This window comes from Lygodium microphyllum, chromosome 13, assembly GCF_053477565.2.
Source record: "Lygodium microphyllum isolate KBCC chromosome 13, Lygodium_microphyllum_v1.1.10, whole genome shotgun sequence".
NCBI lineage: Eukaryota > Viridiplantae > Streptophyta > Polypodiopsida > Schizaeales > Lygodiaceae > Lygodium > Lygodium microphyllum.
Window position 1 is genome coordinate 72606535 of NC_141147.1, and position 72089 is coordinate 72678623.

General features: G+C 40.4%; 1 protein-coding gene across 1 annotated transcript; it reads left to right on the plus strand.

Annotated features, from left to right (window-relative positions):
* The first annotated feature begins 16196 nt into the window (after positions 1–16196).
* Positions 16197–18495, plus strand: LOC148026758 (laccase-12-like). The gene is made up of 4 exons (XM_087690340.1): positions 16197–16332; positions 16628–16844; positions 17026–17774; positions 18067–18495. Exons 1-4 carry the CDS (start codon positions 16197–16199, stop codon positions 18195–18197), a joined length of 1233 nt encoding a protein of 410 aa, XP_087546466.1. The 3' UTR covers positions 18198–18495.
* Positions 18496–72089: the final 53594 nt, after the last annotated feature.

Here is a 72089-nt window from a genome sequence, read left to right on the forward strand (position 1 = left end):
AAAATCTCTCAAAACCATGGTCAAAGTAGAAGTTAAGTTTCTGTGATAGGCATCAAAAGAAAAGAAATATACAAATCCATAGGTATGGGTGTAGACATCCAAACCCTTATCATTTGTAGGTAGAGTTGGAAGTTTGGACCATGGATTACCTAAGGTATCATGGAACCATGAGGTAGTCTCCTCCCATTCCTCCTAGAGCTGTTGATGAGACACCCTTGAAGATCCTTCAACTGCTCTTGCTAGACTAAGATGGAGTCATTTTCATCATTATGACTCATATATACCAAGACTATTCTCAAATAAATATGGAGATGTTTACAAACATACCAATACTATTCTTAGATACGAAAGCCCTCATAAAGGATGCCTGAATCCTATTGAGAATTGTATTTATCCAAAAACATTTGATATTGATCATGGTGGAGAATCTATCTTGATTACTAGTAAATTTGTAATTTGCCACAAAAGAGGATACAAGTCACTTTAGTAGCTTAAGTTCTATCTTACTATATTTAAAATAGCACATACACATGGTATCAAAATTAGATGAAACTTTGGCAATATTCTAAGATAGTAGAATAAAAGCTTTGGAATAAGTTTCAAGTGAAAACTCATTTTTTATAAAATTTGGATTTTCAAAAGTTCATGAGAATTGGATTAAAGAGCACTCAACAACGCTCTTTGGAGCTCTTTAAAAAGTTGAAAGTTTTTCTCTAGTTGTAATCTCTTAATGCGAAAGTGTGCTTTACATATCAAAGTATTTTGTATGAAAGTCTTGGCCTAATTTTAAAAAAATTGAAATGGTTTTGATTAGAAGCACTAAAATTTTGTTATTTTTCACAAAAATGGTTTCAAATATGGACATAGAAATATACACTTTCTCGCTTGTTTTCACCCTTTCTATTTTTTTCAACTAGTATTTTGTGTTGGTCCCATGTCCCTAAAACTATGTCTTCTTAATATCTTTACATAAGAATGTCATGGCAATTATTAAGTGCTTGAAGATCCATGCAAAAAGGAAGTTTCCTTTCTTCATAGTTTGAGGCCAAGAACAATGCCATGGACATCCACTCAAAATCATATATATAAGCTAGATGATGTGGAAATAGAAGTAATGTTCAAGCCCTTTATGTATGTATGGGATCAATATGGAGATATTTGTCAATATAACAAGACTACACTCATAGATGAAAACCCTTATAAAGGATGTGTAAATCCTATTGAGAAATATATTAATCCAAAAATGTTTGATATTAATCATGGAGACTCTATCTTGATTAAAGAACGATTGGGAGTAAAGGCACCTGTGCCTAGCTACCCGTGTATTATTTAGTTACACTGACAGTACTCGCATACCCACACACATGTACATCGTAAGTAGGGGGTGCCCATCAATGTCACTTCATTATTTATTCTTTCACTAACATTTGAATAAAGGGAAGGCTAGTCACACATTATGATTGTGGAGTTTCCACATTTTATGTCTCTCTCTCTCTCTTAATCTTGCTCCTTCCACCATGGCTCTTACTCTGCTATGTGCTTCCACTTTAGGACTCACCTCCCTTCAACTAGTATCAAAGCCATTGCATCGGCATTGAGAAGCTCTTCTCCTTCAATTTACTTCATCTTGAGAAAAGCTTCAGCTTGAAGGTTCCATGGCAGTTAAACACTCTTCTTCTCAAGGTATGAATCTTGCCCTCGAGGGGTCACTCATGAATATATGTATGTATAACATGAGTTCAAAATAAGGGGTTTTTAAAATACCATTTTTATACATTTTTTTTTACATACAGAAGGATGTCATATAAAAGGGTTACTTACATATTGAATAAAAAAAGGTTGTGTTTTATTCAAGAAAAATTCACAGATTAGGATATATATAAATAGACCATGAACACACATTATATAGAGGATATATATATAGTGAACCCCGAGGTCTTTCCTTAATCTTGCTCCTGCTTCTTTCTCGATTTCTTTCTCCACTTGAGGCTCATTTCAGAGCTTCCATTCCATTTCCTGAGCTTCAAAAAGTTCTCAATAGCACATCGTACCACAAGTAGAGGCATCAAGAGTGGCCAGTAATTCAGTGTGAATTGCGCATGTTTGCTCTCCCTCATTGTCGATTAGTCTACCCTATCCCCCAAGCTCCTAGCACTCTTAGCATCCCTGGTGATCATTGGCAACACCTCTGGGCACTTTTATTCAGCATTGGGCATTAGTTTGAGCTCTTGGGATCGACCATTAATTTAGAGTCTGTGACAATTTGATCTCATATAGTTCAGGACAACACTTCCTTCATCGTCTCAAGGTCACTTATGCTTTCCGAGATTTCTATTTGATGCCAAATCATCTAAGGATGTTATACTGATGTATTGGAATGCTATGGGACTGATTTGAGCACTCATTTTCTTAATTTTATGGAATTTTTTTACTACTGTAATAACTAGGACTGAAGCTCATTTAGTCACTCAAATACATGTCTATTACTTCTTGGGTGCTTATCGACTACTTGGGTTAATATACTGATGCTTATGGTTCATGTTACATGCTTGGTTATGCTTTTGGCTTGCTTTTGAGCTGAGATTGGAGTTTTGAATCTTGACATTGCTTGTCATTTACTGTTATATATGGTTATTTGATGCTCCAGTAAGTGTTTTGCAAGTCACTTGGGTTGGATGCTCCCAGATATATACTACTTGGAACTTGGATGTATGGATGCCTTCCACATGATGTTTTGAGCTTTGTTTGCTCCTCTCACAATCTACTTTTGTTCTAGCGGGAGCCACTACTTAACACTTGGATGTTATATTAAGTCATTTAGTTCAAAATTTAGCTTGAGGGTCTTAGAGTGAGACTATGGGACTTGGTGACATGTACATGCTCTTGTCATGCTTTAGGTACACAGTAGATGCTTGGTGGACTCATCTGATATTACTTTTGGACCGGCACCTATCTCACAATGTTGTCAGTGATGATGGATGCAACTTGGTTGGTTATGTACTAAGCTTCCATTACGTTGCCCAATCCCTTGTGCCTTTAGTTTGTCTCTTTTGTTACCCATAAGACCAACTCTATGCATGATGGTTATGTCTATAGGGTGTATTTCAATTTGATACACTTATCCTTTGACAGTTTTTTGTGCCAGTCACATCTTCACTCACTACTAGTTTGAGCTTTTTTCTTGGAAATTGTTGCAGTTTGTCTTATATCAGATTGCCCCTCTTTTGCATTGATTTCTTACTAATGTACTTCATCTTTAACATGTCGTTATTACAATTTACTACATTTTTTATGCAAGTAGTCACCTTCATTTGATATCTCTTTGCATTGACCTTGTGGACAATTTATCACTTGGTCAATATCTCTTGTTTTCCACCCAATTTAGTTGTGGTTTTTGGGACTATTTGCAATAATTACAACAGCCTCCTTTGACAATTTGTGCACTTGTTTGGAGTCATTATGATTGGTGGCTTGAGTGATAGTTCTATCTTTAATTTTGAGAAGCTAGATGGCACTAACTACAACTACTTGATACAAAGGACTAGGCTGAATTAGATAAGCTATGTAAGTCCACAATCATATTATCCCTCTCTAAGTAGGTATTCTATAATGTCGTCTCTGATGGGTAGTCCGCATGGAACTTATGGGAAAAGATTCATAATGCCTATGACAAGCAAAGCCACACTTCTTAAATATATTAGCGAAAGCAACTCATGGATTTTTGCATGGAGGGAACTTCTATATTAGCTCACTTAAATGAGTTTCATTACATTATCAGTCATTTTTCTTCGTGGGGGATGGAATTCAAGAGTATTCTTCTTTCCTTACTCCTCTTAGTTACACTGCTTGAATCATGGATACCTTTTCTACTGCTATGTGTGCCAACATACCTATTGATAGGTTACAAATGCAAGATATGGAGTGTGCACTCTTGACTGAAGAGATTAACAAAAAGTATATCGATGCTTCCCAAGCCTCTCATGATTTCACAGTTAGATAAGGAGTGGTAATGATCGCCATGGGAGAGACTCTCAATAGTCTTGCTCGCAGTCAAGTGGACATTCTTGCAAGTAAGTCCCCTAGCCATAAGTCCTCATTGACTTGTCATTACTATGGAAAACTAGGGAATATTTGGTCATTGTGTCATAAGATGCACGATGACAAGCACAAAGAAAAGGGCAAGGGTAAAGTACATGATAACATTGATAATCATAGCATTTTCCCTAGCAAGTCAAGAGTTAAGATTGAAGAGATGAATGTTGTGCAGATTGATTTTGATGATGATTTCATACTTGCAACTTCTTCTCTTGATACTTCACATTTGAGTGATGCTTTCTTAAGGTATACTTAGTGTTGACTCATAGATTCAATGCTTCCTTTTAAGTGACCCCTCATGGCTCATAGAGAGTGGTTTCACTCTCTATGAGCCATGCTTTCTTAAGGTATACTTAGTGCTGACTCATAGATTCAATGCTTCCTTTTAAGTGACCCCTCATGGCTCATAGAGAGTGGTTTCACTCCTATCACAATATGACTAGATCTGTTCATTTGGGTAATGACCTAGCATTGGAGATAGTTGGTATTACTGATGTCCAGCTGTAGTTTGATTCAAATTGCATATTTACTCTTCATGATGTACATCGTGTACCAGCTCTCTACTGGCACTTTGGATTATGCAAGTTACATAGTTTCTTTTGGCACTTTGGATGATGCAAGCTACATAGTTTCTTTTGGTGATTTCTCATGGAAGATTACTCGCGGGAATCTGGTTATTACACTTGGTGCTAAGTCTAATACTCTCTATCTCTTGCTTGTATCTGGGTCAATTAACCATATTTTGGTAGTGGATGCAATTCCATATGTATCTTTGTGGCATCATCGCCTTAGGTACATATCCTTCAAAGGAATGAGAATTATTCCTCATTTGTAGTATGTTTCATCCCCCCTTAACTATAAGTGCTTTGAGTCTTATGATCATCATTTATATGGCACGAAGACATGTAATACACATAAAATGTTTGGTATGACACACATGTGTGAGCCATTAGCTCTTGTTCATTTAGATGTATGTGGTCCCATGCCATGCAATTCATTAGGTGATGTGAAGTATTTCATTACTTTCATTGATGACTATACACATAAGGTCTGGGCACATCCTATGAAGTAAAAGAAACAAGTCTTGGCTACATTTCAATGTTGGGTTCCTAAGGTTGAGAAGCACTCTAGGTATAGGTTGAAATACCTAAGGTTAGATAATGGGGGTGACTATGGCTCTAAATCCCTTGAGCAATTTTGTGATGAGAGGGGTATTCAGTGTTAGATGATCTCCTGGTACACCCACCCTAGAATGGTATGGTGGCTGAGCATATGAATAGATAATTCAGGGGGCAAGTTCCATACACTTGATAAATCGGTCCCCATATACTACTCTTGACTATTAGGTTGCAGACGACGTATGGTCTAGAAAGCTGATTTGCATATATTTGGTTGTGAGCCTTTTTTCCATGCACCCAAGGATAAGTGTAATAAGCTAGATCCTAAGTGTCTAAGAAATGCATCTTTCTTGGTTATGGGGATGCATGTGAGATGAGCTATTGCTTATGGGATACATAAGCTCCAAAGGTCATCTCTAGAGCAGCAATGGTGTTATTTTCCATGAGGAGAAAATGGATAAGCATCCTGAGCATGTCATTGAGGTACGTGGATTGATCTTTTAGGAGGAGCCTCCTACTATTGTACACCCAACTAGATAGCTTGTCGCAGCACAAAAGATCCCCTAGTGGCATAGATCCTTTATGCTACATAGGAAGTACACGCCCCATAGCCAATTTTGAGGTGGTCTACAAGAGATAGATGATAGCCTGCACAATTTGAGCCCTCTATGGATTATGTTATGGTGACACATGCTCATGAGTCTTTTACTTATGATGAGGCCATACACAGATGTGCAGTCACTCTTGGGAGAGGACCACACAATCGAAGTGTGAGTCGCTCTACAAAAATTATACTATGTGGGATTTGATTCCTTTGCCTAGTGGCAAGTGTGCTTTGCCATGCAAGTGGATGTATTCTCCTAGACACCTCAAGCTGAGATATAAGGCCAAATTGGTTGCTAAGGGCTTCAAACAGGAACATAGTATGGACTTTGATCAAGTCTTTTCACTTGTTGTGAAGATGACTACCCTACACTTAGTACCCACTTTGGTTGCTCAACTTTACTTGGATCTGTAGTATCAGATGGATGTCAAGATGCCTTTTCTTCATTGGGACTTGCATGATGAGATTTAGATGGAGCAATCTAAGGGCTTTCCAAAACATATCAGGGAACACCTATTGTACAGATTGCAAAAAGCCTTTATGGCCTTAAGTAGGCACCTAGTGAATGGCACCTAAGGGATGGTATCACAAGTTTGAAGCCTTTATGCATTCATAGGGATATTCTCGTAGTGATATGGATCAGTGTTCATAGAGAAGAAGGCTCGTGATGGCAGCCTTATGATTTTGATCCTCTATGTGGATGATATGTTGATTACTAGGAGTGCTCATGATGAGTTGGATACCTTGAAAGTTTAGCTCAAGGAGAGCTTTGAGATGAAGGACATGGGACATGTGTCACACATTCTTGGAATGCACATTATTACATGTGATCATTGTAAGGGGCTCCTCTACTTGTCATAGAAGGAGTACTTCTACCATACTTGCTTCACTTAAGAAAATCCCATGATGCATGTGAAGTCATGAATTTCCATCATTATGGAGAGGAGGTAGTTTAATATATACTTGAATTGTATGAACAATTGAAGGTTGTTATTGATGAACGGACTAAAATAGAGAATGACGATATTTAATCTGCATTATCAATGCAACACAAGATCATCAATGATAAATATAGAAGATATATTTGACCTTCAATCACTTCTTGCTTAAAGAGAGTATCTATTATACAAATATGCTCATCAAATGCCTCAAGTCATCCATCTCTTACATTGAATATCGTGCAATTATCACAACTCAAGCAGACTCGTTTCTACAAAAGTTATATTTTTCCTATAAGTGATATAACAAAGTAGTGATTCTATATGGACATGACTTTGAAACCCATAACAAATATGTCTTGATCTTAAAAAAAATTATAATAAATTTCATAGTTATTAAATATATGTTTTTTATTAATTGAAAGTATTTTTATATAGTTATCTTGATGTTTTTCTACACCATCAATATCAATGAGAGACGCCACATTGTTTATTTTTAATGTCTTTAGTAGCCTTAGTTCTATGTTGAAATTTCTTATTGGGCTAAATCCAATTTTGTGCTCCCTGTCTTAGCTAATAGCTAATGCTTAACTAATTGCATTTAACTTCCTATCTATCTTATCAAATAGATAATGTTTATTTACAATAAATTTTATGTGTGCATTTCTCGAAAAAGAAACACTTGGTCAAAGGCTATATCTTTAATCTTAAAAAACTATAAACTTTTGTATTGGTATGTAATCTACATTTTATGAGAGGAAATTCAAATTATCTATTCAACATGTTATATTGGTTGGCTTTAGCCAAAGTCAATATCCATCTTGTCCACATATTGGTAAGATAGATGCAGCTTTTCAACATAAAGATATTTATTTATGCATCTACATACATAAAACTTGAATAAAATAGGAGATTATTTAACATATGTGTGTTGCTTTACACAAGAAAAAGAATCATGACATCAAAGCTTGTCTAGTGAGATCATTAGAAAAGTTGTTAGATGTCTAGTTAGTAGTATCTCTTTTAAGGTTTTAGTTTATGAAAATTTATGTAAATTTAAATAATATCATGTTTGGAGAGAAAACTCATAGTAGATTGTAATATTGCATTTACTTTCTTTCTCTTAAAATCCATAACATCATAAAATTTGGCCATAATAACATATCTTCATTTGTGTGCTAGTTCTCTGTATGCTTCAATAAAGCTAATATATTGTTACATAAAACTTTGAAATTTCTTAAGTATATCATATCTGAGCCTCCTTGATGTTTCCACCACCATACAACATCACATTTTGTGGTACAATTCAAAAGATACAATGAAATAAAAAATCTCCTAGTAGCTTTATAGCTTACACTTCATCACATGAACTCTCAAGATGTGTGATCTCACATTCTTATTGATGGAAATAAACCATTATTTAAAATGGGACTTAGGAAATTTTCAAAATTTGTAATATGTTGTCTATTGCTCTTTATTTGATTTATTCTCATGTATTATAGTAAGGAAAATACAGTGAGATTGTGGGCGATCAATTTTTTTTCTTAAAGACTAGGGCCACTTAAGTGACAAAGGTGTAGATGACACTTATGTACATTCGTCATGGCATATGTGACGCATCACTATCAACGTCTCTTAACCGATGTACATGAGTGACACTTGTAGTGATACCATTTGCATATTTTATGTGATGCAACATGGCATCACTATTCCTTATAAATTGTACTAATGATTACTAACGTGATTTGTAAAGTGCATTCAAGAAAATTCTAGAAAGTAGAAATTTCAAGTATCCCAAAAAAATTTAAGGGCACATATTGCTCTCCAATAACTTTGATTGTAAACCAACTCTTGAGATTCAACATGCTTATAAATATAACAATTGATTGGTCTCTTCGTATGCATGAGTTCTTGGCATTGTCAACTACTAGGAAGAACAATAATAAAGCTATTCTAGAAATGTAATCTTGTAAATTAAGAGAAAAATGTATAAATGACATAGCCCTTTAGTTGATTGTACATTGTATACTTACATCTTTTGAGGTGTGTCCCTCAAAAAGTCATGATCATTATGAAAGGACCCATTAGTTAATTCTACCACCATCAACAATGATATATCCCCTCCAAATACTCATCATCCACCACCAAGCCTAAAACCATCATCTATATAAGGAGGCTAAATGCATTCCTTAAACCATCATTAGCTACATGTCTATCAATGTCAACCATTACTTCTCCATCAAACTATGCCACTCAAGTCCCAACATTCCACACCTACAGTATGCAAATGCAACATGTTACTTTCGATGATGAGTTCTAAGAAGGGATTAGGGACCATATAACAAGGGGTAGAATAGTAATTTTTGACAATAGAAGTTGTTGGAGTCAAAAATGTTAAGAAAAATCCCACTGATATTAAGAGAGTTACTGGGAGCTTCACTACATATAAATTATGGTTTGAGGGTCAATTGAAATTAAACCTTAACGTTTTTGCCAGGGTTGTAACAACTTGAGCTTGAATTTTCATTCTAATAGGAAGGGATGGCCTTCCACATGAAGTAGTATGGTGGAACAAGAGAGAAATTCTGTGTTGAGTCCAAGTTATAGGGTGATATGTAGACTTTAGGAAGCTATACATCTCTTGCTATGATAATACTTTGTATGGGATAGAATTCCATACTCAAACTTACATAATCAATTGCTTAACTCATAGTAACCCATGCGTAAAAAAACATGCTTCTTACCTTATCTTTCTCACTCCCAAAATTTTGAAATGGTTAACATGCATGATTTTGAGTCATGGATTGGCACATGTTATGCAATTGATTATGTTGGTTTCAATATAGTACTACACTATGATGTATATAGTATAGCCATAGGCATAGACATATAGCTTCTTGAGGTTTACACATTAACCAATGAGTCCAACCATATGATCCGAGAAAATCACAAAAAAATATTTGTCTAACACTTTGTTGATTTTTTGTACATTTGGAGGTTTGAAATAAAGAAGAGGGTGGGAACAACCTCTTGGGAGATCCAAGAAATCACTGGATGGAAATATTTCATGGACCGGTTTACCAAGGGGGGGTGAAGAGTAAAGATCAATGGAGGAAGGTGAAGGGAAAATGTGTAATGTGAAAAGAAAAGACATGAAATGGATTTGGAGCCATCCAAAGGGCATGTGAGGCTCATAATGTCATGGCTTTGGAGCTTTATGATAATTCAAACAAATGGGACCCTTCTTGGAAGCATTAATGGAAGTAAAATCAAGCACATGACTTTGTAAGATTTTAAAAAAATACTTCCACTCTAATTCAAAAAAACTTTCCAACATGAAAGTTGTAGTGTGTGAGTTGAAGTTTTTGTTGGTATTTTTTTAATAATTTTTTGGAGCTACGAGTTTGGAGATATGGCCAAAATGGTGGACGCCAACTTTTTCCAACTGCGGTAGAGACTACCTCCCAATTTTATACACACCCACACTTTCTTCCCCACACTTAACATTTCCATAAAACATCATTCATTATACTCCCAACCCTTTTTCCTCTCTTCTTCTCTCTCTCAAGCTAATAAACCATTAGAAGTCCCCTCCTAAATCACCCTCAAATCATCCTTAGTTGTAGTAGTAATGTATGAATTCTCACTACTCTCTCTCCATTATTGCTAGATATGATATTATTTTATGAAGATTCTCTATATTTTTTTATAGGAGAGCTCTTGGACTCAAGCTAAGGGGGGGAGAATGGAGAGAAATCACCTATGATAGAACTTGATTAAGTAAAAAATTGGTCAACAAAACATCTAGATGGACCTTCCACATTGGTGGAACCGCCGCGGTTAAAGCAGCTTTGGTGGTGTTAATTCCTATTCTATCTTAACCTCCTCCTTAAATACCCTCAAGGCCTATAAAAAGAGGCCTTCTCCTTTGTAATTTGCAAGAGAGATCCAAGAGGCCTTCTTTAGCCCTATTGAGCCTTCCCCATTCTCTCTCATGAGCTTATGTAGTTCATTCCCTTACTATAGCTTATGCATGCTCTATAGTGTAATAAGCCCATGCTATTGGTGGCCATATTGTGTATATTGGTTATGTCTTGAGAGTTCTCCATCTCTTGTGCCCTCTTAAGTTTTATTGATTCATCTATTTTTTGTAGCTCTCTCTCTCTCTCTCTCTCTCTCTCTCTCAATTTTCCTCTCTTCTCCCTCACAAGCTCCTCTCCCTCTTGCATAGCGTCCTAGTCCGCTCTTCCATGACTAGGTGGTTCCCTTACCTCATTCACTTTGTGGCAGAAGGGAGTTTGGAATATGCCATACTGAATTTCCTTCATCACAACCCAACCCAAGGCACCTAGTTATATATCATGAAGCGAAGGAGCATGTAAAAGAATAGGTTTATAGTCAACAACATATTGGGGCATGATAAATCCAACTAGAATAGCATGGCACATTGCACTTTGGATGAGGGGAACAAACGTCATGAGAAGTTGAGTTTGGAAGTTATCTAACATCAAACTCATTAAACTTGTGTATTTCTAATATAAAGTATTGTAATCTTTTTCTCATTGTGTAACATGCCTCATTTATATAGGTACAAGGCAATAAAGAGGGAGAGAAGGAAGCAAGAGAACAAGACCCTAATGGTTTTGATGATGATAGTGGATGAGACACATCATATTAGTTTCTACTAGTTCTATATTATCACTCATGCAAGCCAAAGTTTTGCTTTCAAAATAGTTATTTGTAATGCAATGAAGAACATTCTTTTACACTATATTAGAGAATTTTGGGATCTCCCAAGTTCCAATCTCAAATTACAATGAAAGATTTGACCTTGTGGCTAAATCTTAATCTTTTTTTGAAGATGGAACTTGGTACTATCATCTTTATTATATCTAGAAAAAGTTTTACCTTCAAGGAAGGGGGTACCAATTTGACCATGTGACCAAACATTGACCATCCTATAAATTCCCAAAGTATATGAAAATTCCCAAACTCCCTAATATAGTGTTCAAGTTTGGTAGCTTCACCTTCTCCTATGTTTCATGCAAGATAGTTTTTGTCTTACAAAACCTTATGTACACCCATTTATATTTTACAATCCAAATAAGATTGTTGTTTGGTCATTCTCCTTCTTATTCTAAATTTGAATTATACATTTTGTTGGGTCAAGCTACATTATTTATTGTCGTCTTTTATGTGTTGGTTCCATTCATTTAACCAATGTTCAACATGTAAGCAGGAAGGGGAGAAAAGAAACTAGAGAGCTATTGGTTGTATAATCGTGGCATAATAATAGATATTGTATCTATAAATGCATTTAAATACTTATCTAATATAACATGAAAAATATCAATGGGATGACATATATAAATCTATTTATTTGCATTTAAAGTTGTGTGAAACTTGCAATCAAACACAAGCCTATAAACGCAATTGCATTGAAATCACTATAAACATGACTATAAATGCACGTGACACTTCTTTCCTCGTTTACAAAACACATATACTTCTTGCCTACAACTCTATTTCATTCTAGTGGTAGTGATGAGATATTCTTTATTGAAAAATTTAACACTCACTCAAAACTCTCATTTGCCAATGAGGGGAAATGTTTGTTAGCTAGCTACTAGGAAATTACAAAAACCATGTGTGCGGATCCATGCTCACAAGGCAAAACGAATGGAGAAAAATAATTCCATGAAAATTAAGATAGGAAGCAAAGAAGGTAGAGAGTAAGAAGGTTGAATGGAACTGAGAACCCCTTAAGTCCATACAAACGTTACTTGTTCCATCTTAGGGACTTTAAATATGGCCTTTTCTGTAATCCAAAATACTAACCCTTTCACAAATTTTTGTTTTGGACCCTTGAAACAAAACATACCAATTTTCATCAAGTGAAGGAATATTTCAATAAGTTTGCAAATAATATGAAAAAAAAAATTAGTTAACATCATTTTCATGTAGGGCAAGTTTACATTTTCAAGCAATTTGGTTATTTGTAATGTGAGAACATGTTATTTGTAACCTGATAATGGTTGTAAATTGTTGTCAACTCCTAGTCTTGCATCCACAGTAAATCAAAATAGAAAATTTTCAATGAATCACATGTTAAAGAGATTCTTTCTCGTCTTACGAAATTTGAAGGCCAATTAGTCTTATCTTTCACCATATTCCCTTTGAAGTCTCCCCATTTTCTTGATGCATCTATGGTCTAAATACGATGTGTATCTTTGTTCAAACTGATTGACTTGCATTTCAATAACCACCAATGCAGATATATGAAGTCCATACACCAAGTTTGTCCACTAAGTATTTGTTAACCTAAAAAACGGTTGATCAAATCTAGATTTGAGAACAACCACAACTTTAAATGGATTCTTGCACTTAGTGTGATATCTTTGCTTCAAGGAAACATTGTTAGTATAAAGAACTTTGTTAAGGCTATAATAAAGAAACCTACTAGATGGTCATATTCAATTTCAATGTGATTAGTTTTTTTTGCTTCAAGGAAACATTGTTAGTATGTTCAACTACCTAATAGGAAACGATGTCTACGAAATAACCAACAAAGCATGATCGAGGGCACTCGGAATTAGAAACACTTCAGTGTGTGGATAAAAATTGTGAGCTTAATAATGCACTAGGAGTGCTTAGTTGAAACAAACCCTTCAAACAAACAAGAATGATGGATGAACTCATTCGAAAGGTTCCAAAGTACTAAAAAATGATGACCAAAATGAAATACACTTCAATATAGCGAGATACAAATCCCGTAAATTACCAAATTTAGTAGGCCATTTGTAAATTGATCCAGCCCTCAAGTTTGGAGGTGGGATTAGAAGAGAGGTGCGGTGCAAGCTTGACCCTAAAAAGTTTGAAAAAAAAATAGTAAAACAACAAAAAAGAAGAAGCTTAAAAGCAATTAAAGATTCTAGATGGCTCATAGTGTTATTTAAGAGCTGACTTGAAATTTGGCAATAAAATAGGCTCATGATTTGTGGCAAGGTTATTGCATTTTCAAAGCTCGTGCACAAACTTCTTGACTAAATCCAAAATGGTGCTATCTTGACCTATCATTTTTACATTCTTCCTTTTACTTTTGAATCAAACCGCTCATCATTTGACGCTAGTGCTAGTGGACAATTTGATAGGCCTACTTACTTAAAAGCGACTTTTTCACGTGGTCCATCTAAATTTCTCTAAAGGATGAGTCCGAACAAAGCCAAAAAAATCCATTCTTTTGTAACTCTTTGGGACGAAATCTACATTGCTTGATGATGGGTGGAGGATTTCTAGATTTGGTGAGATGCAAACATTGGGGTGGGGCTATCAAGATGGGATTGCACTTCTCCATCTTAAACCTATTCGATAATCCAAAAGGCAGACTTGTTTAGAAATCACGAGTAGCATGTGTGGCCCTTGTATGAGTCCAAAGTCATTCGGACAATTAGTCGAACAAAAGTGATGCCAAGTATTTCCTACTTTGTGAGAGAAAATAAAAGAAAAAGCATGCTACTTAAAGGGTGGACTTTTTCTAGATCTGGTGGGGCTGTTAGGACGGAATGAATGTTCAATTGGTTCCGCTTGATTTACACCTATGACCTGTAAACCGTTTTGTGCGTGTACATGTGCTAGATTAGGACTTTAAGACTAGTGCAAGTTCCAACACTTCGATGTTGGAACCTAATCACGCCCTTGGCAGTTTGCTTCTAAGGATCATTCACATCTTTAGCTCCGAGTTTGTAAGAAGGAACCTAGGAGAATCCAGGTTGTAAGACTCAAACTTTGTGCATTAGTTACAAACTCGTGCTCAACCTTCTTTTTTATGGGAAAAGATTCACATGACATGGAAGCCAACATCCGACTTTCCTATGGGACAGTCTAAAATGTCCACTTACTTTAAGGCAGGCATCCTATTAGGCCCCTTTGCAAGAGTGGAGACTTATTTGCACGATCAATCTAACCAATGGCCAAGGCAAGTAGGTCCTTTGTTCATAATAATCATTTTGGGAAGGGAAGGGGAAAAAAGAAACATAAAAATTTGCTTAGAGGGCGGACGGCTTCTAGACTTGGTGGGCCTATTAAGATGGAACTGTTCTCCATCTTTGAGTGAGATTTTGTGAAGGGCAAGAGTTGCAAGCTGGCTTCTTCAAGCAAAAGCGATGATCTTGCATATTGGCCCAACAAACAACGACACACGCACACATGCATCCCCCCCACTTATGAGCAGTACTAGTAAGGTTAAGGTCAGGTCAGAATTAAATGATATAATCCACACAGGCGCGTTTTCTGATCAGTAGCACTGTGTCTACACAGCTAGTCGCGCAGGCATAGAGAGAGAGACCCTCTCGGCGCCATGGCCGTCTTTTCTCTATCTCGAAGCATGACCTTCTTATGCCTCTCGTTCTGCTCCTTCTTCTTCGTGTCTGCATGGAACATGGCGGCGGCGGCTAGTGCTCCTCCTCACGATACTAGCCTTGCAGATATTGATCTCCATCACCATCACCACCCCCACCCCCACCCCCACCCCCGTATAGGTCATCGACCACCAGCTCCTCTCACTCGCCGCTTTTGCTCTTTCCCCATTGAAAAACATATAAAAAATAATAGAGTTCATCAACCATCGGCACCACAACATCTCATGAGACGCAAGATACCGCCCCTTCGATCTCGTTAATGTTGTGGATCTGACATTGCTTATATACGAATGTTTTCCCAAATCAGGTCAAGTACACCAATGTTACCCGCCTTTGCCACACAAAGCGCATCGTGACCATCAACGACCAATTCCCTGGCCCAACCCTATATGCTCGTGAGGGGGATCGGTTGCTCATCAAAGTCAGCAACGAGTTGCCCGATAAGAACATAACTATCCATTGGTAAGGCCTTGTCACTAATTCCTGATTAACAGCAAAGGTTTCGGTGGTGGAATCGAATGCGTGATTTCAAAGGAACAAGGGCATTAGTAAATCGAACCTATGGGAATGAATTAGCACGATAGACCGCCGTAGTACATGCACGCCTCCTCTCTTATCGCTTTATCCATGTCCATAATTACTTCCCCTTGTGCCTTGACATATTCTTCAAGGCACGGAGTTAGACAACTACGCACCGGTTGGTTCGATGAACCGGCTTACATTACCCAATGTCCAATCCAGCCCGGCCACAAATACCTCTATAACTTTACGTTCCTCGGCCAAAGGGGGACCCTTTTCTGGCATGCCCACATATCTTGGATGCGCGCCACCGTCCACGGGGCTCTTGTCATCCTCCCCGAACTCCACACACCTTATCCCTTCCCGACTCCCACCAAGGAAATACCTTTGGTTCTTGGTAAGTTTGAAAGAAATTCTATTTGCGTAGTTACAGATTCAAATTGCCTTCAAACTAAGCTTCAATCATTCTAGTACATATAGCCATTTAATATTCATTCAAAATGCCATGTTAGGTGAATGGTGGAACTCGGATACGGAACTGGTGATCAAGCAAGCGTTGCAATCAGGAGCTGGCCCCAACGTTTCTAATGCTTACACCATCAGCGGCGAGCCTGGAGCTCTATACAATTGCTCCTCTAAAGGTAAGAAGGTGCACACAATTCAAGACATTGCCGACTTCTCACCACAAAACACGAGGAAAGATCATGAGGTGTGGACTAGGATCGTTTGACCTTTGCATTTGAAACTAACTATAGGCTCCTAAACCTGAAATATGTGTATATATGAAGGTCTCCCTGTTTTTCAAACCCGATCTTGTTACATTTTACAAAACACTTTGAACTTTGGCTATAGTGACATTATGTCTAAAACTTGAGTTCAGGGCACCATACACATATGCTTCCATCTTCTACTAACATCTTCAATGCATTATTTTAGGCATGTTTAAGCTCCACGTTGAGAGGAATAAGACCTATCTTTTGAGAATCGTGAATGCCGGGCTAAACCAGGAGCTTTTCCTCAGCATTGCAAACCACACACTGTTAGTGGTGGAGGTCGATGCATCGTATACAAAACCCCTTTCCACGAATGTCATTCGGATTGCTCCTGGCCAAACAACCAATGCCTTACTCAGCACCACCCAACAAGACGGCAGGTAATCTCGGGTGATAAGGTTCCATAATTGGCACATAATCGTAGTTCTATATACATTAAGAAAATCGAAAGAGAAAAATGCAATATTGACTGTTTGAACTCCATTTAAATTGCTAGTTACACAAGTATTGATTTTATGTGCTTATGCTCACCCATAAAGAAATGTTTCCGATGTCTATCAGGTACTTCATTGTAGCAAGGGCCTATGACTCAGCAGGCCCCACAATTCCTTTTGACAATAGTACCGCGACTGGAGTTTTGGAATATAAGGGGTTTTTCTCAGGATCCAATACTAGCATGCAACAACAACCACTAATGCCAACCCTTCCACCTTACAATGACACCATCATAGCTAACAATTTTAGTAGTAGCCTTCGAAGCCTCAACTCACACAAATACCCAGCCAAAGTGCCCCAAACTGTGGACCGCCACTTATTCTTCACGGTTGGACTAGCAAGAAAACCATGCCCACATAATAAGCAATGTCAAGGTCCATCCGGTGGCAAGTTCTCAGCAGCCGTAAACAACATCTCATTTAACCTTCCCAGTACTGCTCTACTTCAAACCTACTTCTTAAGGAAGAACCTTAATGGCATCTTCACCACTGACTTTCCAGACAATCCTACTATACAATTCAACTTTACCGGGACTCAACCTAGGAATCTAGCCCCTTTGAGAGGGACGAGAGTTAGCCGCCTTTCTTTCAACTCTAGTGTGCAACTTGTTTTGCAAGGTACCAACATCCTTGGGACGGAGAGTCACCCCATCCATCTCCATGGTTTCAATTTCTTCATCGTGGGTAAGGGCATAGGCAACTACAATGGCACATTAGATCCCCAAAATTTCAACTTGGTGGACCCTCCAGAGCGCAACACAGTCAATGTTCCAAAGGGAGGATGGGTAGCAATACACTTCCTAGCCGATAATCCAGGTAAATATTTATTATTTTAGTATAGTTAAAAGGGGTAAAGAGAAAATAGAACCGATCCTATAGCTAAAATTGGAGATGCACAAAACTCATGAGAACAAGTGGAAATGTAAAAAACCCTTCACATGTTTTTGAAAGCACTTTAAACTTATCAATATATTGTTGCTAATAGCAAGACATACATATTCATGGATTGTAAAAGTCCATATGCATTCATATACATTATCTAATTTCATGAAGTTGGTAAATTTTGAAAAAACAAAGAACTCTAATACATTCATGTTATGAGGATCAGGTATATGGTTCATGCATTGCCATTTGGAGGTGCACACAAGCTGGGGTTTAGAAACAGCATTCCTAGTCAACAATGGTGTTGGTCCTCAGCAAACTCTTGAACCCCCACCACTTGATCTACCTTCTTGCTAAACAGTTCATGAATAAATCTCCACCAAGATTAAAAGCCATTCTTTTGCTAACATGATGTAAAGAGAAGGTGCGGTGTGCACACTTACCATGGCCACTTGAATTTTGGCTTTCGCAAGCTCCACAAATTTTTTTGGTTATACACGAATAATCTCATTTGTAACTAAAGGGACACAAGAACCTTATGTTGTTTTCATCTAGTCTCACATAGTGAGGATTTTTCCACTTGAAGACAATTTGTAAGGAGGCTCATTCGTGATCCTCATTGGACATAATGGCAACAATCGTATCTACATGAGATTATTTGGGTTGATATTTCTCTTTGTGGGATGTTTTTATATCCTTAGAAATGTCGATTTAAGGCCAATTGGTATAGAGATTGAAGAGATAGAGTTAATGAGCTTTGAGGTCAATTTATAATAGCGATCGGATGGTGCCTCTCATGGTTCCCTGTTCATGTATCATCACAGAACCTTTTTAAGGTCTTACTTAGAAACTTATCTTTCACAATGATATGTGATTCATGGTTGCATGCTAAAGTAGATAACTGCCTTACTAGTAGTTTGGAAGGACTTTACTAAACTATGCACTCAAACTAACACATAATGTTGCAATTGACTCTAAACTTTAGGCTTAAGGTCTTCTTATATTGGGTTTTGTGGGATATAATACATGTTTTATTGTTTCCACAGTTAGTTTCTTATTTGAAAAAAGCTAACTTGTGGATTCACAAGACACAAGCATTATGATATGAACTTATTTTACATATATACTTTGGAGCACATGTCATTTTGAGAACATTTCCTTGATTGCACTTGAAACCAAAAAACATTTGAGCCTTGAACTTACTTTTTGATAAAGCTTAGATTATGTGGCAATGAAATCTTTTTAAATGTTATGACAACTCATCACTCTTATCTTTATTTCTTATTTTTTTAAATGATACAATAATAAAGGGAATGTAGGTCACACATTGTGACTGTTGGAAGTTTCCACACACCAGTCTTGCTCTCTTGTTCAAACCTCCATAGCTCTTGCACTTGCTTCACTTATGCTCTTCTCTCTCACTCCTACTCACCCTTTCATGGTGGCTGCAAGAGAACTTAGCTCATGCAGGTTGTTCCTTCTTTCTCCTTTTCCAATAGCTTTATGAATACTGTCGAGGATTTTCGCATTTGTGCTGGTGAACCTCACTTGATGGCCAACATGAGTTATGAAAGTTACTAATAATACATTTCTCTTAACGTAAGGAATATACAACATATATGAAAACTATTTGACTTCACCATTTTCCATGGCCACTTAGCTTTGTTATGGCCTTATTCTTCCTCTATTTATTTATTTGGATGTAGCATTGATATTACAATGTGGCTAATAGTCTACTCTCTTCATAGGAAAACTATCTTTTGCCAACCACCAATGGCGATCTCCCTTAAATTTCATCAGTCTAATGTCTAAAGAGATATGCTAGCAAAAGTATACCTTTTTGAAAGAATAAGATCTAGCTTGCTTTATGCCTCTTTAAATGAAATGAATTATGTGGTATGAAATTCATTTTACAAAGAGACTAGAAGGGTTCAATTTCAATTCCTAAATATGTATAATTCCAATGTTCTATAAATGATTTGATATTTTCTATTTCTGGTAGCAAGCTTGTGGTAAATAGTATGGGGCTTAAGAGGTCCTTCCTCTAGCATTGCATCACCAATGCTTTAAATATCAACTAAGAACTCAAGTTCCTAAAGGGTTTCAGTTGAAGATAGATAAGGAAGAAAACCCCAAACTTCATTAATCTAACACTCTTCAAACTTGTTATTAGAATGAGATAAAGTGACCCTAAAAGAGATGAAGGGAATACCGATGAAAACTAGGATACAAGTATGCATAAATTTGTTTTAGAAGATCAAGACTTGCCATCAGAATTTACATTAGTAAAATCTTCGGTCACTTCACATCACTAAAAGTAACAAATACTTCGCACCACTTAACAAATTGCATGGCATGGGACCACATACATCCAAATGAACAAGAGCCAATGGCTTAGCCATGCATGTCATACCAGACTTTTTATGTGTATTTTGTGTCTATTTGCCATATAAACGATGATCACAAGACTCAAAGTACTTATAGTCAAGGGACTGAAGATATTGCAAATAAGTAAGCATTTTCATTTCTTTCAAGGACATGTGCCCAAGGCGACGATGCCATAGAGATACATGTGGAACTAAATTCATACTAGCCAAAATATGGTCAATTGACGTAGATACAAGCAAGGGGTAGAGAGTATTGGACTTAGTACCACATACAATTACAAGATTCCCACATTAATCTTCCATGAGGAATCATCAAAAGAAACTACGTAACCTGCATCATCCAAAGTGCCATCATAGAGATAAGGCTCTTTGTGAGAGGTGATACATGATGTACATCATGAAGAGTAAATATGCAACTTGAATCAAACTACAGTTTGACATCACTAATACTAACTATCTCCAATGCCAAGTTATTATCTAAAAGAACAAATCAAGTCATGCTACGATAGGAGTGAAACCACTCTCTATGCGAGGTCACATGAAAGGAAGCACCCTAAATCTATGAACCAACACTGAGTATACCTTGATAAAGCATCAATTAGCTATGAAGTATCAAGAAAAGAAGCTAAAAGTATGAAATCATCATTAGAATTAGTCTACACAACATTAATCTCTTTAATCTTAACTCTTGATTTGCTAGGGACATGCTGCAATTATCATTGTTGTCCTATAATTTACCATTGCTCTTTTCTTTGTGCTTATCCTCATGCATCTTATGGCACTATGGCCAAATATGCCCTACTTTCCCATAGTAATGACAAGTCAACGAGGACCATGGAACTTACCCGCCATTACCACTCCTACCATTATTGCCTCTAAGTATCAAAGCATAAGAGGTACAAGAAGCATCAACATTCTTTTTATTAATCTCTTTAGTCAAGAGTGTACCCTCTACATCCTACAATTGTAATCCATTAGTAGGTATGTTGGCATGCATAGGAGTATGAAAGGTATTCCATGATTTAGGTAGTGTAACTAAGAAGAATAAGGGAAGAAGAGTGTCCTTGGATTTAATCGCTTGCAAGTGTTTGCTCATTTTTTATTCTACTTTTGTTCTAGTGGGAGCCACTGCTCAACACTTGGATGTTACATTAATAATTTGATTCAATGTTGAGGGTCTTATAGTGAGATTGTAGGACTTGGTGACATGTACATGCTTAGTGGGTTGATCTAACATTAGGCCAACACCTACCGCTGGCATGATGTTGTTAGTGATGTATGCATCTTGGTTGGTTATGTATTGAGCTTTCGTTACATTGGTCAATTTGTTGTGCCTTTAGTTGGTCTCTTATGTTACCCATGAGACCTACTCTATGCATGATGGTTATGTCTATGGGATGTATCTCAGCCTAATACACTTATCCTTTGACAAATCCCATTGCCACTTACATGTTCACTCACTGTTAGTTGGAGCTATTCCCTAGAAGTTGTGGTTTGTCTTATATTAGTGATTTTTCCTCTTTCATATTGATTTCTTATTGATGTATTTCATCTTCAACATGTTGTAATTGCAGTTTACTACACTATTTATGCAAGCAATCATCTTCATTTGATAGGTTCTTTCTATTGAGTTTGTGGATAGTTCATTACTTGGTGAGTACCCCTTGTTTTTAGCTTGATTTAGCAGTGGTTTTGTGACTATTTGTAGTGCCATCATTATGACTAGTGGCTCAAGTGACAGTGCTATTTTTAATATTGACAAGTTGGATGGCACCAACTATAGCTACTTGAAGGTCCAAATCCGACAAGTTTTAGTGCAAAAAATGTAAGTTAGGCCTTTGAAACATAAGGTTGTCAAGCTAAACTTATTTATGTAAAGGATTGGGATGAATTAGATGAGCTATGTAAGTCCACCATCATATTATCTCTCTCTAATGAGGTTTTCTATAAGGTTTTATATGATAGACAGTGCACATGGGAATTATGGAAAAAAATTCGCAATGTCTAGTACAAGCACATCCTCCCTTCTCAAATGTATTGGCTAAAGCAACTCATGGATCTTTGCATGAAGGAGGGAAATTCTATGTCAACTAAGTTAAATGACCTTCATTCCATTATGGTCATTTGTCTTTGCAAGGGATTGAATTCAAGGGCACTCTTCTTCCCTTGTTCCTCTTAGTTAGAGTACCTAAATCATGGGATACTGTTAACCCTCAAACAAACGAAGGTGGAAAATTCGGAAAAGCTAAAGCAAAAGACAAAGACAAAGGCCAAGGCAAAGAGAAACGGAAGACAAAGACACGCAAGGAGAAGAGTCCTAAATAAGGGAGAAAGACGCACAAGGAAAAGCGCAAGTCAAAACTTTTGTAAAAGAGTGCAAGCACATCATGGTTTAATTCAAGGAGCGCCGGGCTCTCACCCGTGCAATTTGTAAATGTAGACGGGCGGTGGAAAGGAAGCTAGGAAGATAGAAGGACAATGGGAAAAATGGCCTAGGCTACGGTCGGCCATGTAAAAAAGGGGAAAAGGAGATGACCGCCCAAAAGGGATTTAGGGTTTTGTATATAAAGTTGAAAAGTGAATGAGAAGCTCATTCTTGTGTGTGGCCAAAAGTAGCTCTCTTCTTCTTCTTCTTCTTCTTCTTCTTGCTTGCTTGAGCTTGTGCTTGAGAGAGGGAGTGTGAGAGTGTGAGGGAGTGAGTGTGTAAGGGTGAGGGACCGAGGAGGAGAAGCTCTCCATCTTCTCCTCTCTTCTTCTCTTCTCTTCTCTTCTCTTGTCTTGCTCGCGGCAATGGAGCTTGGAGCGTGGAGCTTGAGGATGGAGCTTGCTTGAAGCTTGCACTTGGATCGTGGAGCTACCAGAGTGTGCGGGAGAGGAGGTAACTCGAACGGCACGGAGGTAAGCTCACTACACCCGTAGATATGGATGGCGCGTCAGTTATGTGAGAGGTAGCCATTAGTGCTCGGCTTGGAACGCTTGAAACAATAAGCGGTCCGTGGATCTTGGCGGTTGAGTGAAAGCTCCCACATTTTGGTTCCGTTGCCGGGACCAACGGATTCAAGCCTTGAGCGCTTGCGCGCTTCGAATCGAGCATTGGAGTAGGGTTTTTCCCGAACCGGTGCTTGAGATAGGTAGGAAAGGAGGGGGTTGAAGATGGTATTGGATCTCCTTGGCAAGTAGGTTTTTTGATTTTTTGAGATTTATGTTGTGAGATGGAGTAGTGTAGGTATTTACTTTGTGATTTGGATACATTTAGGATAGGAAAAAACAAAGAAAAAGAAACAAACAGTAGGGTTCTCTGTTGCTATATAACAGGCTAAAACAGGGAAATAGGGGCACAGATCCTTGGAGTGCCGTTTGATTCAAGCACCAGTGGTTCCAGGCATGTCTGGCATTCCCTTGTAGTGTCTTACATCTATCTGGAAGGCGTTGGACGATTCGGTGTAGTAGACGTCAGTCCAGAGGCATCGCGTGCAACTCATGGGCTGTCGGCCGTGTAGTTGGACCAGCTCGTCCAAGTCCTAGAATCGGACCCGTCCAGAATCGGACCAGTCCATAATCGAACGCTTGAACAACTGTCCGATTGGACCATCCTGTTCTTGGACCACTTGGACCAACCCGTCCGATTTTGGAAATCGGACCACTCGGACATCGGACTCGGACCACTCGGATCATTCTGTCCGAGTCCGATTGAGGCAATCGGACCACCCTGTCCAATCCGATTCCCAGAATCGGACCACTCAGAATCGGACCAGTCCAGAATCGGACCAAGATGTTTGAGTCCCAGAATCGGACGTGACCAAAATCGGACCACTGAGCCAATCGGACCAACCTGAAATCGGATGTCCGATTCTGATAATCGGACTCCTGAAAATCGGACATCTGAGAATTGGACGGAAAACTGTCAAAATCAGACAGGTATCTAGAACACAAATTTTGACACATCTAAACCCCGAGATTGACCCCAAAGACTACGTAGAGCTAAAGACACATCACAGATCCATCACTCGGCTAAAATTTAGAGCACGTGGTTCAAAATTTGGCTATAAACGGTCCTCCAAATTGTGCATGGCTTTTACCGTAACGGCCGTCGGACCCCCGGACCCCCGCAGAGGGGGCTCTGCCCCCTCCGCACCTCCCCCTAGTAGGTTGGAGGGAAAACGCACGTCGTGACAGGTCCTCCAAATTAGACCCTAGTGTAGTAATGGCTCTACACGAGCATGGATCCTCACTTGTAAAAGAGCAACCAAAAGCCCATACCCGAACAGAGAGAAATAGAGACCCTAGAACCTCAACGGGCCAATCTAGCCATCCAGGGCAAAGAGGTCACACCACAAGAACACATGTACATTGTGTTCAAACTGCGTCTAGTCGAAGCAGAATGCAACATCGTCAAGCTATCAATGCGAGGATGACTAAACTTGACACTCTTAACGAGATATGTACCTTGAGCAACACTGCACAGACAACCCAAGACATTGGTGGAGAACCCACACCCGGTCATGCAGTTAGGGACTCAAAGGCATTAGAAGGCTTAAATTTACAAGCCAAGACCCGAAAGATGAAGACATAGTACCACCGGCGTATCTTAGGGTCAAACTCACTGCGAAAAGAGAGCATACTATCGATGCTCTGATTGATGAAGGAGCAGATTTTAACATCTTGACCTATGAATCATGGACCCTACTAGGCCAACCAGAGCTCACACCGACCAGTGCAACTCTTAGCCCTTATGGGGGACACCCACAAGCACTCATAGGGAAGTGCAAAATCCTTGCGACAATTGAAATGGAAAGCTTGCCTATCCTATTTCATGTTCCTCCAAACAATGCTAGTTGCGGGAAAGAAACCCTCCTAGGAAAACCCTTCAAAAGGGCGACCAAGTGTGAGGCCGACTATGTAGCACAGAGGATACACCTGACACTACCAGGTGTGAGGATACTCACAACCTTTAGCAAGGGTGACCTCACCAAACCTCGAGGGAAGGGAAAGGAGCATTCTGACATACCAAGCAATCCTAGTAATGAGAGTAAGGAGTTGTTGAAAGAGTTGATACAAGAGTAGGTTGAATGGAGAGAACCAATGAGTGAGGCCATACTTGAGACAAAAAGGTTAGGAGACAAGGGTAAGGATAGGGTTTGGACTCACAAATATCGTAGAAGACCACGAAAGAAGCCTAAGCCTTATAGGCGAAGGCATCGATGGAGAGCTAGCACAACGCCACGATGGATATCCAAGGCGTTGCTTCATACTCAAGGGTATTATGCAGGCAACCGATGGATTTGGGTACCAAAACCCCCTGCTAAACCACCTCTGTCAGAAGCCCAAATTATTTCAAAAGCAAAGAGGCGTAAGGGGAAACCTAAACGAAAATCCACATCTCGAACCAAAAATATTGGAGTGATTGAGCCCCTCACGATTGAAATCAAGAAGCCAAACATGACCTACCAAAAAGTAGATCCTCAGTCTAGCAGGCTTAGCAAGCAGATATCAGAGGTAACTATCAAGCATGCACAAGGTCCACTAGTGCCCAAGGAGCCTTTGACTTCCCACGAGGATAATGAGCACCATAGGCACAACATTGCTCATGGCAAGGTTGATTGCTCAACAAAGCTAATGACAGAATCATCTGACAATCACGAGCAAATTCTCTAGTCAGTACCAAGCCCACGTAGGAGTCCCAAATCTCCTACATCCTCTTCACCTAAATGGACACGGGAAGCACGGCAAGAGCAGCCTCGTGCTGCTGCTCAACCTACACAAGTGAAGGTGCAAAAGGCAACAAAAGGCATGACCACTTCTGATCTACCTAGGGACTTGACACCGCAGTCTACCAATGGTGGCCAATCCACTGAACTAGCTGCTACTACTTCCAATCAGGGATCACAACAGTCACAGCCCTTGGCCGTGACAATGCCCCTTGTGGAACGTGTCCTTAGTAGTTTACCGGTGGAGGAGGTGTCGCAACCAAATCCCTCGACAACTCCAGCACTTTCAAAGTGCCTAAAGCCTAGGCTGGAGGAGTTAAACACAAGGGAGTTGGCTGAAGAGCTAGACTCTCCAAGAAGGGAGGTAGTTGTACTCTCACAACCTAGCAAGGCTATTCAGCAGGCCAGGGTCATGTCCCATAAGGACACACTAGAGAAAGAGAATGCTGAGGCCAACCAAGCACATCAACGGTTGACCTAGTCCAGGGTCTTGAGACGTTAGATGCACCTGCGTTGACCAAGAAAAAGAGGAGGAAACAATGAAAAAAACAATAGTTGCAGGTGGTTGTGGACCCCAAGAGCATTGAGACCAAGGGCGAGGGAGAGCTGGGGAATAAAGCATCAAGTCAATGAACCCATTGATGTCTCTCCTAATAGCGGTGAAACCTCAGTCACATCTGTGTACTCTGAAAAATCAAGCCAGCCGTTGCCATCAACAGTTGCTCTCAACACTCAATCCACAGACAATAGAACTCACATTGACCAATCAAGAGTGGATACAACGTCGTCACAGCAGGTGACAAATCTATACTAGTCACATCCGAGAAGAACCGTGACAAAATAGCAGCAAAACCTCCGGAAAAGGGCACAATCCCTGAGAGCATAAGCAATCCTAGCATTGACCAATCTTGCTCATCTAGGCCTGAGCCCCCAGCTATGCTAAAGCCTAAGGAAGCTCTTAGAACTTTGCATGAGATAGCAACCGAGAAAGCCTTCGTTGAACATAGAAGTGTCACAGAATGCTTAACTGAATTGGATGCTAAGCTCAAAGTGTTCGCACGTGTCTACGTCCTTGCGAACATGGGCGCATTCCCTAAGGAGCAGCTCGAAGAATACTTTCCATTCCCCTTATCTTGGGAAGAGCAAGAACATCTTGACGAGCACTATAACAAGCTCTTACATGAACGCATGCGACTCATCTCTGAGAGGAGGCTGACAAATTGCGCTTAACCGTCACGTTCAATGAAGTGCTCTGCCCCGACTGAATCTCGTAGACATAGAGCAACTAAAGCGACTGTCAGTAAGCCAGAGTCAATTTGAGCAGTGTTGGTGCGAATGCCGCGTTGCAATGGCCGAACTAGGGACTCAGATCATGACAATCTCTGAGGAGGGATTGTCCAAATGGCGGTCTCAAAGAGACCCAACCTATGTGGCACCAACTTCCCTTCGAGTGCTAAATGACATTCGGGGTATGGACTTAGTTGGAACTAGCTTAGAGAGCCCTTTTATTGATAAGGTTCTCACTGAGGAGGAGTTACACGTTGCCAGTAGACTCGGACAAGGTTCCATGCTGCTCGATGTGGCAAAATATCTATTGGTATTGAGTAAGCTGCCACGAGTGCTGGATGCATGTGCCACACTCCAGTACAATCCTAAGTTCTACAATTGGTTTTTATCCTCGTAAAGCGACATGGACTCATGGATATGTATATAAATAAACAATGACTTTTATGACCCTATGTAAACATCATCAACACACACAAGCAATAAAAACCCAAACGCAGACAGAAGAATCGGGGCCAACAGGCTACGCTAAGCCGGTCCCCCTTTCACCAGATCATGTTTGCCTCCAAGCAAAGAGTCTATACATAGATTGGTTCTCAACCAAAGTAAGACAACGTTGAAATGTAGCCAAGACTTATTATTTATGCTTGATAGGATATGCCCAAACCTTATGCATATAGTCATCAATGAAAGGAATGAAATACTTCATGCCACCTAATGACTTGCATGACATGGACCACATACATCTAGATAGACAAGAAGCAATGGCTCACCCATGCATGTCATACCACTAGAATTTTTATATATATTACGTGTTTTCCTACCATATAAATAATGCTTATAAGACTCAAAGCATTTATAGTTAAGGGATGAAAGATACTACAAATAAGCAAGTCTTTTCATTCCTTTCAAGGATATGTGCCCAAGGCGACGATGCTACAAAGATACATGTGGATTTGCATCCACCACTGCCAAAATATGATCAATTGACCCAGATACAAGTACGGGGTAGAGAGTATTAGACTTAGCACTATGTACATAATGACAAGATTCCCATGGATATTCTTCCATGAGGAATCACTAAAAGAAGCTCCGTAACCTACATCATCGAAAGTTCCAATAGACATAAGACTCTTTGTGAGAGTCAGTATATGACATATATCATAAAGAGTAAATATGCAACTTGAATCAAATTGCAGTTGGACACCACCAATACCAACTATCTCCAATGCCAAGCTATTATCCAAAGAGATAGATCTAGTCATATTGCGATAGGAGTAAAACCACTCTCTATGAGGGGTCACATGAAAGGAAGCCCCTAAATCTATGAGCCAACACTGAGTATACCTGGACAAAGCATCAGTTAGTTGTGAAGTATTGAGAGCATCAACATTCTTTTTGTTAACCTCTTTAGTCAAGAGTGTACCCTCCACATCCTACAATTGTAACCCATGAGTAGCTATGTTGGCACACATATCAATACAAAAGATATCCCATGATTTAGGTACTGTAACTAAGAGGAACAAGGAAAGAAGAGTGCCCTTGAATTAAATCCCTTGCAAAGACAAATGACCATAATGGAATGAAGGTCATTTAACTTAGTTGACATAGAATTTCCCTCCTTCATGTAAAGATCCATGAGTTGCTTTAGACAACACATTTGAGAAGGGAGGATCTGCTTGTAATAGAGATTGCGAATTTTTTTCCATAATTCCCATATGCACTGTCTATCATGTTCTGTAATGGCGTCTGATTCTTTTTCACAGATTGTCACTGAAAAGCTTGACAAGAACAACTTCCAAGTATGGAAGTTTAGAATGATGAATTTCCTTATGGGAAAAGGATATTGGAAATTTGTTGTAGGAAATGAAGAAGAACCAGTTCTTCCTGATGTTCCCAATCAACAGCAAATGCAGGCATTTAAACCATGGCATGAGAGAGCCAGAAAAGTTATGTACTAGCTGTCTATCAGTATTTCAGACTCTATGATTGTGCATATTCAGGATGCAAGTACGCCAAAGGAGGCATGGGATACTCGGTCAAAAATGTATAGCACAAATACGCAAGCTAGGAAAATGCAGCTCAAGCAAGAGTTACACAATGTGCAAAGAGAAAGTATGAGCATCAATGACTACCACATGAAGGTGAAGAAGATCGCAGATGCACTTGCTTCCATTGGGTCGCCAATGGAAGATGATGATTTAGTTTCTGTGACCTTGAATGGTCTAGGAAAGGATTATGCACAGTTCCGAACATCCATTTCCGTCCGTGAAAGATTTCCTGATTTTGAGGAGTTTATTGCTCTTCTAATTTCTGAGCAGAGAAATGGTGGTGCATCTTCTTCAGGAGGAACTTCAAAAGAAGCAGTCTTCTACTCAAATGCTGGAAGAGGTAGAGGCAGAGGTAGAGGAGGCCGATCTGGAGGCCATGGTAGAAATCAGAATATGCAGCAAACTCAAGAAAACTAGTCCTATGGAGGAGGATGTGGTAACTCTGGAGGTAGGGGGAGCCAAAGAGGTCGTGGTGGATGGCAAAGAGGCCAAAATGCAAACAACAATGTTGAATGCTACTACTGTGGTAAAATGGATCATATGGCTAAAGACTGCTATAAAAAGCAGAATGACATCATGAATGGAAAATTGCAACAAGGGAATTATGCATCTTCTAGTAGACAGGGTGATGATAGAAATGAGCATTTGTTTATGGTGTAGCACATGAACAATTCTGTGACAAGTGCAGAAGAAAGCAACGATGTATGGTATGTTGACTTAGGTGCATCAAACCACATGACAGGTCATGCAGAATGGATGGAGAATGCAAGGAAAATTGAAAAACTAGGATTTGTTGAGATTGGTGATGATACTGTACATCCTATTGCAGATTGGAAAATTTCCTTTGTCTATGCAAGATGGGAAAAAGAAATACTTGTCCGATGTATTTCATGTCCCGAATATCACCAAGAATCTGGTTTCTGTTGGTCAAATGGTTGAGCAGGGCTTGCAGGTCAGATTTAATCCTCATGGATGCTTTGTTGAGGATATAAAAAATAAGGTCGCTTGATAGCAAAAGGAAAGAAGAAGGGCAGAATGTTTACGTTGGATGCAGACATGTCTGAATTGGGTGCAGCAATGTTTGCACATGGGACCGGTGTAGTTGCAGATATTGATATCTGGCATAAACGCATTGGTCATGTTAATGTACAGCGACTTAAATCAATGAAGGCCCAAAATATTGTTGCAGGATTTTCTAAATTCAAGGTTGCAGCAATGCATAAGGTATGTGAAGCTTGCCAATTTGGAAAATAGGCAAGGAAACCATTTCCTAGACATGTTCACGAGAGTAAGAAGCCATTGAAATTAATCCACTCTGATGTGTGGACTACTAAAGCTACATCTCTTGGAGGCTATCATTATTTTGTCACTTTTATTGATGACTATAGCAAAAAATTTTGGGTGTATTTTATGAAAAAGAAAAGTGACGTTTTTGGGCATTTCAAAACTCTTAAAGCTATGGTTGAAAAAGAAACAGGCCTGCAAATAAAATGCCTAAGGTCAGATGGAGGGGGAGAGTACCTCTCAAATGAGTTTGCAAGGTTCCTGTAGGCGCATGGCATAAAGCAACAATATTCATGCAGTCATACCCCACAACAAAATGGAATTGCAGAAAGGAAAAACAGGCATATTGTAGAGGTATCTCGTACCATGCTCAACGAAAAAGACTTGCCAGATTTTTACTGGGCTGAAGCAGTTGCTACAGCAGTCTACATAATGAACAGGACTCCCACTGCAACAATACATGGGATGACTCTAGAGGAGAGGTATACTGGTAGGAAACCAGATATTTCTCATTTGAAGATTGTTGGTTGCATTGCCTATGTTCATGTGCCAGATGAGTTGAGATCCAAGTTGGATCCAAAAGCTAAGAAGTGCATCTTTATTGGTTACTCTCTGCAGCAGAAAGGGTATAGATGCTATAACCCTTCTACTCGTAAGTTTACAGTGAGCAGAGATGTTGTTTTTGATGAGATGAGTAGCTGGTATAACCCAGTAAATGTGATTGATGATGTAGATGCACAAAATGGTAATGCTGCACAGAATTCACAGCAGCAGTCACAAAATATTAGTAGACCTGGAGCGTCCTCTAGCAGTGGTTCACATTCTTCGCCATGGACAGGCAGATTGAGCTGGGGGGTTCACTATATATATATCCTCTATATAATGTGTGTTCATGGTCTATTTATATATATCCTAATCTGTGAATTTTTCTTGAATAAAACACAACCTTTTTTTATTCAATATGTAAGTAACCCCTTTATATGACATCCTTCTGTATGTAAAAAATGGTATTTTAAAAACCCCTTATTTTGAACTCATGTTATATATACATACATTCATGAGTGACCCCTCGAGGGCAAGATTCATACCTTGAGAAGAAGAGTGTTTAACTGCCATGGAACCTTCAAGCTGAAGCTTTTCTCAAGATGAAGTAAATTGAAGGAGAAGAGCTTCTCAATGCCGATGCAATGGCTTTGATACTAGTTGAAGGGAGGTGAGTCCTAAAGTGGAAGCACATAGCAGAGTAAGAGCCATGGTGGAAGGAGCAAGAGTAAGAGAGAGACAGAGAGAGACATAAAATGTGGAAACTCCACAATCATAATGTGTGACTAGCCTTCCCTTTATTCAAATGTTAGTGAAAGAATAAATAATGAAGTGACATTGATGGGCGCCCCCTACTTACGATGGACATGTGTGTGGGCATGCGAGTACTGTCAGTGTAACTAAATAATACACGGGTAGCTAGGCACAGGTGCCTTTACTCCCAATCGTTCTTTAATCAAGATAGAGTCTCCATGATTAATATCAAACATTTTTGGATTAATATATTTCTCAATAGGATTTACACATCCTTTATAAGGGTTTTCATCTATGAGTGTAGTCTTGTTATATTGACAAATATCTCCGTATTGATCCCATACATACATAAAGGGCTCGAACATTACTTCTATTTCCACATCATCTAGCTTATATATATGATTTTGAATGGATGTCCATGGCATTGTTCTTGACCTCAAACCATGAAGAAAGGATACTTCTTTTTTGCATGGATCTTCAAGCACTTAATAATTGCCATGAAATTCTTATGTAAAGATATTAAGAAGACATAGTTTTAGGGACATGGGACCAACACAAAATACTAGTTGAAAAAAATAGAAAGGGTGAAAACAAGTGAGAAAGTGTATATTTCTATGTCCATATTTGAAACCATTTTTGTGAAAAACAACAAAATTTTAGTGCTTCTAATCAAAACCATTTCAATTTTTTTAAAATTAGGCCAATACTTTCATACAAAATACTTTGATATGTAAAGCACACTTTCGCATTAAGAGAATTACGACTAGAGAAAAACTTTCAACTTTTTAAAGAGCTCCAAAGAGCGTTGTTGAGTGCTCTTTAATCCAATTCTCATGAACTTTTGAAAATCCAAATTTGATAAAAAATGAGTTTTCACTTGAAACTTACTCCAAACCTTTTATTCTACTATCTTAGAATATTGCCAAAGTTTCATCTAATTTTGATACCATGTGTATGTGCTATTTTAAATATAGTAAGATAGAACTTAAGCTACTAAAGTGACTTGTATCCTCTTTTATGGCAAATTACAAATTTACTAGTAATCAAGATAGAATGTCCACCATGATCAATATTAAATGTTTTTGGATAAATACAATTCTCAATAGGGTTCAGGCATCCTTTATGAGGGCTTTTATATCTAAGAATAGTATTGGTATACTTGTAAACATCTCCATATTTATTTGAGAATAGTCTTGGTATATATGAGTCATAATGATGAAAATGACTCCATCTTAGTCTAGCAAGAGCAGTTGAAGGATCTTCAAGGGTATCTCATCAACAACTCTAGGAGGAATAGGAGGAGACTCTCATGGTTCCATGATACCTTAGGTAATCCATGGTCCAAACTTCCAACTCTACCTACAAATGATAAGGGTTTGGATGTCTACACCCATACCTATGGATTTGTATATTTCTTTTCTTTTGATGCCTATCACAGCAACTTAACTTCTACTTTGACCATGGTTTTGAGAGATTTTTATGGCTCTTTCTTAGGTAAGTCTCACTTTGGATGCTAGTCTATCTCCTAATATTAAGGTAAGTTGTGCTTCAACCTTACCTCCATCTTCTTTCTCATGCCATTCAACTAGTATTTGCATGTTGCCATATGGATTCCTTGCTAGCCATTATATATTTCTTCTTCAAATTACTGTTGAAGACTCAAGAGAAGACTGGAGTGAAGTGATAGTAGTGAGATATGAAGAGTCACCATAGTGGCTTTGGTGACCTTTCATATCAGACACACCTCTTGAAGGGTCATCCATGACCAAAGAAAGATTATTATGAGTGATTATTTAGTATTGTAGTGAGGAGATGATGTACTATTGATTGAGAGAGAAAGAGAGAGTCAAAGATAGCCAATTCTATGCATAACCATGTATCTTTCTATGAGAGATTGAGAGAGAAAACTATGAAGAAAATGAAGATGAATACTATGTGATTATTTCCATTCAAAAGTGGTGTATTCTTTTGTTTTTTTGTTATTTTTTATAGATTTTATAAATATCTTGAAGATTATGATTGATTCTATCAAATCCATGGGCGATATGTACTATGATGTTGCGTGAAGATTTATTCTTTTCCTTGTTGTGGTTCTCAAAAGAATGAAACAAAAACTTGTAGATGTTACAAGATATATTTTCTTGCACTAGAAACCCTCTTTCCTTAGTGTCTCTCTTCGGGCTCCATATTTTTGGTGTGCAACCAAGGAAAACTGCCATCAACGAGCATCAAAAGATGCTAAAAATGAAGGAAATGGCATTGCCAAGAAGAGAAGAATTCAATGGATCACTACAAGGGAATGGGAAAATATCGACGGCCATTTGCGACGCAAAAAAGCGATGTCGCTAAAAGCGTCGCTAATAGAATTAGCGACGCTAATAGCGACATAAATAGTGATGCTAATAGAGACTCTAATAGCGAGGCTAATAGAGACGTTAATAGCGACGTATATAGCGATGCTAATAGCAACATCAGTCTGAGGAAAAAGCTTCGAAAATCCGAGCGTAACATTTGCCGAGAAAACATTTGCGAGAAAGAATGAAAGAGAGAGTGAGAGAGCTTAAAACTTAGAGAGAGAGAGAGAGAGAGAGAGAGAGAGAGAGAGAGAGAGAGAGAGAGAGAGAGAGAGGGAGGGAGCTCATCACCATCGTCACCGCTTGATGGACCTAAAAACGGGCCGGCACTGGCTCATGCACTAGCCGGACCTCGTCACTATGCGCAAGACAACCCCTCGGCCTCGCGGCCAGGAGCGTCTATCAAAATCTCTGCCTTCCTAAACATTGCGTTTGTAATACGTTGTAGTCCAACTGATCCTAACCCAATATTGCTCCTCAGAGGGAGTCCCTTCCACATAGCCAAAAGGCTCGAATCACACACACATGGGGTTCCTCCTACGGCTGAATGCCGTCAACCCTCTGCGACTCTCCTACACCTTGGGGATTGGCCCCTCGATGCGCCGCTCAACATTTAGACATTTCACACAGACGTCGCTCAAGGTACCAAATAAACGTATCCAGGAATGTACCATTTCCTCACTTGTTGTCCCCTATAACCCTCGTCTATCCTACAGCATAGGAACCTCATGTTGAGATATCGAGCTCCACTCGTGATACGCCAGGGTGACCGTTGTATATTTATGTCACCGACTTGTCAGTTGCAGACGCGGTTGGTACACCGCCCATGAATAATAGCTACATGATAGCTATCCTTATCTACTCTAGTTCGTGGCTCAGTTAGTATGCCACCTTAGTTAGTTGAGTTTGGTTTGAGACCCATATATAGGGTTCTTCTATTTCTTTGTACTTGAGTTCTTTTGGCTTACACAACTAAAAAGAGGAAAACTGTTTTCAGTCTCCACCCTTGTGTGTCTTCCCCCATTGTGCAAGCAAGAAAGCTTCAAGCGAGACTCCTTCCTTCTCTCCCATAATCTTGACATGGTATCAGAGCCTTGTTCGTGGTAAGGAGCTCAAGAAAGCAAGCCAAGCTCGCGGTGGTCTGGTAAGAGGAGCAGTGTTGCTTTCATTTCCTTTTTGGGAGCAGATCTCTGCAGGTAGCATAGCCGGAAATTGCAGGAGTGCATTGTCTCAGGTTGAGACGCCCTTCGCGGTGAAGCAAGAGGGCAGTATATGCTGCGGGCGAGGGCTTTAGCCCTCGGCGACCTTGTTTTTTTGATTTGAGGCCATTTCGGGGCCTGTTTTGCAGACGGAAGTTTTCTGCACGCACTCAAGAAAAGGCTCAGTTTCATGCTGTGCGACCACTGTTCTACAGGTCGGTGAAAAGTTACTGTAGAAATTGCATCGTATGCTTGTGCGCAGAGACATTGGGAGTTTCAGAATCATCCTTGGTTCCTGTTTATGCAAAATCGTCACTAGGAAGTGACTGTGTGGTCAAATACCACTTTCGCCAGTTTTGCAGATTTGCCCTTGTGAGGGTGAAGCTGTGTTTTTTGCAGTGACAGAATTTCTTGCAGTATTCTGTAATGGCGTCTGATTCTCTTTCACAGATTGTCACTGAAAAGCTTGACAAGAACAACTTCCAGGCATGGAAGTTTAGAATGACGAATTTCCTTATGGGAAAAGGATATTGGGAATTTGTTGCAGGAAATGAAGAAGAACCAGTTCTTCCTGATGTTCCCAATCAACAACAAATGCAGGCATTTAAAACATGGCATGAGAGAGCCAGGAAAGTTATGTATTGGCTGTCTATCAGTATTTCAGACTCTATGATTGTGCATATTCAGGATGCAAGTACGCCAAAGGAGGCATGGGATACTTTGTCAAAAATGTATAGCACAAATACGCAAGCCAGGAAAATGCAGCTCAAGCAAGAGTTGCATAATGTGCAAAGAGAAAGTATGAGCATCAACGACTACCACATGAAGGTGAAGAAGATTGCAGATGCACTTGCTTCCATTGGGTCGCCAGTGGAAGATGATGATTTAGTTTCCGTGACCTTGAATGGTCTAGGAAAGGATTATGCACAGTTTCGGACATCCATTTCAGTTCGTGAAAGATTTCCTGATTTTGAGGAGTTTATTGCTCTTCTAATTTCTGAGGAACAGAGAAATGGTGGTGCATCTTCTTCAGGAGGAACTTCAAAAGAAGCTGTCTTCTACTCAAATGCTGGAAGAGGTAGAGGCAGAGGTAGAGGAGGCCGATTTGGAGGCCGTGGCAGAAATCAGAATATGCAGCAAACTCAAGAAAACCAGTCCTATGGAGGAGGACGTGGTAACTCTAGAGGCAGGGGGAGCCAAAGAGGTCGTGGTGGATGGCAAAGAGGCCAAAATGCAAACAGTAATGTTGAATGCTACTACTGTGGTAAAATGGGTCATATGGCTAAAGACTGCTATAAAAAGCAGAATGACATCATGAATGGAAAACTGCAACAAGGGAATTATGCATCTTCTAGTAGACAGGGTGATGACAGAAATGAGCATTTGTTCATGGTGCAGCACATGAACAATTCTATGACAAGTGCAGAAGAAAGCAATGATGTATGGTATGTTGACTCAGGTGCATCAAACCACATGACAGGTCATGCAGAATGGATGGAGGATGCAAGGAAAATGGAAAAACCAGGATTTGTGGAGACTGGTGATGATACTGCACATCCTATTGTGCAGATTGGAAAAATTCCCTTGTCTATGCAGGGTGGGAAAAAGAAATACCTGTCCGATGTATTTCATGTCCCGAATATTACCAAGAATCTGGTTTCAGTTGGTCAAATGGTTGAACAGGGCTTGCAGGTCAGATTTAATCCTCATGGATGCTTTGTTGAGGATATGAAAAATAAAGGTCGCTTGATAGCAAAAGGAAAGAAGAAGGGCAGAATGTTTACATTGGATGCAGACATGTCTGAATTGAGTGCAGCAATGTTTGCACATGGGACCGGTGTAGTTGCAGATATTGATATCTGGCATAAACGCATTGGTCATGTTAATGTACATCGACTTAAATCAATGCAGGCCCAAAATATTGTTGCAGGATTGCCAAAATTCAAGGTTGCAGAAATGCATAAGGTATGTCAAGCCTGTCAGTTTGGAAAACAGGCAAGGAAACCATTTCCTAGACATGTTCAAGAGAGTGAGAAGCCATTGGAATTAATTCACTCTGATGTGTGGACAACTAAAGCTGCATCTCTTGGAGGCTGTCATTATTTTGTCAGTTTTATTGATGACTATAGCAGAAAAGTTTGGGTGTATTTTATGAAAAAGAAAAGTGAAGTTTTTGGGCATTTCAAAACTCTTAAAGCTATGGTTGAAAAAGAAACAGGCTTGCAGATAAAATGCCTAAGGTCAGATGGAGGGGGAGAGTACCTCTCAAATGAGTTTGCAAAGTTCTTGCAGGAGCATGGCATAAAGCAGCAATATTCATGCAGTTATACCCCACAACAAAATGGAATTGCAGAAAGGAAAAACAGGCATATTGGAGAGGTATCTCGTGCCATGCTCAATGAAAAAGACTTGCCAGATTTTTATTGGGCTGAAGCAGTTGCTACAGCAGTCTACATAATGAACAGGACTCCCACTGCAGCAATACATGGAATGACTCCAGAGGAGAGGTATACTGGTAGGAAACCAGATATTTCTCATTTGAAAATTTTTGGTTGCATTGCCTATGTACATGTGCCAGATGAGCTGAGATCCAAGTTGGATCCAAAAGCTGAGAAGTGCATCTTTATTGGTTACTCTCTGCAGCAAAAAGGGTATAGATGCTATAACCCTTCTACTCGTAAGTTTACAGTGAGCAGAGATGTTGTTTTTGATGAGATGAGTAGCTGGTATAAACCAGTAAATGTGATTGATGATGAAGATGCACAAAATGGTAATGCTACACAGAATTCACAGCAGCAGTCACAAAATATTAGTGGACCTGGAGCGTCCTCTAGCAGTGGTTCACATTCTTCGCCATGGACAGGCAGATTGAGATCAGGAGAATCTTCTCAAAGCAATGCAGATAGTGGTATGCAGGTATCACGAAAAGGAAAAGAGAAGGTTGATCAGCCCATGTTTGATGTGAATGCAGGTCACTCTTATGTGGATGGTGAATCTAGTGGCTCAGATTAGAGCATTGATGATGAGTTGGGTATTCCTTCTATTGTTACACCTGGAGTAAGGAAGACCAGGGATGTTTTGAGAGCACCTGGGAGTGAACCTACTTTGCGCAGGTCTACAAGAGCTAGGTATCCTGTGGATAGGCTGAAATATGATGGATTTACAGCCATTCACTATGCATATATGGTCAAAGTGATACAGGAACCAGAACCCACATCTTTTGAGCAAGCCATGGGAAAAGAAAAATGGGAGAAAGCCATGGATGAAGAAATGGATGCCTTGGAAGCAAATTCTACATGGGAGTTAGTACCTTTGCCTAAAGGTAAGAATGCAATTGGCTGTAAGTGGGTTTATAAGGTGAAGCACAATGCTGATGGTTCTGTGAACAGATACAAGGCAAGATTAGTAGTCAAGGGGTATGCACAAACATATGGCATTGACTATGAAGAAACATTTAGTCCGGTTGCAAGGATGGCAACCGTAAGAGCAGTCATTGCTATGGCTGCATCAAAGGGATGGTCTTTACATCAGATGGATGTAAAGAATGCCTTCTTGCATGGTGATTTGCAAGAAGAGGTCTATATGGAGCAGCCACCAGGTTATGTGCATGCTGTTCATCCTGAGTTTGTTTGCAGGTTGAAGAAAGCCTTGTATGGCTTGAAGCAAGCACCTAGAGCATGGTCTGACAAGATAGGACAGTATCTTGTCACTATTGGCTTTCAGATTTCCAAGGCAGATTTCTCACTTTATGTGAGAAAAACAGAGAAAGGTATTATGCTGCTTGTCATTTATGTTGATGATTTGATTATGACAGGTGACAGTGATGAAGATATCCTTCATGTGAAAATCCTATTGAAGCAGAAGTTTGAGATGAAGGATTTGGGAGAGCTGCGTTATTTCTTGGGCATTGAGGTGATTAGATCACCAAGTGGGATACAGCTCTTGCAGAGGCAGTATGGATTGGACATGCTGTCCAAATATGGGATGACAGGCTGTAAGCCTATTTCAGTTCCTTTGGAGCAAAATGTGAAGCTGAGCACAGATGCAGGTGAGCTTCTAGAAGACCCTACTATGTACAGACGCATAGTAGGAAGTTTGATTTATATGACTATTACCAGGCCAGATTTGAGCTATGCTGTTGGATTGGTAAGTCAGTTTATGCAGGCTCCAAGGAAACCACATTTGGATGCGGCTAGACGCATACTTAGGTATGTGAAGTCCACATTGCAGTATGGACTATTTTATGAGACTGGGGTTCAGATACAGTTGCATGGATACACTGATGCTGATTGGGCTGGTAGTATTTCTGATAGACGATCTACCAGTGGATATGTATTCTCTTTTGGGAGTGCTGCAGTCACTTGGAGCAGCAAGAAACAGCCTACAGTTGCCTTGTCGAGCACAGAGACTGAGTACAGGGGTGCAGCAATGGCTGCATGTGAGGTAGCTTGGTTGCATAAGCTACTTTATGATATGCATCAGTCTACAGATGGGCCAGTTGTCATTTATTGTGACAACATGAGTAGTATACACTTGGCAAATAACCCAGTCTATCATGCTAGAACAAAGCACATTGAGGTGCATTATCACTATGTGCGAGAGAGGGTTTTACTAGGTCTTATTGATCTAGTTTATGTCAGCACAGAGGATCAGGTAGCTGACATATTCACGAAGGCATTGGGCGCAGAGAAGCTGCGCAAGTTCAGAGACATGCTTGGTGTGCAGGAATTGGGATTGAGCTCGAGGGGGAGTGTTGAGATATCGAGCTCCACTCGTGATACGCCAGGGTGACCGTTGTATATTTATGTCACCGACTTGTCAGTTGCAGACGCGGTTGGTACACCGCCCATGAATAATAGCTACATGATAGCTATCCTTATCTACTCTAGTTCGTGGCTCAGTTAGTATGCCACCTTAGTTAGTTGAGTTTGGTTTGAGACCCATATATAGGGTTCTTCTATTTCTTTGTACTTGAGTTCTTTTGGCTTACACAACTAAAAAGAGGAAAACTGTTTTCAGTCTCCACCCTTGTGTGTCTTCCCCCATTGTGCAAGCAAGAAAGCTTCAAGCGAGACTCCTTCCTTCTCTCCCATAATCTTGACACCTCACGCTCTCAACGGTGGGTCAAAGGCCTACTGAAAACAATTGCTATGCATATCCAGGAGCTGACTCTGATACTTCTAATTTCCTCTAAATGATCATGCAAAGAGGTGGATGCCTAGTGCTCAAACATTTTAAAAACCAGCAGCGTGCAAGTGCAAAACATCTCTTTCATGCTTTTCTTTCTAACCGCTTTGTGCTTCGTTGCAACACCTAGCACCGAAGTGATCTTCGTGCTACTAGGTTTTAATTTTTATCATTATTATTCCGTCCTAGATGCGATGCATATAAAATCAGCAAATTATTCCTCATGCTCAGCGGCATTTAACCATTTTTCCACAACTCTACCCTCCCCCGTTGATAGTGCATCATTGCATTCATTTCTTTTAGGGTTTCCTTGTCATTTTATGTGGAGAAAGGAAGGAAACACGCACTAAAACATATGAACAAGGCTGAACTGAAGCATAACTTCATGCCCCAGCCTTGCTATACATCAACAAACATAAATCCTATTTTTCTATATTTTTCGTAGCCCCAAATGTATTTTTCCCCTATTTTTCATGGTTTTCTTATCATTTTCCCGCCATTTTCTTCATTTTCTTGTATTTTTTAAATTGCTAAAAATTAAGTTCAGTTTATGGGCTGTGGCCCTTAGTTCATTTCAGCAGAAACAGAAATTTTAGTAGGTGTGGATTAATTTATTGCATCATTTTTAGCCCAAAAAACCCTATTTTCCTTCATTTTTATGGTTTTTCGTGTCTCGGTTCCCTATTTTCTGCTAACCCACACATGTTTTCCTGATTTTTAAATGATGAACAGCTAGAAACCAACTCAAAGCACGACATACTCAAAACTCAATCCATATGAACACATTTTTATCAACCAAATTTGCATCAAAAGACCATTTTCTTTGTAAAAACAATTATTACCGTGTCTTGCGGGTTTTTTCATTAAATTTGGCACGTCCCATGATTGATTTCCAGCCATGAATTCTGCTTGGAATCAGCAATCTACAATGGTTTTGCATTGCTCTTTCATCCCGTCAAGAATCAGCATCCATCCGGCCGTCCATCTCCACCCTATTCCTTCAAGCACGAACGGGGGCTAAGAGGAGAGAGAGAGAGGAGAGAGAAAGACTGATTTTCTCTCTCTCCAACCAGTCCGCCATTGCGGGAGCGGAGACCGGCGATTCACTCTGCATGATGCTTTGACCAGGCCTGGAGGTTCATCACTATGGCTTCTTTGCAAGCCCTGCAATCGATTGGGGGGGGGGGCGCGTTTTTTTCGGCGGCTATTTTCAGCCGCCGCCCCCCCTCCATATCCACGATTTTTTGAAGGGGGGGGTGCCAAAGGTCACCCCCCCTCTCTTGCACCTTTTGAAATTTCAATTTTGGGCCCCCTCTTGGGCACCCCGACCGGTTTCGGGCCAACTCTCGCGTGCGAACTCCGAACTGCGTTCTGAAAATTTCTGTGAGCTCGTCTCAACATTCCGGACAGGCCTGCAGCTTCACTGACTGGCATGGGCGCACGGAAAAATTATGAAAATTCTCGGAGTGTCGTACGGGCGCACGTCAAGTACTTGACGCTTAAAATCGTGCTCGCTCGAGCTGCCGCCTTCGTGGTTGAGCATTTTCCCCCGCATTTCCATATTTTTCTCCTATTTTTAGGCATGTTCCAGGGCCTAAAATCCATCCTTCACCGCTGCCGCTGCTATACACGAAGAAGAAAGAGAAGCGTGCAAGGGAGAAGGGAGGGAAGGTGCAAAGAGAAGGTATAAAGGGTTTCATCTTCAGGTCTTTGAGGTAGGTACATTGCCTCTTCTTGCTTTATTTTTACGTTCTTTTGTTTTCTTTTTTTATTTTTCTTTGCAAAAGAGATACATGGAAAGAGAGGGAGGGAGGAAGGGAGGGAGAAGAATGAAGGGAGAGGAAGAGAGAAAGAGGGAGAGAAATGAAACAAAGAGAAAGAGGAAGAGAGAAATGAGAGATGAAGGGAGGGAGAGAGGAGGATGTGTGAGAGAAACAACAAGAGAGAGAGAGGGGGGAGAAACAAAGAGAGAGGAAACAAAGAAAGGGAAATAGAGAGAGAAAGAGAGGGGGAGAGAAATAGAGAGAGGGAGAGGGAAGGAAAAGAGGAGGAGGAGGTAGAAAATAAGAGTGAGGTAAAGAGAGGAAGGAGAGTGAAAAGAAGAGAGAGAGAGGGAGAAAGAGAGATAGAGAGAAAAAATAGAGAGCAAGAGAGAGGGAGAAAGAAATAGGAAAACAAATGAGAGAATGAGAGAGAAGGTTAAGAAAGAAAAGTAAAGGGAGAGGGGGGAGAGAGAGATAAAGAGAGGTGGGTGACATTTCTTTCAATATCTTTGTTTCTTAAGCTTTTTATTTTCTATCTTTGATTGTCTTTGAAATGAGATGAGTTGAGTGAGAGTGGGGAGGAAAGGAGGGAGAGAAATAGAGAGAAAAAGGGAGGGGAAGGAAGAGAGAGATGGAGAGAAATAAAAAATGGGAGAGAGAGGGGCTTCATAAAAAAGTGTCAAAACCCGAGCATGGCATTTTATAGGTTTGTAAAAAAGAGAGAGAGAGAGAGAGAGAGAGAGAGGCCGCCATCACTGTCGCCATCCAGAAGAGGGAGGAGACAAGTGTAAAGGAAAAGGAATGAACTCCCGAAGGAGAAAAAAAAAAGAGAGAAGTACAAAGGGATTCTTCTTCAAGCTTTGAGGTAAGTGCTTTATCTCTTCTCTCTTTGTTTTTCTCTTTTCTTTACTTCTCTCTTTCTTTTTGTTGATGAAGAGTGTATAGAGAGAAGAAGTGAGAGAGATCAACGTGTGCAAGGGATATTGAGAGAGAGGGAGAGAGAGAGGTCGATGCCACCACCAATCCACCACAAAAAGAGAGGGGACAATTGCAAAGAAGAAGGAGGGAATCCGTGAAGGAGAAGAAGAAGAAGGAGAGAAGCACGAAAGGATTCTTCTTCAAGCTTTGAGAGGTAAGTGCATTATCTCTTCTCTCTTTGTTTTTCTCTTTTCTTTACTTCTCTCTTTCCTTTTTGTTGATGAAAAGTGTATAGAGAGAAGAAGTCAGAGAGATCAACGTGTGCGAGAGAGAGAGAGAGAGAGAGAGAGAGAGAGAGAGAGAGAGAGGTCACTGCCACCGCCAATCCACCACAAAAAGAGAGGGGACAACTGCAAAAAGAAGGAGGGAACCCGTGAAGGAGAAGAAGAAGAAGGAGAAAAGTGCGAAAGGATTCTTCTTCAAGCTTTGAGATAAGTGTATTATCTCTTGTCTCTTTGTTTTTCTCTTTTCTTTACTTCTCTCTTTCTTTTTGTTGATGAAGAGTGTATAGAGAGAAGAAGTGAGAGAGATCAACGTGCGCAAGGGGGATTGAGAGAGAGAGAGAGAGAGAGAGAGGTCACTGCCACCGCCAATCCACCACAAAAAGAGAGGGGACAACTACAAAGAAGAAGGAGTGAACCCATGAAGGAGAAGAAGAAGAAGGAGAGAAGCTAAAGGATTCTTCTTTAAGCTTTGAGGTAAATGCATTATTTCTTTTCTCTTTGTTTTTCTCTTTTCTTTACTTCTCTCTTTCTTTTTGTTGATGAAGAGATGTATAGAGAGAAGAAGGGAGACAGATCAACACAAGGGAGATTGTGAGAGAGAGAGAGAGAGAGAGAGAGAGAGAGAGAGAGAGAGGCTGCCACTGTCGCTACCATTGCCACTGCATCCCCAAGAGGGGACAACTACAAAGTAGAAGGAGGGAATCCCCAACCTCTGTCTCATCTCCATCTTGCCCTCCTCGAGCTTGCATGGCAGGCACCAAGCAAGCATGTCCCCATTTCTCGGCCATGGGAAGGCCTCATGCCAAAACCCGCCACTTGGAGCACAAGGTGGAGCCTCCTCTAGTGCAGCAACAGGTGCTCCCCCCCATAGAGCACAATGACCACCAGAGAAGAAGCGGAGATGGAAATCGGCCACTATCGCCCTTCAGAGATAAGGAGAATGTAGTGCGGATACGAGCTTCTCATCCCGAAAAGATCTTTTCATAAGGACGTTGTTTGGGAAGGTATGCAAGACTTGGAGCTCAAAGGGATGGAAAAATTTTGGGCACGAGTGTGGGATGGCCCACCAGTAGGAAGGTAGACTGCTGCAGATATGACGACAGAAAGAAGAGCCTACATGATGTACTACATGTATCTTCTATTACCAAGAATCTATTGTTGATTGGACAGATGACAAAACAAAATTTGCAAGAATCTACTGTCGGTTGGATAGATGATTTCAACTGATATACATAGCTGTACATTCGGAAGTAGAAGGATGAGGTACTCAATGTCTTTAAGCAAATGGGTTTATAAAGAGAAATGCAAGTCAGATGGTTTGTTGGAAAGGTATAAAGCCTGGCTCGTTGCAAATGCACAGCAATACGACCTAGATTATGAGGAGACTTTCAGCTTGTTTGCCAAGATGGAAATGGTGAGAATAGTCAATGCATTACTGGCTTCTAAGGGCTGAAAATTATGAAAAATGGATGTCAAAAATGCATTTCTGAATGGTGACTTGCTTGAAGAGATATATATGGAGTAGCGTGAGGGTTATGTACACAACCTGAGGTGTATATAGATGCTAGCTAGCAACCCCGTCTATCATGCTAGATCCAAACACATAGAGATTCATTACAATTTTATCAGTGAAATGGTACTTGCAGGACAGATTGATCTACTTCATGTGAAGACAGAAGACCAAGTAGCCGATATCTTTACCAAATCACTTAGTAAAGAGAAATTTGTTCGTTTCAAGGATCTACTTGGAGTACATCAACTAGTCTGAGCTCAAGAAATGGAGTTTGAGAAGGGGGAGGATGAGCTTGATTCTTTTGATCTTAAAATAATACCTCCATCCATTGAGATTGAGGGTGAAGACAAGAAAGAAGAGATAGAAGATGACTTAGATGTAGGTAAAAACAAGAAGGAAGAAGTAGAGCTTAGAGACACTACCACTCCCTATATAAGTGTTTCTGGCTCCAACACCATAGTATAACTCTTATAGATGTCCAAATGCTCCCCCAAAAAGACTTGAACAAGTTTGGAATAAGCTGGAGTGAGCACAAGTTCAATGGGACTTATTCATACCTCAAGGTCCTGACTATAATGAAAGCTTGAAGTGAAACTCTTCTTCTTGGGCCTAACAGGTGATTAAAAATCTCCTTGAGTAATACTTTTTTGAATTGATTATATCTAGCTTTTGCAATCACAAGCTCTTTTTCTTCTCGAGCCTAAGCAAGTGATGAAAAAGCTCTTTGCGAAATACCTTTTCGAATTGATTATATCTAGCTTTTGCAATCAAAGGATTTAGTTTTTTTTTTAAAATTTGATACACAATTTTTAGACATTAGGTGTAGGTGACATTGGCAAATGAATTATGCAAGAATATTTAGTGCATATAGCTAGAAGGGTGGCAGCGCTGCATGCCTTGCCACCTATTTTTTTTCCCATTTGTAACCGTCGCTATTTGCGTCGGAAATTTACTCTGCAACTATAGTTATAAGCGTTGCTATTACCGTTGCTAATCCAATTAGCGATGCAAATAGCGAGGAATCGATCGCGTCGCTATTAGCGACGCGAATAGCGATGACAGGGGTAATTTTTTCCATGAGTAATTATATCGCTTTAAACGTCGCTATTTGGTCTATATGTTGTAGTGGATGTTTGCAAACTTTCTTCTTCCACTGAAGAGTTGGAGATTCTTATTACCAAAGCCACTTTCCACAAGAAGATGTTCCCCTAAAAGCACTCTTTACAGAAGTCCTCATGGAGACTCAAGGTCCCCTTCCTAGTTAGATTCATCCTGGAAATATTGATGATAGGACAACAAATGTAGTCCCATTGCCAAGTTTTAAGGGAGAGTACAATGACGACCCTGATTTTCATGTGGCAGAGTTTATGGTAGTATGTGTGGCTAACAATGCTAGAACCCCCGAGCATTGGTTAGAAATATTTCCAGACACTTTCAAGGGCATGGCTTTTCAGTGGTATGAGCGACAAGTAGCAAGAACTTTTGGCACATGGAATGAGCCTTCCTCACTAAATTTAGGTGTGAAGGTTTTGAAGAGAGGATGCAAGAGGAGTTCATGAACCTAAGTGTCCTCTGGAGAAAGAGTAGAAGCTTATGTCTCGCAAATGGAATCCATCCTGAAGAGATGGACCAATCATCATTTGGATGAAGGCATCTAGAAAGTAGTGTTCCTTAGAGGCCTACAACCAGAAGTTTACAAGTTTGTGGAATTGAGAAGACCAGTCAATTTTAAAGCTGCAATGGAAGGTGTAAGACTGTATGATGAAGTTGAAGCAAGGTTGTCAATGACCCAGAAAGAGGAGTCTTACCTCCTCCCATGCCAGGAGTGGTATACCCACTAAATGCAATCCCAAGGACAGTTCCTACCCCTATCCCTAGATGCAAACAATGCCATAGTACAATGCACCTTATCCACACTGGCCGTAGACGACAATGCCTCAAATGATGGTTCAACCACAACAGCAGTGGTCTCGAACGGTTTCTCCAATGGCGACTCAACAACAGTGGAATCCTACCCACTGGAATCAACAACCCCAATTCTCAACAGGAGCTCTGAATCAGAACCAAAACAGAGAATCTCTTGAATCAACCCAACCCATTTATGTAGTAATTACAAAAGCTTCCAAAAACCCTACTACTAGTACTTTAGGAGGTGAAAATTTGAAGGACTACCTATCCAATTCAGTGGCAAGTATCAAGAAAGAGCTTATGGATGTGATTATAGAGCACCTACAGACGCTGAAGGTGAATAGCACCAATATATCCACTCCTGTGGGAGGTGGGAGAGATTTGATGTGTTCTAATACATGGTGTGGAAAGTGCCATCGAGCGGGACATTTAGTCATTGAATATACATGAAAACCAACCCTTCCTAGAGCTTTTTGTTTATACTGTTTGAGGAAGAACCATAGAAAGGATATTTGCTCTTTGAAAGTGATACAGGAAAGAAGAAAGAAAGATGAAGATTTAAGATTCAAGTTGCTTGAATCCAAAATGACAATGTGGGACATTGTACCAAAGCCTAGGAAGTTTGGTCCTAATTTTGGTCCAAGGAGGTTTCCCTCTCAAAGTTACAAAGGACGACAGTTTGCTGGTGGTGGTGGCCAGAGATTAGAAGTGGAGTGTTACATATGTGGAGAAAATAGTCATATCTCACCGAATTGTCGAAACCCTAGAAGTTTTGTGGATTACAAGCCCTTATGTAGTTTATGCAAAGGAAAAGGCCGTACTACAGAAGATTGTCCAAGTCGAGCCCCTATGAAATCTACTTCTGATACCCAACAGAAGACCCAATAACCTACTTCCAAATTAGTGGAATTGGAAGTGAAACATGTGCAAAGAAAGGAGAACCTGTAGTTCCAAAAGAGAATGTTCCTTCTGCCAAGACTATGAAGTTCAACCTTTCTGAGGATAAGTAGAACAATGCAATCCAAAATATGAAAGTACATAGCACTACACAGCCACAAAGAGCTACAAAGACAGTTGTGGAGACAGAACCAGAGGTCCAAGAAACAGAGGATGCAAAAGTACCTCCTCATGAAGAAAAAGCACAAATGTTGCTACTCCTAGAAGAAAAACAAAAGATAAAAGTGGAAGTGGCCCCATTTCCCAGTCGGCTAGAAAAGCATGTGGATCCTATCAAAGAGTATGATTTTGTCAAAAACCTAGATACCTTTAAACCAAAGCTAAGCTTTCGACACTTGTTGATGCTATCTCCTAGTTGCCAAAAAAGATTTAAAAGCATCTTGACAAGAAGACGCAACCTAAGGATTGCTCCCCAAACAACAACAAACTCCAACAGAGTCGTAGAACCCATGAAGGAAGTAGATGTGGCTAATGCCTTCCTGGATCCCGGAACCCTAGAGATTGGCATATGGATAGAAGGATGCTTTATTGCAGATGCATTGATTGATAGAGGCTCATCAGTAAACATAATGATGGATGTAATGAAGGATCTAGGCTTCCAAGGAATGAAACCTACACAGTGGCTTATCAGATTAGCAGAACAAAGCAGAAAACCGTTGGGCATCCTCCCATACATAAAAAAACAACCCTTGTAGGAAGAGACTATTGGCTGACATATTCAGTGGTCAAACCAAATTCCTACGGGACCTCATACCCTCTACTATTGGAAAGACCTTGGCTTTTTGAAGCAAGAGCAAGGACAGAATAGTTCAAAAGAATCCTAACCCTAGGCATAGGACCCAATAAAGTGGTGTTGAATCTGTATGGATCACAAAAAGGCAATGGATCTACATCCATTAAAGTCATAATAGACTCCTCCAATGAAGTAACAAATGGTACATCAAGAGATGAAGAGGCTGTCAAACATATCTTTTCCAAGAAAATAGAGGCACAATCCCTAACAATGGGCACTATAAGCCAACTACTGAAGGAAGTAAAGTCTTTGTCCATGGGAGAATACCTCCTGCCTAAACCCGAATTAACTTCTGAAATCAATTATGACAGTGAAATAGAAGCATGGATGTACTATTCTCCCTATTACATGGCATCGCAGAGACAAAGACAGAGTTAGAGACAGAGCCATAAGGAGAGACAGAAGTAGAGATAGAAGCAGAAGCAGAGGACATAATAGAGAGCTTGTTATCCTCTTACAGAAAATCCACAAATGTAGAAACAGAACCTAAAGAGGATGAAAGTGATAATGTAGATGAAGATTATGAAAGTGAGCTAGAAGGATTCATCCCACTCACAGAAGGTAGAGATGAGGAAGATGTTCTTAACGTTCCTGATGCCTTGGAAGTAGAAGATCCCTTTCTGTTTGACAGAATGATGGTGGTACCCTTTGGAATGATCTATGAATCATGTCATACGCAAAGCCTTTATAAGAAATGGATTAATAAGAATAGGGTTTCCTTTAACAATGGCTCTTGTCGTCCAAAGTTACTCTTCCTTAAAGAAGATGATGACAATGCACCTTGCCAACAACCCCCAGTCCTGCAATTTAAACAGAATGTAGGAAGTTCCTATTATGTGATGCTCTTAAATGCATATTCAGAAGACAAATTCTCGAGCCAAGAAGTAACTGATTCCCAATCCAAACATGAAACCTTAATGACACCCTTTCAACCTCCCAAAGAGCGAGCTCATCCTTCATTAAAAGACAATAGTAGTTCCAGTGCATCATCAGAAGATGAGACCACTCCCTTGAAGGAGTAGAAGAATCTTTATCGAGAAGCAATTCATGGGATATTTATCCATGAAGTGGAAGGTGAAAGGCAATTGACATTCCTGGATGCTGATGGTATTGAACGTCACACCTGAAAGTGGGTCTAAATCTTCTAGAAGAAGAACTAGTGGTCCTGTGAGACCTACTAAAGGAGAACTTAGACGTGTTTGCAAAAGGAGAAATTAGTCATATAAAGATCTAAAGGGGATTGATCCCACTGTATGCCAACACCGCATTGATCTAGAGATTATGCCAGACCTATGAGGCAAAGAGAGAGGCGCATGAATCTCAAGTATTCTCCTCTGGTGAAGGCTAAATTATTGAAGCTCCTTGAAGCTGAGTTCATTTATCTCGTGGCTAACAGTGAATCCTAGGGGGTCCACTAGGGTTTACCGTATGGTACCACGTGAGTGTAAGGAAGGGGGGTTATTTAAGGAGAGGAAGGTACATTTTATAAGGTAAGGTCCCATAAATAGGGGGTAGATAAGGGGTATTTTCATATATTTCTTGCACGCAGGTGACGTATCCTTATTACTACTAGTGAATCCCCCATGTAGTGAGTGGGTTTTGCCCATTGTGGTCGTACCCAAGAAGAACAGGAAACTTTGAATATGTGTGGAATTTTGAAAGTTGAACTTGAAGACAAACAAGGATCATTTCCCTATCCCTTTCACAGACCAATTGTTGGACACAATGGCAAGCCATGAGCTCTATTCCCTCTTGGATGGATTCAACGGATACAACCAAGTCCAAATCATAAAAGAGGGCAAATCCAAAACACCTTTCACAACAGAATGGAAAATCTATGCTTACAGAGTAATGTCGTTTGGGCTTTGTAATGCTCCTACTACCTTTCAACGAGTGATGATGGCTGCTTTCCAAATCTATCTATATGATTTCATTGAGGTGTATCTCGATGACTTCTATATCTATAGGCTAATCCGTGAGCATTGAGGACACCTAGAGTAATGTTTTGACAGATGCTGAGAGTATGGGATTTCTCTCAGCCCTGACAAATTTGTTTTTGGTGTCTCGTGAGACGTTCTTCTGGGCTAGATCGTCTCTACACAAGGGATAGCAACAGATCTTGCTAAGATTGAGAAGATTGCCCTCTTGACAACCCCAACTAACCTTAAGAAATTGAGGGGATTTCTTGGCCATGTCGTGCAAATCCCTCAAAGTGATGATGAAGAAGAGTAAGATGATTCAGACTTCTTGATGCTTCCTTGTTTCTAGTCGAAACAATTATCCCATGGTACGCAGACATAGCTAGACAACCCATCAATTCCCTTTTGGGAGTCGCACTACCCTTCTCCTTGTGCTACTGATACCCATTACGCTCTTCTTTATCAGGTTTCATCCTTCTGCTAGCCCCTCCCAGACACCTCCCATCCTTACTCTGTTCTCCTCTCACCTGATCAAACAGTGGTAGTGACAATGGTCCTCACACATGGTATTTCTACCATCCTCTTTATTAAAAGAAAAAAAATGTAAAAAGAAGAAAGAAAAAAAAGCAAAAAAACGAACAAACAAACTGCTATGAGAGAAAAGGAAGCAATTCCCTGTCATAGTAGGCCTCGTTCCAAGAAAAGGTGGTAAACACCCTTGGGTGAGAAGCTGGATGTGGAAAAGGTGGTAACACCCCATTGTTCAGGATAGCTGACTCACCAGCAGACCTTCTTCAAATACAATTTCAAACCACCTCTCTTGGTGCGTTGTCTGTGCAACTTTATCAGTTCATCTGACCTCTTCAACAGACGATCTCTTTTCCAATCCAATCGAAGTACCTGATGTGTTGGTTGCCTCCCTAGGTACGCCTCATCTCCAACACCCTGATGACAATTATAGACGAAGCAATCTTCATCAACAAACAATTGAGTGATGTGAGCTTTCATCCTAATAGGATGGGCTATGAGTATGATATACCCTGTGTATCTATCACTGAGTATGAGATAGAGGGTGGGGTGAGTGACCAGTCCTTGCCCTTTACATTTAACAGAGAGGTATGATGTGTGAATGGAGTGTTGCACGCATGGGTTGGGTCTCTCAATGCACAAAGCATGATCTGTTCCTGTGCACTGCACTATAAGGCTCCCTGGCCTTCCTTCTCGCACTGTATGCCAGCATAGGGCAGGATACACTACTGCAACACCATCAAATGCACACAAGGCATACAACCTTTGCACAACCGATTGTGAAAATAACAATAATGGGTATAAGGATCAGGTTGCCCTCTTGTATTCTCAAACAGAGTGTTAGTCAGAAACAGAGGGGGGTTGAGCGTGACGACTCATGTTTCCTAAATCACTCATCAAGAGGTGAGACTGAGGAACGTTACAACACTTGGTGCAAGGTATGTTTTCCTTTTCCTATGCACCCACGGGATGGGTCTCTATCATCATCACGCACAATAAGGATCCCTAGCCTTCTTGCTTACACCTATGCTAGATAGGGTTAGACACACTAATGCACCATGAATTGTGCACCCTGGCATACTCCCTTTGCACCATCCCCCTTGTCGATTACTAAACTAGGTATGAGATTTGGGTTTCCATCAATATTACCTCGAGTGATGTGCGTTATGGGGCGACTGATTGATCTCTCATCCCATCTGAGTGCCCGTGAGCTGAGTGACTATCCTTCGTCAATGACTCCTACCCCGATGGGCTTTATCAACCAACTACCTCCCTCGGTGCTGCTGCATGGTCCTTGCCATGCTGGCTAAATGTTGGAGTGAGCCATGGTACCTCCTATAGCCGACCCCAACCCTTCTATAGAAGTGACAGCTCCTTTGACCATACGCGGAAATGGGCCAAGTTTTTCTAACCCTATCCTTCTGATTGCAAGTGTTTGTTATGTGTTAAGTGTGGGGATGTCAGAGTCCAGTTGGTTGATGAGTCTTAGGTTGTGTTGATGCATCCAACCCTGTCTGTTTAGGTTTTAAGTATGGGGATGTGTCCATGCGCGTTTATGATGCATATCCCCTGCATATGCCTCAATTTTCTCATGCATGTATGCCATGATTTGCTTTTACCCTGATGGGTTCCCTTCCCCACCCACCCTTTCACTTCACTCCACCCTTGGGACAGTTTCTTCTCTCTTTCACTTTATCCCTTGTTCTGAAGTTTTTTTCATGAGAACACACCCTACGTTCACCGGAACCCCACTCCCACATTCTAGCCTTGTTCATCCCTTCCAACTAACAATTTTTCCTTTTTACCAATCCCCCTGTTCGGCCCGATGGTTCTTGAGTTATTTATTTTTGAACCATTTTCCATCAATTGGCCGTGTTTCCATGTGAACACATCCTTTTTGCTTCGACACCACAATCTGACATGATAGCCCTGCCCTACACCGCCCATATTGAGATTTTTCCTTTTTACACCCTACCATTCCGATGCATGGTTCATTGATTATTAATTGTTGTGGGTTCAGGACCTTTTTGTTCGTATTTTTTAATTACAATTTTCCATGTGAACATGCCCTATTTTCATCGCAATTCCAATACAATTTTACAATCCTGGCCAGCCACCCTTCTCCACATTTTTTCTTTTTTCTCCACCCTATTTTGCTCGCTGGATTTTGAGTTATTAAATTTTTCATGTGTTTTTGGGTGTTTTTTTTGTGTTTTTCGCATGTGAACACTTCCTTGGACATTTTTTCTTTTTATTGCCCTTCGTTCCGGTACTTGGTTCTTTCCGTATTAAATTTTTAGTCCATTTTCACATCTTTTTTTTTGTTTTTTCCATGTGACTGTTGCCTCTTTCAATCAAAACGGTGTTTTAATGTGACAGATTTGTCAGGCCCCTCATTTTTCCCATTTTTCCTTCTTTCTGTCGTGCATTTCGGGGCTTGAATTTTCTGATATTAATCCCCGTATGTATTTTCGGGCTCAATTTTTGCATTTTTTCCATGTGAATGCCCTACATTCTCCCAGACCCCTTGTTGCATTTTTCCATTGTCTTCCCCTTGCCTTTTGGCACATTTTTCATTTTAACAGCATTTCATTCCAATGCACGGTTTGGGTTTGTAAAAGAGTGGGGATAGACGGGTAGGACACGCATTAGCATGGGAATACCCAGTTATACTGATAGGGTATATAAGGTGTTGAGAGACCCAATTAGGGCATCAGTTTTATCAATAATCAAGTCTCTCTTTTCTCCTTCCTCCTAGCTTTCATGGCTTCCCTCCTCTTTCTCTCTCTTTTCCTATCTTTCTCTCTTCTGCTAGCCTTTCTCTCTCTTCTCTCATCTTCTTCCTCTTTCTCTCTCCTGTCTGCAGTCTCTCCCTTCTCTCCTTCTCTCTCCTAGGTCTCCTTCATTACAGTTGGTATCAGAGCTTAGTTTTTAGATCCTTCCTTTCTCTCTCCTTTCCCTAAAAAATCTAGTCTCATTTTTCAACAATAAACCCTACTTTTCAGGTACACAGGCAAAGATGGCAGCTTTCTTGGAAGACACACAGGAGCTATGGTAGGAGGCTTGGCCAAATCTGGAGGCAAGGAGACAAAAATGGTAGCTCGTTTTCAACTTTGAGATCTGCAACATCTTGAGAGAAAGCTTCCTTGTGCTTTGCTCTATCATTCAAGCACCCTCTTTAGGTGGCTCAGTTCAACCAGGTGGGAGACATTCTCTGAGAGATTCGTGCTGGCTCTAGGCAGACATAATGGTTGCTATGTGAGAGTCCCATGGTGAAAAAGGGGGCAGGTGGGGAGCTCAACAATGGTGTGGAGATGGCCGCATTACTGGACCCTATAGGCCACTATCATGACTTGCAAGGTCAGCCTGTACAGGATTCGGTGCAGCACTGTTGAAGAACTTGGTTCTTGCACAGTAACACCTGCTATGATGATTGTGCAAACTATAGCTTCCAAGGGATTAATGCCTTCATAAATTTGTCTGCCACCACATATATTCTAGATCGTGGAACGCACCCTTGGGATGTAGCTACAACCCCCCCACAAGAATGATATCTGACAGACTGTCGGCATCCAGCTGCTGTGCTTGGCCTAGGAATCGCATGACCAAGACTTCAGATTTCCAGAAGTATTCTGCAATCACATGCTCAAATTTCTCATGAGTGATGGTTCTCGAGATCCTCTTTCCTGCTACTTCCCCTTCAATGTTTGCAGCTTGCGCAGATGACAGTGCATGCATGGCCCTCTCAACAGTGGGCCACAACTGAATGGATAGTTTGGAAGAACAGAACCCTAGCTTCTCCTCTGCTGATGCATCAATTTCTTTCAGCACGTACTTTATCAAGTTCTACACCATGTTCTCTCCTCGGAAGCTTCCCCCCAAAAAGGGCCTTGATTTGATAAACTTCCCCTGCTGTGGCTGCGATGGCCACATCACAAAAACATGCTCCCATATTAAAAATCAAAGCATTCTTCTCAACCCCACTCCCTAAATTACCATAGTTTGCTTGCTGCTGTTGTTGCGCATAGAGAAGTGCAACAGATGTGGACTCCAGCATCAAGCGAAGAACATGAAGACCAGCCATGGCACAGGCCCTTTCAATGCAAGTTTGCTGAAACCTGTTGAAAGAAACCGGCATTGCTAGGCGACTTTGCTTGTTGAAACAACCACGCATCTATCATCATCTTCATCATTAGCATCAGCAGCCACACCCTTATCATCACCCTCTGCATCAACATCTTTGGTCTCTGTCTATTGCTATGCACATCGATTTGGGAGCGTTTGTAGGATGCTTGTCATCATCTTCATCATCATTAGCATCTTCTCCATCAATCGTGCTACTATACACACTGGGGTGCACTGCTAGAAAACAGGGGAAGCTACCACCAATGTACATTTTAGAACAGTTCATGCTGATATATGAGCTTGGAGTCAGGATCCATGGCTTCTTGCTGAGGCACATGGTCGGGTAAACTTGTCCTTGATCATATTGGTCTCATTATAGAGATTTTGGGGCACATGCTAAAACCAAACAAGCCAGATTACAGCATGAGTTGGATGCTATTTTTATGAATGCAATACTCACTACTGTTCAACAGCCCAATCTTGAGACTAGCAATGGACAGCCAAGGATGATCAAATGGATTGGGAGTCATATATGTTGTTTCATCACTTGTTGATCTATTGCTACTAGAGCGGATATAGGTTAGATCCAATAAGTATGGCATTTCAATGAAAAACTTCTCTACATCTTTTGCTGATGGGCGTGCACTTTGTTGCATTTTGAATTACTACTTCCTGAAGATGTTGCCCATATAGTAATACACGGTCCAATGCATTTCTCACCCTAGAAGTGTGCACAGATATGGTAGCACATAGTATCACACAAACATCCCAGCTCTATAAAGGAGCTACTATGGTTGAGTTTACCCTTGTGGATGGTTGCTGCTACACTGGTTGTGTCTATAGCAATGGTACCAAGATTGGTTTATTGAGGGTATCATCACAAATGTGTTTAGCTGGGCAACTCTAGATCACATAACTTTTGTTGTCTGAAGTAATTTGTATTCTTTAGAAGCACTCCCAAAAATCTCTGGGTCTCTTTGAAAACCACATGGGGTGTATGCCTAAAGTGTAGTGATTTAGTTGTAAAGCTAAGGCTTATCACTTTGATTCTCTTGATAGTGGCACTTATATACTTATGTTGGTATGAAGATGTTTATCCAAGTGGCAATGGTACTCACGGGATATGCCTATGCCTTTGATTGGCAATCTTGGTAATGATGCTTATGATTGGTCTTGAGATGTCATGCATGGTAAGGTTATGCTCTTGTTGGCAATGTATAAGCCATAATCAGCAAGGAATTGGCTCATATTGGCAATGGTTCCCACGCACAGTGATGCATGGAAGTTGCAAAGTATTGTAGGGATGCACAATCAAGGAACTGCTAACAAAATTCAATTACAGCAAAGCCTTCTTATATGATTGAGCAAAGATCCCATAGCTCAATTCAAAGAGGGAATCGTTCCCTTTGATCTAGGCCAAAAATCTTCCCATTCCGCCCTAAGGTTTGGGAGACATGCTCAATTTTGTGCTCAGAGGTACTGTGGGATAGGCAGCAGTCCTACACAGTCAGCCCATAAAAGTCAATTACAACAAAGAACTAATCATTTACTATCATATATATTTTTACATAGCCTCGTAGAGGGGATCAAGATCTTTAATTTGAATCAGAAATTTTGGCAATCGGAGCTTCCTGGCTCAAGTTGCCATTTTTGTAACAGGGGGTCTAGTGGATTGCACTTGGGATGGTAGGCCACAAGGGTAAAGCAAAGGCCCAAGAGGTCCTCTAGCGTGAAATAAGGGACTCATGTACCTCAATGAATGATCCTAGCTCAACCCAAGAGGATCGTGAAGACATGTTTGAAGAGGGTGCCCCCGAGATGGATCGCTTCTCTATGCTTAACCATACTCTATGCCAACACATGAGACCCGTCATACCGACCGGCATCGAGAGTTAGAACAACGCCATAAGGAGATGGGAACCCACCAAGATCAGCATCATTCCGAGATGATGGCCAAGATGGACTTACTCATCGAGCGCATGGGTACCCTCTCCCCTCCATCGCACCCTCCTTGGCTCAGCCCAAGGAGCATGTCCCTCCCTGTGAGGCCAACTCCCCTCCTACCTTGGAGACCGGGCGTAACCCACAAGGTTTTGGTGTCACCCATGGCCTTCCCCATAGCACCTATGAGCTGGATGAGCCCCCTATGCGACATGATGAACCCATTCTCCAATCACCTGTGAAGAACCCTTCTAGCCCATCCTTGGGACATCAGCTCCCCTGTAGTGGAAGCTATATGCAAGGGAAAATTGCAAATTTTGGGCAGCATAGTATGCAGGGTGCACATGGGTAGCATGCACATGGCAATTTTGGGCAGCAAGGACCCAATGTTCAGTTTGGTTTGCATGTATTGCATGGGCAGCATGGAAATTTTGGGCAGCAAGGCCCTAATGCAGGTGCACATGGACAACATGGGAATTTTGGGCAGCAAGGCCCTAATAATCAGTTTGGTCCACATATAATGCATGGGCAGCATGGCACCCATGGACATTTTGGTCAGCAAGGCATGTATGGGCATTCTCATGGACATTATGAGTACCATGACCATTAGCATGGGTTCCATGTGCAAAGGCAAGTGTATGCACCTACTTATGGTCAACATGCATATGATGAGTATGAATATTTTGAGCAGCATGCATCTGATGACTATATATGTTCTTATGAACTGCATTCTAGTCACATACATGGACAACCATCTAGACAGCATTATGTACATGGACAACATCATGCAAATGTATACGAGTATGTACATGGGGAGAAACATCATTATCAGCAATGGAGTGCTCAATATCATCAGCCACTTGATCATTACTATAAGCAACATACACATCCATATGAGCCACATGATACTTCTCAAGAATGATGCCATGATGAGAGCATCTCACTGCTATAGGCTCATGAGCAGATGCCCCATCAACCCAAGGCCCTTAACTTTGAATGCCCAGTTATAGCCATGCATGTGAAACTCATGGACATGAAATGCCTAGGGATTGATGCATTGAATGCTGTATTGATTGCAGCCTCATATACTCCAGTCCAATTTGACCTAGTGGTTCCCAATGAGTTTATGGACAAGTCCATGCATGCTACCGTATGGGTCGGTAAGGATCTTGTGCCACCATCACTGCTTGACGATGACACCATGAATTACTTCTATGATACATTGGATGCATTGGATCACAATTATCCTTTTGACCTCGATGGTAGTATGGTGACCCATGCTTGTATAGATGACCCTTGTGCTCTTGATGCTTAGTATGCAAGTTATCCATTTGATCTCGGGGAATGGAATGGTCTTGGAAAAGCCCTATGCTGATCAGCATTTCACCAGTGCAGTTTTTCCCTACTTCAAGGATACAATTTTGATTGAGCAGTAGCTAAATTTGCCCCAGTCTAAAATGCAGACAACTTATAGAGAGCATACTATTTCAGAACAGTTTTTACCCTGCATTAATGACAGTCAAGTGTCACTTATATGGCTTGAAAGTATGCTTCATGACTTCGTTTTGACATATCACACGCCTCAATCTGAGCTGCCCATCAAAAGTTATGACCAGTTTTCTCCAATAAGCCTGTTCTGGACAGCATGCTGTCCACTGTTTGTCAGCCCTTAATTGTCAAGAATTGGAGGCCAAACTCATATGCTATCAACTTGCACATGTCATATACATCATATACACAATTCTATGCCCCAATTCCACATGAGATTGTACTTCACCATACCCCTATTCTCCTTTGTAATGCTGAGCAGAGTAGTACTCTGCAACCACCCCCCCTTTTTTTCACTGTGAGTCATAGGTCCTCTTTTTGTTTTTGAGGCTTCGGAATCGGGATGGAATGTAAAAGAGTGGGGATAGACGGGTAGGACACGGATTAGTATGGGAATACCCAATTATACTGATAGGGTATATAAGGTGTTGAGAGACCCAATCGAGGCATCAATTATCAATAATCAAGTCTCTCTTTTCTCCTTCCTCTTAGCTTTCATGGCTTCCCTCCTCTTTCTCTCTCTATTCTTGTCATTCTCTCTCTTCTGCTAGTCTTTCTCTCTCTTCTTCTCTTATCTTCTTCCTCTTTCTCTCTCCTCTCTGCAGTCTCTCCCTTCTCTCCTCTCTCCTAGGCCTCCTTTATTATAGTTGGTATCAGAGCTTAGTTTTTAGATCCTTCCTTTCTCTCTCCTTTTCCTCAAATCTAGTCTCATTTTTTTAATAATTCAAAAAATAGTAAATTCCCCCCTCCCCGATGGTTCCCTCCTCTCCCCTCTCCTTCCTCTCTCTTCTCTCTCCTCTTCTTTCTCTTTCTTTCTTTTTTCTTCTCTCTCCTCCTCCTCCTCTTCCTTTTTCTTCTTCTTCTCCCGCTTCTTGCTTTTTTTCTCCTTCTTCTTCTTCTTCTTGTTCTTCTCTTCCCACTTTCTGTTTTTTTTTCCTTTTCCTCCTCCTCCTCCTCCTCCTCCTCCTTCTTCTCCTCCTCTGCGTCCGCCGCGCCGTTGCCCATGCCGCCACCTTTGCTGCCGCTCGCTCCACTACCGTCGCCGCTTGCCCCGCCATCTCCTTGGCCGCCCCCCTCGCCTGCCATAACACCCACCCTCTCCACACCCCCTTACTAAGCCCCTTTTCCCCCCATACACCCACCTCCCCCTAAGCCCCCCTTCCCACCTTTCCACCCTTACACCCCGCAGAACCCCCCTCTTTTCCCTAGCTCCCTTTCCCACTCTCCCCCCTAACCCACTGCCCATCCCGTACTCAGCCCCCTTTTACCCCACATGCGGTTAAGGGTGTTTAGGAGGTTGTGCGCATGCAGGAGTCGTCGTGCTGTGTCTGGTAGTTCCATGTACATTCATGCGCGGGGATGCGTGTCTAGTCTTGTCCATGTGGTGGTGCGTGCCATGCATTCACATGCAGCTATTCACACGCATCCCGAGTACCTCCTTCTATTTTCAAAAAACTCGAGAAAACACCTAAAAATGCCTAAAAACACTTTTAAAATTCATTAAAATTAATGTAAATCTAATAAGCAACCCAACAAATAGTTGAAATTTTTCTTTGACAAATTGAAAAGTTTTTTGGATTTATCTTTTTAGTTGTAATTTCAAAAAATTAATTGTAAGAAAAAAATTCAAAATTATTTTAAAATTAATTAAAAATTCAATAAAATTCATTAAAAATCAATAAAAGCAAAAATGATTTTTAAAAAAATCAAAAAATCCTACAAACTCATTTGAATATTTTTGGCATGTTCCATCCATTGAAAATGTTGTATCTAATGGACGAAATATCTTTTAAAGACCAAAATGCTAAATTTTTTACCTAAATTCATAGAAATTTCATTTTACATTCCAAAAATAAGGTGAAAAATGTTGAAAATCTCAGACACATTGTTAAAGCTTGATGGTTTAATTCTCACTTAGGGACGATTGCAAAAAGCTCGTTCTTAAGTTTATTTTAAAAAATCATAATAAACTTAAAAACTTAAAAAAAATAAACAACAAGAAAACACACAAATAATAATAATAATAATAACAACACACAAACCCTAATTACAACTAACCAAACTAAATAGAACCACATTAACCTTGCCTTGATATTTATGTTTTTAAAAATAAGGTGTTTCATTTTTTTTCTAGTTAGTGGCTTTTTCTTTTTTGTTTGACTCATTATATCTTGGGACTAATCCGTGCACACTCAGTTTCTTATATACTCACCCCTACCAAGTATTTATTTTTTATATTTTTTGCTTTATTTATTTTTTGTCACCCCATAATCATGGTTAATTGTTAAAATGAACTTTAATCACCCACTTTTCCACACACACTTGCGCTAAACATACATTTTTCTAATAAAATAAAATAACCTTTCGTTCACTTAGTACACGCTTCGTGCGCTACAGACACATCTAAGTTTATTTAAGAATGAACCCGTTGTCACAATTGCACGCACTACACAAAAAGTGCTAAATACACACTTAATTTTTAATCAATGAATTTGCATTTAGAGACCTCAGTCTGGATATCAGAGTTAGGGTTTCTTTTAAACCACCGTTTCACCCTAATAAATTGTAATTATAAATTTTAAGAAGGAATCACTATTTTCTTTTTAAGGTTTAACACCTAATAAAATTTCACCCATTTTCTAATAATTTTCTAAAACAAACCATTCATTAAACCTAATTTTCCTCTCTACACTTATTCCCCTTTTCAATAAATGCACTTCGTGGGATGGGCATGTGCTGTCTTTCAAGTTGTAATTGCTTACGAAAGTTCTGGTCATGTTATAAGTGGGTTGCTATTGTATTATGGTTTGGTTTCTATGGCACGATTACAGGTACAGTCTGCAGTTTTCTTTTTTTGCCTGATACGGGGATTTAGGGTGTTTGTATGTCTTACATCACATGAAGCTTTCGGTCGCATATGTGTAGAGGTCATGCAGAATTTTTTCCAAGATGTGGATTGCTTGGGGTGATCAGTCGGTTAGTCACGTTTGTGTATGTTTATTATGGTCCGTCTATTATTTCTAGTTATTCTGTTGTTTTGTAGGCATTCACTGTGATTTTTTGTGTGTGTGGTATATGTGTAATCTATCTGAATGGCATCTCAAGCTCCTCCTCCAGTTCAGTATGTCCCCTTGGTATCTCACGATTATTCTTTATTGCTAGAGTCAGAACTTATTGGCAAAGTAGGCTTAGCCAAGTTCATCCGACTCTCATTACCACTCATTCCAGAGAATACTAATACTTGTGATAAGTTTCTAGCCTCTTCTAGTAAGAGGCCTGGTCGTATCAGAGGAACATTTGTTCAATTATTGCCAAAAAGTTTGGACAAGGCTCTATCTTTTTCCTATTGGGAGACTCTTTCCCTATTGCTAGACAATTGTTTTCGAATGAGGATATTCGTAAATTGTTGCAGAAGCAGACATAGGATGTGTTGGATCCCAAGAAGATTCTTATTACTTCTGGCATCAGTCTCTCCATGATCTCCAATCTTGTGTGGAAGCAGCTATGCTAGTTCCTTTAGGACAGGTTTATGCCTGCCAAGACACCTCTAATTACCTTTCAAAGAAATTGTTTACAGCTTCCAGAATGGTGTTGAAAGGAAAAAACTATTGATTGAAGTTCCTACGTTCTGTCAAAAATAGATCAACACATTGTTAGAGCCACAAGGGGTAATGTAACTAATGTTACATTTGGTTCCTATCTTTCTGTCTTTTTGGCATATGCCGCCCCTTCGAAGGAAGTTCCTACCTTGATAGTTGATCCACCAGAAACTCCTCCCCCTACTGAACACTCTAATGTTGTCATTAAGGATCTTAATCCTATCCCTCCTATGGTAGTTTAGAGGAAACACTTAAAACGAGTGGCTGAATCAGCCCCAGCTCCTCCTCCAGTCTCCATTCCTAATCAATCTAGCAGCCACCTACCAGCTTTCCTCACAACACCGAATCTTTTCAGAGCACATCGTGAGGGTACTTTGGAGATTTCCATCCCTTCACTACAACATTTGGTAGCTGGAGATGCAATTCCCTTCCTATGTCAAGATTTTCAGCATTCTATTGAGCTCTCAGTGACTACATGTATCTAGCAACTCTATTCCTCTTGTTATGAAAAAGTCCAACAAACCAAAGAAGAGCTGACAAAAGCAACTGTAGAGCTATCTTCTACTCATGAAGGTTTTTTTAATCTTTGTATCCAAATGGAGCAATAGACTAAGATCATTGATGCCTCAAAAAATGGACATTTCTAGTTTGCACACTCAATTGATTGACATTAAAACCCAAGTGGTTAATGTGACTGGGGAATGAGATAGATTATTGAAAGAATCTCAAGAGCTTCAAGCTCTACTAGCCGCCCAAACAGAGGAGCTTAAGATAGCAAATACCACCTTAGAACAGAGAAGAATCAAAATTCAATAGCTTAACGAGCAATTGGTCCAATCACATTCTTCTACACCGAGTCTTGAGCAACCAGTTTCTTCTTTGACCCCTGCAGACTTGGCGGTTCTCCAACGACAGGCCACGTTATGTCCCTTGTTCCAGGCTAAAGTGGAAAGACAATAGTCTAGGATGGACTTATTATGGTCCTCATTTGAGCAAATTCAGGAGTATATTCCTCCTAACCATTCCTTTTTTGTCCACTATCAATTGCAGAAGTTAGCCTTCTATATTAAGCTCTCAACGATGGATCTATCTCTTCCAGAGGATGATTGGAGTGGAGCCTGATCTTCTGATTTGCTGATAGAAGTAGTCCGTATGGTCTTTGAAGATTTTGTGACTTTGAATACCATGTTGCTATCTTATATGTATTTACAAGGTGATCTATTGATTCCAGATGAAGATCTAGCTTGATATGTAGGGGATATGGTCTTACAAGTTGCCTTATATGTCAAACATTTGGAGTTCAGGATAGATTAAATGTTCTAGTGCTATTCTTCTAAAGTAGCTACTTGCCCTGACACTTTATGGCATACCATGATTGATTTTATGGTCTTGAAGAACTAACAATAGAATAAAGCCTCTACTCATGTGTAGAACACTAATCAACTGAGGGTGGATCTTTTAGCTTATCTTTCCAAGAACCATCCATTTCATTCATCCTTCTTTGATGCCTACTATTGACGATCTACTTTAGATCCCTCCGTTCCTAGCCTATTTTATTAGCAACTATAACGTTGCGTGACAATTTGTTCTTTTCCTTGTTGTGGTTCTCAAAAGAATGAAACAAAATCTTGTTGATGTTACAAGGATAGATTCTCTTACAGTAGAGACCCTTTTTCTTTGGTGTCTCTCTTGGGGCTCCATCAACTCAAGCATTCACAATTGTTAGAAAATAATTAAATAAAATCCAAAAAAGTGAATACCTAGTAGTCTTCAACTACAAAATAATTAAATAGAATGGAACTTTTTCCTAACATTAATTTAATTCGAGTACGCACTCTAAACTCGTAAATGTCCATTAATTTAATATGGATTTTACAGAATCACTCGTTGTCATACTGCTGCGCATCTGAGATGTGAAATCCACCAAAAAGTTGTGTGTCTGACATTTGTTACTTTGTACATAATTAGTAGTTGTGTTTGCATTTTTGTTCTGCGTGGGCAGTATACTGGAGAGGGGTTTGGAGTAAGAGGAACTTATCTGTAATGCTCTAGTTGGCATGTATGTCAAGTATGGAAACCTAGCATATGTTGATGCTTGCAGAAATATTCATCTAGACATATTTATTGAGAATACCATGAACTCTATGTACGGCAAGTGTGGAAGCATTGCGAAAGTAGAGATTGTGTTTCATGGCTTATCAAGTCCGAATGTTGTCTCGTGGACTGCAATGCTCACCACTTATGTAGAGCTAGACCAGGGGGAGAAGGCTCTTCAGTTTTACAGAAGGATGCAAGAGGAAGGTGTCATCCCAGACCAACAAACATATGTGGTCGGGCTTCAATCATGTGGCATTCTAACACAGAAGGATAAAGCCATGGCTGAGATAGGACAGTTGAACAGAGCGATAGCACTGATCATAGGGCAAGCATTGCATTCGGATGCACAAAGGGAAGGTTGAGCATAGATGACCTCATGCCACTGCTTGGGAGGGTGTGATAGAGGGAGCAGAATATCAGCTTGGTGCTAATTTACTAGATACTCCAAAGTTCAAATGGGGAAACTTAGAAGATGAAGATATCACAGAAAATGTTTTGCTTGGAGTTCAACTAGAAAAGCATGTGGAGAATTCCTTTGACAGCATGCTTGCCGGTAGTGAAGATTCTACAATACTTTTAGGAGGAGGAAAATAGAGCTTTACAAAGGAGTTGAATGGATTGAAATGTGAGGATACTAGAGAACCATTCTTGGATTATGACCAGATATGTGATATCAACACCCCTTGTGGATTCCAGGACCCAGATATTGTCACAAGTTGCAATAAACTTGACCCAACCAAAAGTGAATTTACAGAGCACACTGCAAAGGTAAATGTTTGTGAATCATCCTCTATATCAACAATCTGATGCATTCACATGAAGAAAAGGATGAATCACCTGATGAGGTGACAGAAAACATCTCTAATAAAACAGATACTTCAGAGTTGTCTATGGATCCCAGCTCTAGTAAGATGTCCAGAATGACTTTAAAGGCAAGAGAACAATCACCTCAACAGGAGACTATGCAGTCTTTTCTTGAGAATGCCAATCAAAATGCAGATGGAAAGAGAATGTCGAATGAGAGAACTTTGGAATTCAGTGGAGCAGTGAGCATGCTGATGGAAAGATTTGAGGAAACTGAGTCAGGTGAAAACAAAGAAAGGTTTCGGCAACGACTTTGGTGCTATCTGTTTGAGAACTTGAAGAGGGCAATTGACGAACTTTATTTCCTTTGCGAGTTAGAATGTGAGCTGGAAACTTGGGAGGTGCTTTAGGTGCTTTTTTTGGGGGAAAAGGAGGAGGTTATTGTAGGCTGCTTGAAGAAAAACCAAGGAATGAGAAAAATAGAGAGGGACAATCAGAGGAGGCAGGAGACAGGAATGAAGTTTGTGAGAATCCCTGGTCCTCTGAAACGGAGATAGATTCAGGGCCTCAAACGGAAGACAATTGTAGTGACGAAAGCAGACTCAGACTGATAATGAGAAGCGTAGAGGTTATCCTCTCCAGTTAAGCTATCATAACATTGAATCAAGCAGAGCTGACAATAATGTTTTTGGGGGGGAAAAGAAAAAGCAGGAGTCGAAGAAGGGGGTGTAGGATTGCAAGAGTCGAAGAAGGAGGAAATCGTTTGAACAATTGCCACCATGGATTATGATAGCTGTATGACTAATCACGAGGGAGACGAGTGTCAAAGCTAGCACCAAAGCTTCCTAGCGCCCCAATGATGGCTTGCCTCAGTTCGCACTTGTTGGCCGGTCCAATGTCGGCAAATCTTCACTTATCAATGCTATAGTCCAACAAAAGGAATTTGCAGAGACTTCCAAGAAGCCAGATATTCGAAGTGGATGGAGCAATTTTACAAAGGGGTTTTTCCTCTATTCAGAAAGTTTAGTTGGCATGATGCTACTGATTGATGCAAGCATACCACCTCAACAAATGGATTTGGACTGTGCAGATTGATTGGGCCGCAACAAGATTCCATTAACAGTAGTTTTTACAAAGTGTGATAAATCAAGTAAAAGGTAGGGGATTGGTCTGTCGATGGCAATCCAATGTGAAAGAAGACAGTAGTGGAAAGAAATCACCTATGTTGAGACTCACAATGTGTGAGCTAACTAAGTTTTCCCTGTTCTACATAGACCAAAGGCCCACTTAGCTGCGCTGAATAAAAATAACTAGTACCAAACAGTTGCTCCAACTGATGCTGATTATTACACACACCTGAACTCTCTGAAAGCTTCTGTCAATGCGAAGGCTTTTCATCTCTTTGATTGAATGCACCAGGAGGCAATTTTCCACCTGGTAGAGATACTCTTGTATGCATCCTTTCTATCTGCATCATCGAGAGAGAACTTGCAGGAGGGAAATGATGCCATATGCTTTTTGCTCTTAAGGGATCAGATTGCAATATTTTCCTAATAACTGCAACTGTGAGCATGTATAGTAATCGTAGTTACATCATTGAAGCTCATCTGGAATTCCAAAACTTTACTAGTGCAAGATGCCATCTCATGGAATGCCATGATTTCTACTTACACACAGTGTGGTAAGGGCAATGGATGCCTTTGTTTGTATGTTATGATGCTGCAAGAGGGAGTTCTACCCAACAAAGCAGAGTTGAGGGAAGCCAATTGAGGCTTGCAACAAGCGGAGTGAAGGACTTCAATTTTTTGAGCAGCCAGTTTATCAATCAGATTTGTTTCCTTTATGAAGCTGAAGCTGTTGATGTTGAACAAGTTGATTATAGGGCCATTATCTAAAATCGAGGTGACCTTCTTTCAAATTGAATCGTGATCTCGCTTGATTGATCTTCTATCTTGAAATTAGTCAAGGTCCTCTGTGGTCGCAACTTTTCTTTCGAAAACCCTTCGACATCTTTGGTGAACCCGACATGAAAGCGTCACATTTAAATTTCAGGATGGGAGATACTTCAGCATCTATTTTAGCCTCTTCTACGATTCCTACTTTGTCCTCTACTTCAGCTTCATCATCGACTTCTGCTTCAAGTACTTCTACGGATGATTTAAAGCAGATTTTGCAGAATATGTCTATGTATATGCAGTTTCAAAATCAGTAGACACAATTTTATATGCAACAGCAGCAGCGATTGCATCAACAACAGTTGTCTCAGCAAAGGCAACTATATTCGGAGCAAGAGAATGTAATCGGCGCGACTAAGGCGATTGAAGTAGTTGAGAATGAAAAGAAGCTATTTGATGGCCGTAATGTATCGGCTTATTTGAAGACGTATGAGATCAAGATGGGATTTTTCGGAGTGCCAACAGGACTTATGTGTAAATATTTCCTTCGCCTTGTCACACCCGCCTTGAGGGCAAAAGTGACTGATCTTTTCCTTCAAAATTCGCATTGGCAAGATTTTAAGAAGGCTCTGAAAGAGGAGTATTTTCTTGAGGACTTTGGGATGGCTACACGATGGTCATTCCGAGAGTGGGTCTACATGCCAAACAAAGGTCTAGCTGCTTCAGAATTGATACGAGAATTTGAAGAGAGGTATAGTCAACTTGATGCCATTGAACAAAGAGCATTGGATGTTGAGAAAGTTGAGCTTTTCTTGCAAGTTGCAGATCGTGCTCTTTAGGAAGAATTAGGAGAGCTTCTTGAGGATTGCATGAAGCCATGGGTCTTAAAACAGATTGGCAAGATGCCCAGGATGCGGTCTCAACTTTGACCAAGAGGCGGATATGGAAGACCCGCTTACAGAATGGATCCATGACACCGACGCCATCTTCTGCTCCTATGTCTGCTTCTAGCCCTGTCATTTCTTCTCTTCCTTAACCAGTTTCTTGGCCTACGCCAGTGCCTACTGTTTATAATCCTCATCTTCCTCCTATTCCAAGACCGATGCCGGCTCCTTTTGCTCCAAATCCATCCACTCCGTTGGTTCCTTGCTCTCTTGATGACATAATCAAAGGCATAACGGATTTGACACTGGAGTCAGTTAAAGCAAAATTGGTGGGAAAATTGAAAGAGCAGTTTGCTTTGACTGCACCTACTATTTCTTCTAGTGCTCCTACTGCACCAACGAGTGCTCCTAGTGCACCTAGGAGAGATCGAAGATGTATTTGGTGTGATAGTACGGACCATCAGCATTGCAGGGATTGCGAAACTTTTCAAGATGCAAGGAGGAAGAATTTGGTATTTTGGGGACAAGATGGCAAGATATGGTTGACTGAAACAGGAGCTCCGCTTGCTACCAATTTTGGGAAAGGTAGAATGAAGAAATTAGTAGATGATATGGCTGCGCGTACTTCTTATGTGGCAGCTAGAGGAGATGCTTCTGCATATGGAGTCCAAATTGAGAAAGGATCAGAGAATCAGTCAGCATTATGGACCTATGCTATGGAGACAGCCAACAAAGGAAAAATTTAGCAAACTATTTTGACTAGTGCAGGTTCTAGCATCAGATCTGAGACATGTTGGGATTCGCTTTGTTGAGAGGTACACTATTTATGCCTACTTGGCTAAGTCTCAAGGAGCATATGTACTTCTTGAGGAGAAGTGTAAGAGGGATGAAGAGAATCCAAATGCAGCTAAAAAGACTTGAGGGGGTGAGTTTGTTACTCCACCTACTGCAGGGCCGTCTTTGAGACCAAGGCCAGAACGAAAGATGGAAGATGCTCAAAAGAAAGAAAAGAGGCAAGAGCCTAGAGAGAGAAAGCAACCAGGGTTTAGATTGATGTCCGATATTGAGACATCTACGGAAATGAAGAAAATCTTTAATGATAAGATACTTGGTAGTGAGGTGACTTTTACTATTTCTGAGGTTTTGGATATCTCAAAAAGAGAGTTTCAAGATCAGTTCCAAGAAGTCCTGAAGAGAAAAAGACATGCATTGCCTATTACTAATAGACTGGGAGTTTTGATTGGGGAGTTGGATGAGGATGAGGATGAGGTTATGGTTGAGAATGCTTCTATTTTTCCGCAGACACAGAAGAGGGTTCATCCTATGCATTATGCTGAAATTGATGAGCCTATCTTGATACCGCATAGTCATTTTTCGCGGAGTCATTAGGCTAGGGCAACTACAAAAACAATGGTAAAATTTGGAGAGAAACGGGTGCCTTATGTTGCTTTGGTGGATCATGGTTCAGAGATTAATCTCATAGTTCATGGAGTTTATGAAAGTAATAGATGGCCTATGGATGCAGAGCATGGGTGGCGTATGAGAGCCGCCAACAATACTGCAGGTGATTTGTATGCTGCCTGTCCTAGTGTCAGGATTTCTATTAGAGATGTACACGAGGATTTCAATTTCTTTGTGCAGGATTCATGCTCTTATCCCATAATCCTTGGACAGCCATTCATCATAGAGATGCACATGGAGACGAAAGTAATGGATGATGGATCTGCTTATGCATAGATTCGTAGTAAAGATGGTATGAGAGCAGTCCAGTTTATGACTGTGTGTGTAAATCATGCTAGAAACAGGGATACTCCTCGAGATGCACCTTTGCCCACTGTGAGGGATTTGGGTTTTCATTAGGTACCGCTATCCCGCGAGACGACGGTGGTACATAGCAGAGGAGATTGGAGTTCTCGCCTCCTGGCAGCAGTGTTTTCTCCTCCAATTTTGTTGGAATTTCAACGAATAGTTCGATGAGTTATCAGAATATTTCTAAGTTGCCTAGAGCTGCCAAGCAGTGCATATGTAGGAAGGAGAAAATTTTGAAAAATGCAGGTATTTTAGAGGATGATGAGCATATAGATGGGCTGTATGATAGTATGGTTTGTGCATATACGATGACAGAGATGGAAAACATGCTGAAAACTGATATGCAGAGTTGTCATAGTAATGTATCAGTGCAGTCCCTGGACATGTTTCATGAAATTTCAGATTTTGTGTCATAGATAGAGTCAGAGGTTGAGGTGACTCAGCAAAAAGTGTTGAGTGCTGAAGAAATTCAGCAAACAGAGTTTTCAGCTGATTATCATCAGCCTACAGAGACATAGAGGGCTGAAAACTTTCAGCCAACAGAGTTTACTGCTGAAATATTTCAGCATCCAGAGTTTAGGGCTGTTCCTATGCAGACCATAGAGTAGAGGGTTGAGGATATTCAGCCATCAGAGTGCAGAATTACTTATTTACACCATGATTTGAGTAATGTAGAGGATCATAATGAGGCCAGGGTTGACACGAAATACAAGAATGTGGATAAGAAGGTGAAGCCGGTACCTGGCCCGCTTCCACCTGACAGTGATCAGCAAATAGAGAGGGCTGCCAAGCAGCCAATTTTGAGGAATCCAGAGCATATAGGCCATAAATTTTTAGTAGAGACTCTTGTTGAATTAAAAATTGGAAATGGTGATTTCTTTCTACCCTCAGAGAAGAAATGCTTTCAGGATATACTTGAGCGACATGGAAGGGGGTTTGCTTTTTTCTCGCATGAGATTGGATGTGTGAATCCAGATATTTTTCCCCTATGGTGATCTTTACTAGGAAACCTTCACCTGAGAAGGTGGATGGTATAGGCAATATTACGGAGTATTGTTCTACCACTTGAGAGGTACGGAGATTTATTAGAGCTTGTGTGTTTTACATGATTTGGATACCCCATTTTGCACACATAGCAGATTGTTTATATCAGCTGCTTTGAAAGGGGCAGAAATTTTTTTGGGATGAGAGTCACACTAGAGCCATGCGGAAATTGAAGAAGTTATTGTAGATTCTTCGGAAGATGGGGAAAAGATGGTTTGGGCCATACATAATCAGACATGTCTTTGACAATGCAACATATGAACTGACAGAATTGGATGGGATAGTGCTTAGAGTGCCTATTGCAGGAAAAAGAATCAAGATTTCCAAGAAAAGAGATGATGAGGATTATGCATTGGAAGAATTTGCGAGAGAAGAGCAACGAGAAGAAACTCTAGTAGAAGAGATAGATGATACGACACATAATCTTGCTGATATACCAGAAATATACAATGAAGAGATTGATCTGTTCGTGGATTTTGACGATAATGATCATGGGTAGTTGGCCCATTCGGAGGATGCGCAGGATCAGAGGGGGTGGATGTCATACTACTATGCATCCGAGGTGTGAAATCCACCAAAAAGTTGTGTGTGTGACATTTGTTACTTTGTACATAATTAGTAGTTGTGTTTGCATTTTTATTCTGCGTGGGCAGTATAGTGGAGAGGGGTTTGGAGCAAGAGGAACTTATCTGTAATGCTCTAGTTGGCATGTATATCAAGTATGGAAACCTACCAGATGCTGATGCTTGCATAAATATTCATCTAGACATATTTATTGAGAATACCTTGAACTCTATGTACGCCAAGTGTGGAAGCATTGCGAAAGCAGAGATTGTGTTTGATGACTTATCAAGTTCGGATGTTGTCTCGTGGACTGCATCTCTCACCACTTATGTAGAGCTAGACAAGGGGGAGAAGGCTCTTCAGTTTTACAGAAGGATGCAAGACGAAGGTGTCATCCCAGACCAACAGAAATATGTGGTCGGGCTTCAAGCATGTGGCATTCTAACACAGAAGGATAAAGCCATGGCTGAGAGAGAACAGTTGAACAGAGTGATAGCACTGATCATAGGGCAAGCATTGCATTCGCATGCACAAAGGGAAGGTTGAAGCATAGAGGACCTCATGCCATTGCTTGGGAGGGTGTGATAGAGGCAGCAGAATATCAGC

Coding starts and splice junctions, on each gene's coding strand:
- LOC148026758 (XM_087690340.1), top strand. CDS start 16,197: ATGTTAGGTGAATGGTGGAACTCGGATACGGAACTGGTGATCAAGCAA. Junction 16,333..16,627: donor ATACAATTGCTCCTCTAAAG/GTAAGAAGGTGC, acceptor GCATTATTTTAG/GCATGTTTAAGCTCCACGTT. Junction 16,845..17,025: donor ACCACCCAACAAGACGGCAG/GTAATCTCGGGT, acceptor GATGTCTATCAG/GTACTTCATTGTAGCAAGGG.